Raw genomic sequence first — 65,000 nt, 5'->3', positions numbered from 1 at the left:
ATTGGGGTTGTACTATTATTACTATTAATATTAGTAGTAGTATAAACTTTGATAAAGAAGCCAAATCTTGACCCCAGTGAATTGTCAAGTCATCAACCTATTTTAAACTTACCATTTATTTCTAAGATTTAAGAAAAAGCTGTAGCCCAGCAACTCTGTTCCTATCTACATAAGAGCATATATGAAAAATTCCAGTCTGGTTTTAGGCCCCACCACAGCACAGAGAGACGGCTCTAGTTAAGATGATCTTCTTGCCTCTGATCAAGGCCACGTATCTCTGCTGGTACTGCTCCATCTAATTGCAGCTTTTGACTCTATAGATCTCTATTCTCTTAGACAGACTACAAAACCTGTTTGGAATCAGAGGAATAGCGTTATCCTGGTTCACATCCTACCTCACTGACCGGTTTCAGTTCATACAATTGAGTAATGCATCATCTAATTATATAAAAGTGAAATATGGAGTTCCGCAAGGTTCTGTGTTAGGTCCTCTGTTATTCTCATTATACATGTTACCATTAGGCTTAGTTATAAATAGACATGGAATTAGTTTCCACTGCTATGCTGATGATACACAGCTGAACATATCAGCCAAACCAGATGATCAATCCAGATTAAATAAAATAGAAGATTGTGTAAAAGATATAAGAAACTGGATGCTGCAGAATTTCATTCTTTTAAACGCAGATAAAACAGAAGTTTTCCTTCTTGGTCCAAAGGCTGCTCGGAATAAATGCTCAGATTTAATGTTAAATCTTGCTGACTTCTCTGTAGAACCTGGTTCAGTAGCTAAAACTCTTGGTGTGACGACTGATTCAGATCTAACGTTTAATCAACACACAGGTAACATTACAAGGACAGCGTTTCTTCACCTCTGAAACATTTCAAAGTTAAGAAATGCGTGATCCCTACATGACGCTGAAAAATTGGTACATGCCTTTATAATTTCAGGGCTAGACTACTGTAATGCACTGTTGTCAGGAACCTCCAGCAGGAACCTAAATAAACTTTAGTTAGTTCGGAATGCTGCAGCTGGAGTTCTCACTAAAACCAGGAAGTCTGACCACAGCTGCCCAGTTTTATCAGCGTTACACTGGCTTCCTATCAAATTCCGTATTGACTATAAAATTCTCTTATTGATGTATAAAGCCCTGCATGCTCTCTCACCGAAGTCCCTGCAAGATCTTATTTCCCATTATGAACCGCCTCGCTTACTCAGATCCCAGGATGCTTGTTTTCTACTGGTTCCTAAAATTCAGAAGACTTCAATGGGGGAAGAGCTTTTTCTTACAAAGCCCCCAAACTGTGGAATAATCTCCCAGTAAATGTCCGGGACTCTGACACCGTCTCAGCCTTTAAGTCTAGACTGAAAACATATTTGTTTAGTTTAGCTTTTGATAATTAGCCTTCCCCTTTAGATAAAGGCAGGAGATCCAGAGATCCAGAAGTAAACAGATGTTGGTGCTGTTGACCCACCACTCCGTGCGATCACACAGGTTTGTTGATGGTGGAGTGGGGGGATCCCAGTGTCTCAGGGTTCTCTCATATCTATGTTCCCTTCTGGTTCTCTCCCTGTAGTTTACGCTGTTATAGTTAGATCCGCCGGAGTCACCGGCCACACTCTGGGGGAGACCATATTTATTACAGTCAAACTCCTGAGCAGAACTCATTTAGTCTCTTTACTCTTCCTGAGATAATGACTGCCCTCCCACCCCACTGAAGACTGACCATCAGGGCCTCCTCACCATCACCAACCTGCTCTCCTGCTCATTTGGGCTGCAACACCCTCAGTTACATAACTGCACCATCCAGATGCACCAGCACTGAGAGAGGATGGGACCGTTTCAGCTCACTCCCACTTTCATTAAGACTCAGTGTCAGAGACCAGCTCAGTCAGAGACTGCCTCAGTCAGAAACCGCCTCAGTTAGAGACCGCCTCAGTCAGAGACCGCCTCAGTCAGAAACTACCTCAGTCAGAAACCGCCTCAGTTAGAGACCGCCTCAGTCAGAAACCGCTTCAGTCAGAGACCGCATCAGTCAGAGACTGCCTCAGTCAGAGACCGCCTCAGTCAGAGACCGCCTCAGTCAGAGACCGCCTCAGTCAGAGACCGCCTCAGTCAGAAACTGCCTCAGTCAGAAACTACCTCAGTCAGAGACCACCTCAGTCAGAGACCACCTCAGTCAGAGACTGCCTCAGTCAGAAACTACCTCAGTCAGAGACTACCTCAGTCAGAGACTACCTCAGTCAGAGACCGCCTTTACCAGTGCAGTTTCTAAAGCTTTACAACACAAAAGACTTCAAACAGAGATCCTCTTAGCTTTTATTTGGTATGTAGTAGCCTGAGCGTAAATCTAGTTTTCTTTCAATTCACTGAAAGGGTTTCTGTAATGTTGAACAGCAAGAGGAAGCTGGGACATGTATTTTAAGATCAATGTTAATATCTGTAAGCATATGAACGTTCTGTAGGACATGATGAGGGAAGGTAGGTGTGTTTAGCTAGAAAATAAGACCATTACAGTGAATCACGTCCTGCTGGCGTGGCTGTTTTTCAGACAACTGTGAATAATTCACATCAATCCACTACACGCACCCACAACTAACAAGCTTCGTACTGTACTTCTCATCAAGGTCTCCAGCAGCTTATTCAAGCTCCTCATTGTGGAGGGTTTTTTACTACAATAGCAGCAATACCCATACAATAACACAGGTGACTATGTAGTGTTGCCGTCATAAAATATGCTGAACATATTTAAACCAGTCCAACATGAATGTAATGAGATTTTATTACAAATAATTTTGACATTTTAAATTAGATTTTTTTAGTATGTTTTATACAGCACATCCCTAAAAATGTACCCAAAACACAGGCATGTGCATAAATTCTCCTATTTTTTGTTCCAGGACTCCATTTCCCAAACTTCCTATCATCATGACGTCACCCCTTCCACTAAACAAAGGCCTCTGCCCTGTTCACTGTCACCCGATTACTAATGCAACACACCTGTGTTTGTTTGCTTTACACTTTAAAAGGCTCCTGGTTTGTTCTCCTCATCGCGATGTATTGCCACTCTGTGCGTTTCTCTTCTGATTTCATGACTAGTGTACTGAACCCATTAAGATTAAGACACTTTAAAAAACACAAATACAGAAATTTCACCATGTTCATGTTACAGCACCAACTGTCCACATGACAACAACACAAATATAGACATTTTCTTTACTATCGAGAGCCACCAGTGAACCCACATGAGTCTTCTGAGTTTAATGTAGAATGTTGAAGTGGAAAATCTGAAATAATTAATTTTCTGTGAGAACTATTTTGCCTCAGAACACCCAGCATATTATGCATCCCTCCAGCATGACTGGATTTTAAATCTTCTCAAAGGGAAGTTAACATTTCAGTAGTAACTTTCTGTGAGGGAGCTTTTAGAGGTGGACGTCTGGTTCCTATCACCACCACTGTGAACACTTTTGACTCAGCAAGTCTTTCCATGTGTGAACAATTATTTATTAGCTCTTTATTAGAAACACCAACCTTGTGCTTCTGCTAAATGGCCACTTTACTAGAAATGCCAAGCTTACCCTTTCACTCACTTGCCACTTTGGCCACCAAGCCTGTATTTCCACTAACTGGCCACTTTGTTGGAAGCACCCACCTTATGCTTAAGGAACAAATAAAAACTCATTTTTATTCATTACAATTTACAGGCCGCCCAGTCCGTATTCTCAGTTCTTACAGGAATTCTCTGAGTTTCTATCAAACTTAATAACGTTTTCAAGTAAAATAATAATTGTCTGAGATTTTAATATCCACACTGACAACCCTCACGACACACTAAGTAAGGCATTCATATCTATCATAGACTCCATGGGTTTCGCCCAAATTAAAGGACAGCACACACCACCTGAACCACACTCTATACTGACCTTTGGTGTGGACATAGATAACTTAGCCATTCTCCCCCAGAGCCCAGCCGTCTCAGACCATGACTTAATCTCATACAAAATCCAGTTTAGTGGTAATGTGCGCTCATCACCATGTTATCAGGTTAAGAGGACTATAACTTCCTCCACAGCTGGCAGCTTTATCAGAAACCTTCCTCAACTATCAGCTTCTGCCAGCTGCCCATGTAACCCTGCTGAGTTAGATATTGTGTCCAAATTCCTGGAGGATACTTTTCGATCTACTTTAGATAGTGAAGCTCCATTAAAAAGTAAAATAGTACGGCAGAAAGAACTCACACCTTGGTATAACGATCACACTCGAGCTTTAAAACAGACGGCCAGACAACTAGAGCAAAAATGGCGTCTGACTAAAGTAGAAGTGTTCCAGTCCGCCTGGAAGGAGAACCTATAGACTATAGAAGAGCTCTGACTGCAGCTCAGCCTGTCTCTCCTCTCTCATAGAAAACAATAAGAACAGTCCCAGACCTGTCACGGTTAGCTCCTCCCACTACTCCATGTGCTCCTTTGTTTTGGTCTTCTATTTGTTTGGGTATCTGTAGTCCTGCCCCTCATTTTGTAACTCCGCCCCTGATTGTTTGCACCTGACCCTCGTTATCCCTGTGTATTTAAGCCCTGTGTTTGCCGGTCTTTGTTTGCCGGTCTTTGTTTGATGTCTCGGTCTCTGTTTGCTGTGTTCATTCTGGTTTATGTCATGTCTGCCCTGCGATCTATCAGTGTTGGCTCTATGACCCTGGACTGTCTTGACCATGACCCTGGATTTGCCCCTAATAAATCTCGCTTATCTCAGCGTATGCATCTGCCTCCTCGCTCCAAGACCACTATTTAGCACAATCTCTAAACTAACAGAGAGAACAAAAGTCACTGAACCCCAGATGCCATCAGCCTATAGCAGCAATGATTTTATGAATTTCTTTAGTAATAAAATTGAAAAAATTAGACACAAAATTCAGAAACACAGTTAAACTCAACAAACCTGCTGTCTTATAATTCCAGTTTAGACCCTGAGAATATTATAGTCACTGCAGAGGCTGGAATCGTTTACCTTAATTCAAGAAAATGAACTAGTTAAAACAATGCAAAATTAAAAAAAACTGCCAAATCTACTTGTATGTCAGATCCGAGGCCTACAGGTCTACTCAATGAAATCTTACCAGAAATAACCAAGCCTATTCTGTCAATAATAAACTCCTCTCTTAGCCTTGGATACATCCCAAAAACTCTGTAACGAGCAGTAATTAGACGCTGATTAAGAAAGCTAACCTCGATCCCTGTGAACTATCAAACTATAGACCCATCTCAAACCTCCCCTTTATATCTAAGATCATGGAAAAAGCAGCAGCAAAACAATTAAGCTCTCATTTGATTAGGAATCATCTACATGAAGAATTTCAGTCTGGTTTTAGGCCACATCACAGTACAGAAACAGCACTAGTAAAAACTGTAAATGATCTCCTGTCATTCTCCAACAAAGGAAATGTGTCTTTGTTAGTCCTCCTTGATGTTAGTGCAGCATTTGACACTATAGACCACGCAATCTTACTAGATAGACCAGAAAACCTTATAGGGGTAACAGGAACAGCTCTTTCCTGGTTCAGGTCTTACCTCACTGATCGCTATCAGTTTGTTAATGTAAAGGGTGAATCATCTGTTCTTGCAAAAGTAAAGTAAGGTGTTCCACAAGGCTCTGTTTTAGGACCTATATTGTTCACAATATACACTGCTTAAAAAAATAAAGGAAACACTCCAATAACACATCCTAGATCTGAATGAATGAAATTTTCTCATTGAATACTTTGTTCTGTACAAAGTTGAATGTGCTGACAACAAAATTACAAAAATGATCAATGGAATCAAACTTATTAACCAGTGGAGGCCTGGATTTGGAGTCACACACAGAATTAAAGTGGAAAAACACACGACAGGCTGATCCAACTTTGATGTGATGTCCTTAAAACAAGTCAAAATGAGGCTCAGTGTTGTGTGTGGCCTCCACGTGCCTGTATGACCTCCCTACAACGCCTGGGCAGCTCCTGATGAGGTGGCAGATGGTCTCCTGAGGGATCTCCTCCCAGACCTGGATTAAAGCATCCGCCAACTCCTGGACAGTCTGTGGTGCAACGTGGCGTTGATGGATGGAGCGAGACATGATGTCCCAGATGTGCTCAATCGGATTCAGGTCTGGGGAACGGGCGGGCCAGTCCATAGCTTCAATGCCTTCATCTTGCAGGAACTGCTGACACTGTGCGGCCCTCCAAAGAAATGCCACCCGACACCATTACTGACCCACTGCCAAACCGGTCATGCTGAAGGATGTTGCAGGCAGCAGATCGCTCTCCACGGCGTCTCCAGACTCTGTCACGTCTGTCACATGTGCTCAGTGTGAACCTGCTTTCATCTGTGAAGATCACAGGGCGCCAGTGGCCAATTTGCCAATCCTGGTGTTCTCTGGCAAATGCCAAGCGTCCTGCACGGTGTTGGGCTGTGAGCACAACCCCCATCTGTGGACGTCAGGCCCTCATACCATCCTCATGGAGTCGGTTTCTAACCGTTTGTGCAGACACATGAACATTTGAGGCCTGCTGGAGGTCATTCTGCAGGGCTCTGGCAGTGCTCCTCCTGTTCCTCCTTGCACAAAGGCAGAGGTAGCGGTCCTGCTGCTGGGTTGTTGCCCTCCTACGGCCTCCTCCACGTCTCCTGGTGTACTGGCCTGTCTCCTGGTAGCGCCTCCAGCCTCTGGACACTACGCTGACAGACACAGCAAACCTTCTTGCCACATCTCACATTGATGTGCCATCCTGGATGAGCTGCACTACCTGAGCCACTTGTGTGGGTTGTAGAGTCTGTCTCCTGCTACCACGAGTGTGAAAGACCACCAACATTCAAAAGTGACCAAAACATCAGCCAGAAATCAGAAAGGTGCTGAGAAGTGGTCTGTGGTCCCACCTGCAGAACCACTCCTTTATTGAGTGTGTCTTGCTAATCGCCAGTAATCTCCACCTGTTGTCTGTTCCATTTGCACAACAGCTGTGAAACTGATTGTCAGTGTTGCTTCCTAAGTGGACAGTTTGATTTCACAGAAGTTTGATTTACTTGGAGTTATATTGAGTTGTTTTAGTGTTCCCTTTATTTTTGTGAGCAGTGTATATGTTACCATTAGGCACCATTATCAGTAAACACAGCATAAATTTCCACTGCTATGCCGATGACACTCAGTTATATATATCAAGCAAACCGGATGATAAAATCAAACTTAGCCAGATTGAGGACTGTGTAAAAGACATAAAAGATTGGATGTCTAGTAACTTTCTGCTACTTAACTCGGATAAAACAGAGGTCCTGCTTCTTGGTCCAAAAGCAGCTAGAAACACAAGTAGTAAACACAAAAATAGTTGCGCCGATATAGTTACAATAAAAAAATAACAATAATAAAAGTAATTTAATAAACAGGTTAACTCCATAGCCCAGTTCTATGAGCACAAACTCACCAGCTCAGTATAAAGAGTATAAAATTCAGTAACTCAGAAATATGACTGTACAATTAACAGCTCAGTATTTATGAATATAAAGACAACGACCCAGTAAAACTTGTAAAATTAACCGTTCAGTATTTATAAGTAAATTAGGTGCATCAATTTCAACGTATACCCAAAGTAATTTTAACCTTTGTTTTCAAGTAAATGTGGCCCCACACACACACACACACACACACACACACACACACACACACACACATTTTCTAAGCCACTTCTCCCTCAGGGCCGCCGGGGGTTGCTGGAGCCTATCCCAGTGGTCATTGGGCAGAAGGCAGGATAACTAGAAATACAATTGTAGATATTTTTAAGCAGGCTACACCCAGTTTTTAATGAGTTTATCTGAGATTAAAGTTGTGCTGATAAAGGGCTCAGAAGCTTTCACTCACCCACTGTGTCACGACTGCAATCTGCTGTGCAATATTTTAACCCTTTACTGCAGGTTGTTGCCATATGGCAACAAATACTTTTCACTTTTTCTACAACTTCAATGGAAAAAAGGGAATTTCTTTTTGAAATGAAATTCAGGAATGAAACTAATTCAAATGTGGAATAGTTTTATATAAATTCATAAAAGATGATTCTTGCCATATGGCAACACCAGTCCAGTCTTTCATGCATGCAGTGAAGTAAATGAATACACACTGGATGCTGCAGTTTCCACATTATTACTACATTCCAAGTTCATGTTTTTTAATCAGAGCAATTATTTTTGTTTTTCTGTATGAACGTTTGTGCATTTATGACTGTTATGCTCATGTTTCTCCCACTGTGTGCAAACTGCAGATCCAACTTTATATGGTGTTGCCAAATGGCAACAAAATTCAGAGTATTGCACAAAATTATTCTCTCTCTTAATCTCTTTCCTACACCTTACTAAGTCATGGCCACGCATTAGGATCTCATTCTCATGCTTTAATAAGGCGTGGTCACGCATTATTTTTATTTATACAGGATGTCACCAGTGGGGCTCTATACTAAAAGGGCTGGAGTTCTGGGTAGCTTCTGCCTGTAGCTAGAAAGCCAGATCCTCCTCATAGCTGTAGCAGGACTGATGCGGGACTGAGGAGCAGGGAGGAGATGGAGTGGCGGCGGGGATTTGAACACTTAGGAATGTCATAGGAATGGACGGTGAAGATGTGAATTTACAGGGCGTTAGATTGGAAGAAGGACGGGTTTCAGCCATGCTCCTTCTGGATCTGGTGCTCAGACCTGGAAACCAACAGAGACTTTATCCTGTACATGACAGCCAATTATACATGGAAATGAATGGAAAGTAACTGGTGTATTGTTGGGACGGCTGGGTGGGTTCCATTACTTACTTTACTAAAGAATGGATCTAGGCTCATTTCCTAAAAAGTCTAACGTGCCACTGACAGACTGAATGTTGTAAAACTGATCTGGTCTGTAAAGAATATGAAGCTGAGCTACTACAGGGATCGTGTTGTTATTCACTGTGGAGAACCTGAGAAACCCTTAATGTTATTTAGTCCCAGTTTCAGGGAAAAACAAGTCAAAGATATCTGAAAGGAGAAATGATCACACTCGCCTCACAGCAAGCACGGCCTGGGTTTGATCCCCCGGCAGGGCGTCCAGGGTCCTTTCTGCATGGAGCTTGCATGTTCTCCCCATGTCTGTGTGGGTTTCCTCTAGGTACTTCGGTTTACTCCCACAGTTCAAAGACATGCTGGGATGGGCTCCAGGTCCCTCATGTGACCCAGAAGGATAATTGGCACAGGTCAGAACCAGGACAGATGAGCTACACACAGAGACAAACACAACAAACAACAAAAATCCAGGCAAACAAGTCCAAAGTCCGAAAGTACAGAAATAAAGTCCAGTTAACAGTGAGAAATAGTATAGGAACTAATGCTCAGTAGATCTACAAACAGAAGCAACACCTCACAACGAACTAAACTAAAGCTCAGGCTTAACAACATAGTGTTAAAAAGATCACATGGAACAAGAAACAGGTGAGGCATGTCATCGTTCGGGTGAAGCTGAATTGGTGGTTGGTGGTGATGGTGCCACAGTCATGTTTTCTCCCAGGGATTTCTGGGATTTGCAGTCCATGGGAGAAGCAGGATCAGAGGGATGTATGATACTTAATATAAATGGATCCTACATTAATCCTATATTAATAAAGTGGATGCCTGTTTAACAATCTATTCATTTGGGAGTTTATTTTGTAAATAACATGTTGCCAGTCAGTGTTTAATGTCTTTGTATTGTGTTCTCTTATTATTCTCTTCTTATTGGTCCTGCTGTACAGCTGAAATGGGTCAATTTAGTCTGAGTCCAACTGGCTGATTCACAACAACAGAACCTTCAGTCTTTGTGAATCGGCAGAATATCAGGCCAGAAATGATCAACCAGCATTACTGTCTGGAAGACAGTCCTGAGGAAATGCCCAATGGAAAACTGGCAAAAAATTAAAGAAATAAAAATTATATATATATGTGTGTGTGTGTGTATGCATATATGCTATATTTCCAAAAGTCTTCACTCCCCCATCCAGATCACTGAATTCAGGTGTTCCAGTCACTTCCATGGCCACAGGTGTATAAAGCCGAGCCCCTCGGCCTGCAGACTGCTTCTACAGACATTAGTGAAAGAATGGGTCGCTCTCAGGAGCTCAGTGAGTTCCAGCGTGGTGCCGTGATCGGACGCCACCTGTGCAGCAAGTCCAGTCGTGAAATTTCCTCACTACTAAATATTCCACAGTCCACTGTCAGTGGGATTATAACAAAGTGGAAGCGATTGGGAACGACAGCAACTCAGCCACGAAGTGTCTCTCCAAAAGTGTTTAGGTGCCGCCTTGTCTGGGCTGTGTCCCACACTGCATGCGCACATGAAAGAGATCAGGGTGAGTGTTTACATTCCCTGAAAAACTGAACTCAAACTCAGCTCTATCATCAGGTTTCAAGGCCTTAATCTGATCCAAGAAATAATAGTGTGCTGTTTACAGGACCACTTGAACAATCAGACAACTGTCAAAAACTGATAATGTTCAGATTGTAAAGTGCATGTAAATTCGCTCACTGTGGGAATTACCGTGTGTGTGTGTGTGTGTATGTGTGTGTGTACCTAAGGCATAGTCAATGACACACAAGAATGTAGGCAGTGGGTGTGGACTTTGAGAAGCACTTTCTGTTTGTGCTCCGAGTATTTTGCTCCTCTCAGGTGCAGCAGTGGATTACAGGTTAACATCAGGAAGTGTGACACAACCTTACACCATGGAAAGACGCTGTTCTCCCAAGTGCCCACTGCCACCCATCCTGCGTCCTCTGCTGGGGTCCGTCTTTTTCCTGGTGGACGTAGTGCTGGACGTGTTTAACATTGTGTCCCTGTATCAGAAAGGGGAATATGTTTACGTGGTACTGCTAATAACCGTGCTGCTGGCCTCCTCCGTCCTAGCGCAGGTGTACAGCTGGATGTGGTATTCGGACTGTAAGGAGACTCTGGAAAGCAGAGTGGAGAAATCTGCGAGACATCATGGTTTGATTGGACTTCTTCACATCTTTCAGCTGGGAATGTTCCTCAGGTTTGGGACAGACTTTGTTTTCTCTTTGCCTCCCTTACATATTAGATAAATCAGTACAGACAAGGAAAAATATGCACTACTGTTCATTCACTCCTAAAACCGATGGTTCCTCAAGTGTTCCTCAGACAAGACAATGGTTCTGTATAGAACCATGAACACTCAAAGGACCATTTGCATGTTTAAAGGGTTCTTTGTGCGATGAAATGATTCTTCAGTTTGGTGCAGAATGTGTTCGGTATAGCACCAAACAAGGTTGTGCTTGACATGATGGGGTGTCCCACTGTCTGGAGGTTGTGGGCTGGAGGTCAGCATGCCAGCCTTGTGACCAGAAGGTCAGTGGTTGATCCCTTGAGCTGACAGGATTTGACTGCCCTTGAGTGAGGCACCTTAAACCCCCTACCCTCAACCACACCTTGGGCGCTGTAGATAGGCTGCCCACTACTCTGTGTGTATGTAAACACAATTGGTCAGTGCTGGTATTCTTTTTTAATAAATTCATATATATTAATTCACTCATTCATTCATTCTCATGTAGGTTTGCAGGTGTGGTGGAGATCAACATATGCAACCCTAAACAAAACAACAAACAGGGAGGAGCTGGATCCTTAAACCCTGACATGAGCATGTTGCGCCTGATTGAGGCCTTTACTGAAAGCGCCCCTCAGCTGGTTATCCTGATCTGCGTCACTATCCAGGAGCAGGAGATGCAGCTCTTACAAGGTCAGATCAACATCTACACTCTTCATTCTCCTCTGGATGCTGCATCATGAGGTCACAGTAGGTCTTGAACAGGAGGCCGCTCTCCTGCAGCAGTGAATTCTGGTAGCTTTAAACACCAAACACCAAAAACATTGCAGATAGCTAGAGCTGGAACTGCAAGTTGTGAAATGTGAAACGTTTGTTCCTACAGAAAAAAACATTATCACATCATCCTAGAGTTAGGTTGATGTCTAAAGTTTGTGTTGATGTTACAGGGCTTGTGTGCGGAAGTTTATACCCCACTGGTTAGCATCATGCAAATACCATTGCCTCAATCATCACACACTCCCATCCAATCATCCATCTGTTCATTTTCTAAGCCACTTCTCCGTTAGGGTCATGGGGGGGTGCTGGAGCCTATCCCAGCAATCTTTGGGCGGAAGGGTTATACCCTGGACAGGTCGCCAGTCCATCGCAGGGCAGACAAACACAGTCACTCACACCTAGGGGCAATTTAGCATGTCCAATTGGCCTGACTTCATGTCTATGGAATGTGGGAGGAAACCCATGCAGACACGGGGAGAACATGCAAACTCCACACAGAGAGGACCCCGGTTCCACGGCCGGGGAATCGAACCCAGGCCCTACTCGCTGTGAGGCAACAGCGCTACCCACCACGCCACCATGCCGCCCCCCATCCAATCATGATCTTCAAAAAACTTGCTTATGTGCTTTATAACACACTGTTGTCTATAAACATGAAGTAAAGCACAAAAAAACAGGATTCAAGATTGCCGCTAATGCTGTTTTGTCAATACAATGTATTTTGTGTCACAAACCACAAACAAGTCTATTAGATAGTACCTAACCACTGAACATGGGGTTGAGTAAAGTGTGTGATGATTTAGACGTGCAATTTTAATCACTCGTGTGTAAACTTGTAGTATGTGTTAGCTACATTAGCCTTATAGTTTCACCAAACTCTTTAGTCATTTACTGATGTGTTATAGTTCAAAATCTGTAGAAAAAAATGCATTACACTAAAAGACAACAAAAGAAAGAAACAAACAAAAAAAACACTTAAATGAACTTCCGAAGAAACTTAGAAGAACGCCTGCCTCTCTCCACGGGACCGCAGGCTGCTGTAACCAGATATCTGGCAGCTCCCAGACTTTCAGAAATGAATCTAAACTGAGTGAGTCTGATGAACTCAAATTCACCCTCAGTTTGATGGCTGCTCTGGTTTTATAATTCTGTATATAACAAATCTCTACCTATCTCCACCTGTCTCATCTCCAAATATTTCCACCAATTTCCACCCATCTCCACCCTATCTCCACCTATCTCCACCCATCTCCATCCCAGCATATCTCTACCTCTCCACCCATCTCTACCCATTTCCATCTTATCTCTAAATATCTCCACCCATCTCTACTCATCTCCATCCCTTCTCAACCCATCTTCATCCCATCTTCACATATCTCCATGCCTTCTCAACTCATCTAAACCCATCTCTACCCATCTCCATCCCATCTCCATCCTCACATATCTCCAATTATCTCCACTAATCTCTACCCATCTCTACCCATCTCCATCCCTTCTCAAACAATCTCCACCCATCTCCACTCATCTTTACCCATCACCATCCCTTCTCAACCCATCTCCACCAATCTCTACCCATCTTCATCCCTTCTCCATCCCTTCTCAACCCATCTATACCCATCTCCATCCCTTCTCCACCCATCTGCATCCCTTCTCAACTCATCTTCACATATCTCCACCCATCTCCATCCCTTCTGAACCCATCTCCATCCCCACAGATCTCCAATTATCTCCACCCATCTCTACCCACCCCTACCCATCTCCATCCCTTCTCAAACCATCTCCAAATATCTCCACCCATCTTTACCCATCTCCATCCCTTCTCCACCCATCTCCACTTATCTTTACCCATCTCCATCCCTTCTCCACCTATCTCTACTCATCTCCATCCATCTTTGATGATCATCTTAAACTCTTGACTGCATGTCTACATGATTTAATGCATTTGTACTGCTGCCACATGATGGATGATTGCATGATTGAGCAGATGTAGAGGTGTTGTAGCAGCCCTGTTAACAGAGCACACAGCCAGTGTTCATAACTGATATCATTCCAGAATCTCTTTGTATCTCTATAGTTTTTGATACGTTTGTCTGAGGAAGTACATCAAGAGCTGTTTTAGTACTGACCACTTCATAATTTGGCACAATAGATTCAATTTATTTAAAAACACCATCAAAATATCTTCTATGTAAACCCCACTTGCTACTCTGTAAGGCTGCTTTGGGACTTATATTATACATTAAATTATGTCTACTGTCCAACAATTTCCTCATTTTTTTCTTCTCAGGTCTAAAAATTGCTGGTTCATTTGGTGCCATTGCCTTATGTTTACTGTCCTACCATCGCAACATGTGTAAGTTTGTTCCTGAAGATCAGAAGATGGGATGGTCCTCCTCTGCAGTCTTCTTCCTGTGGAACCTGCTCCTGATTACCCCTCGGGTTCTTGCTGTTGCCCTCTTCGCCTCCATCCTGCCCTGCTACATCGCTGCTCACTTCCTGTCCTGGTGGGTGCTGCTGTTTCTCTGGGCCTGGAGGCAGAAGACGGACTTCATGGAGACTGAAGGAGGTGAATGGCTCTACCGGGCCACCATAGGACTCATCTGGTACTTCAGCTGGTTTAACGTATCAAAAGGAAAGACCAAAGTCAAGAGCAACATCTACCATGTGTGCATGGGGGCCGACATGGGGCTGCTTTTGGGCTTGTGGTTTTGGAAAAGATCTGTGGAATCGGCTCGTCTGAGTCCTCTGCCAGTTAATCCCTACATACTGATTGGTGGGTTGCCTGTGCTTTACATCACTGGACTCCTCTTAAAGCTGCTTTACTACTGGAAGTTTCACCTCAGCCTCCCAAGATTGATATCCAGTGTCAGAGATGTGCCACAGACTGAGTCAAAGGTTCAGGAGGAAGAATTTGGGACCATCATGCCTGAACCTGACACAGAACCTCAACGGCCTTTTACTGGCATCCACAAACGGAGGAGAAACATGGCTGTTAATTTCTATCACTAATTTCGACTATTTAACATGTATGGGTGGTTTCTCAGACGCAAGACTAAGCTTAAACAAAATAGTTTTTTTTTTTCCAATTTGTGAAACACAACTGACATTGTAATTTAGTTCTAGTCCAAGACTATGTTTAAGCAAAGACTGTTTAAACTACAGGGTGAGTCAAAAGTCACTGGACAGGTTTTATTTATTTTTTATTTTATTATCAACTTATCTCTGGGGTCATCTCAATCAAATTGTGTATGCTGAGAAAATCCACAACAAACACCACCTTCAGCACCACATTGTGGAGGCTTGTGACAGCATAAAAAATAAAATTAAATAAAACTGTGTCCTGTGACTTTTGACTCACCCTGTCTATGTAGACTATATATTTATATTGCCCAAATTACAAACACTTTCCATGTTCTATGGGATGCTTTTATTGTGTTTTTCTGAAACTATGGTGTAAAAGATGATTATGCTTCTTACTACTTTAAAATAAAAGTAGTAAAGGTTTAATGCAGTGACACACAGTACCGGTCCTGGAGGGCTGGTATCCAGCACAGTTGGTGATTTACCTGCTCAGACACTTCTGATTACACTTGTCTGATAATTGCCAGGTTTAGTGAATGTATTTAGTGGTTTATATCAAATGTAGGTAATAGGTAGTACATGGTTTCAATGGGAAATCATTAATCAAAAAGATCTGGCAGTTCTTGTGGAGTCCCTCAAGGTTCAGTCTTATGGCCTTTGCTTTTCTCTTTATACATGCTACCGCTAGGTGTTGTCATTGTGAAGCATAGTATAAATTTTCATAGCTGTGCTGACGACACCCAGCTACACATTTCAATTTCTGATGATCAAGACTCTGTAGACAGACTGACCAGCTGTGTATCAGATATTTCTCAGTGGATGTTGCAAACTTTTCTACAATTAAATCATGGAAAAATGAAAATACTGAACGTTGGTACAAAAACTCAGTGCTCACTTTTAATAAGCATCTAAAACTTAAAAAAAAAAAAAGCATCTCTTTAACTTAGCATTTAATAAAAACTCTGCGTCTCATGATATTTATCTTTTAATTTGATCTGCCATTATACATTATATATATATATATATATATATATATATATATATATATATATATATATATATAAAACTACAAATGAAAATGCAGACTCATTTTGCTCTGCTTTAAGCTTTAGCTCTGCTATGACTAGTAGGAAACTTCTCTGCAAAAGTAGAACATTTCTTATAAAATGTCTCTCAATGTTCAACTTTTTATGAGCCTGAAGTCGCATCTCAGTCACAAACCAGCTGAAGTGATTATAAATTCATTTTCTCCAAATTATTGACATTCATGTTTAACGAAACATCTGTCGCTTTGCCGTTTCGTAGCTACTAGCTGGGCGAGGCCGTCGTCTGTGTTGCTATGGTGACCAGCCGTCTGCGCTGATCTTCAGGGTTAAAGGGTGAATCAGCAGTTCTACATTAACTCCAGCGTTTAAGACCATTTACTGTTAAACTGTGTTGAAGGATCAGCAGAGCTTTATTTTACTGTAGAGGAGGATTATTTTATTATTACCTACTGATCTGATTCAGCTGTGGAGCCGCGACAGGACAGCAAAATCCACATGTTGCCTGTCACGATTGGCTCCTCCCAGTCCTCCATGTGCTTTTACTTTGGGTCTTGTCCATGTGCTTTGTTGTTTTGATTCTTCCCTGTCCTGCCCCCTTGTGTCCAGATCCTGCCCTTGATTGTTCTCACCTGCGTCTTGTTACCTCTCTTGTTAACCACCTGTGTCTTGTCAATCTGTTCTAGTGTTTAAGCCCTGTGTTTTCCCTAGTTGTTTGCTGGTCTTTGTATTATATAGTGTTGTATCTTCTGGCCTTCATGGTATTTCATGTTCTCTGTTGTTGTGTTTATCCTGTGCTCCTTTTGTCATGTCTGTACATCGTTCTCTCTGTGTTGGCTCTTTGACACTGGAGTGTTTAGACCCTGACTCTGGATTTGCCCCTGATAAATCTCACCTCTCTCAGCATATGTGTCCGCCTCATCATCGCTCCCCTCTCGTTGCATTGCCGAACCCTGACCTACACTAAAGTACAAGTACTTCAGAAGTACAGTATTCAATGATGCTGTTTCTGTGTCCTGATTTGAAAAAAGTCTCATTTTCATTTATGTAACTATTTATTTGTGTAAATACTACTTTTTAAACTGTGCTTTTCTCAAGACTGATAGGTTTGAAGTAGCTCCACTCCGAGCCTCTCCCGAATCGCCGATCTTCTCACCCTATCTCTAAGGGAGAGCCCGGCGACCCTGTGGAGAAAGCTCATTTCAGCCGATTGTATCCGTGATCTCCTTCTTTTGGTCACTACCCAAAGCTCGTGACCATAGGTGAGATTCGGAACGTAGATTGACCAGTAAATTGACAGCTTTGCCTTCTGGCTCAGCTCTCTCTTCACCATGACGGACCGGTTTAGGGTCCGCATTACTGCAGACGGCGCATCAATCCGCCTGTCAGCCTCTCGCTCCATCCTTCCTTCACTTGTGAACAAAATCCCAAGATATTTAAACTCCTCCACTTGGGGCAAGAATTCACTCCCAACCTAGACAGAGCATTCCACCCTTTTCCGACTGACATGGTCTCAGATTTAGAGGTGCTGATTTTTATCCCATCTGCTTCATGCTCATACAAGTACATAATGTACATAATGTCCTCCTAAATTAATAAAAATACATTGTCAGTTTTGTCTTTCTATTTACTTTCAGCAATAATTGTGTTGAGCAATTTCAACACATTTTTATGCTATTTCAGTGATGTAGCTCTAACACAGAGAAGTATGTTATTAAACCCTCTTTGCCACCATAATACATTTACTGGGTCTAACCTGGCTGCCTTACTGTGAAAGTCCTGGCTGCATCCCTGAATAGAGCATCTATTGGGGGAAAAAAAATCATAGAACAGAAGATTCCCAGCATGGCTCATGGACCCAAAACAACCCACGAGAACTATTCCTGGGGAGAAAGATCTGGCAGAAAGTCTATTTAAAACACACAAGAGGACACTTGTATCATCTAAGATCAAAGGGGCAGGGACTCAAAGCCCTCACTATCTGGGCAGATGTCTGGCGTCCAGTGTGAGGACATTCCCCACTTACTTCATTAGAAACATTGGCACTTTATGAGCTCCACTTATATTATCGGTCCACTATAGGTGTACAATTACAGGATCTAGTCCATCTGTATACACCATTTGGACTATGGAGCTGGTCATTTCTTAGATAGTTTTGGGTGCTGGACTGCCCTCAAACCAGTGTCATTGCTGTGTTGAGACACACAAATAAAATCTAGGCAACAGTTGCAACAGTTGTCTTGGCTTGGCTAGAAACTGACCATTGATGAAAGGCCAGAGAATGGCTAATCAACAGTGTCTAACTGTACACCAGCGAGGTGGAAGTGAGCAGTTTTATGAAATCACTAAGCTCATATGTGGTGTATTAGTTTTGTTATTATTTGCTTTGGTCTTGTCACAAGACTCCCATCGATCCTTCTCCCAGACCACCAGCACACTGCTGGGCAAGACCGTGTGCATGCTTCATGAAAGGAATGGTCTAATAAGCAAGTCTGAGTGACACTGCGCAGTCACGGCCACTGGGGTAATTCCTTCCCCAGTTGCTTGGGGGCAGTGTTAAGCTCAAGTTTGAAGTTTAGAGGAAGAAGAAGACAAGAAGCAGACTTGTTTGGGGCTTGTTTAGTATACTTCTGCTCTTCAAACATGTTAAGGATTGTGTGTTCTTTGGCTGAACGTAAGTATTTTTTTATTTTGTATGCTTTTTATACATTTGTAGTTTCATCTTCTTATGGAGAAAAGCTTTTATGTTGATGTTCAGTGATGCAATTATACTTGTTTCTGGTGCCTTTTTCAGAAGGATTTGGTCCGGATGCATTTCTAGATTTGTTCCAAATCCAGATGGTCTATTTGGTGGCTTATATTGGCCTCTGTGGTTCTTTAAGCCAAATACTAGCTTGAAGTGGGCTTGAGGAATGCTGCTATAGCCATCTTCACCTTCTATCCGTCCTGTTAGGAACTGTTTCAGAGGGGATCTAAACTGTTTCTCATGTGGGATTGTAAAAGATTTAAAGCATGGAATGGAAACTGGTGACGTCGATTGCAGAGGGACTGGTTTTGCTTTCGTTTTCTTTGTTTATTTATTATCCAAACGTGGTGAATTTGTAATGCAGTAGGAACTGGTGGTGGGAATATACTTAGTGGACATGTCTCCAATCAATTCTATACACCTTCAAGATAAAACAGTGTCTGTTTCAGACTAAATACTGGTAAACACGTGTAATTATTTTCTATTAGAAAAGGCAACTCCGCGCTTATTAATTTCTGTTATCATCATTCTCTGGTCAGACCAAACCCAGTGAGTGTTGCAAGAACAAGAGTCAGTTTTAAAGTTGAAAAATGTGCTTTCAGTTTGTGTTCAAAGTGAGCACATATTCCCAGCAGCCTGTCGCAGCAGTGGATTACAGACACCAGAGACAGTGATGCGCAGCCTAAGACCATGACAGAAGGCTGTCCTTGCTCACTGCCGCCCGTCCTGCTTTCTCTGGGTGGTTTGCTCCTTTTCTTGTTGGATGCTGTGCTGGATGTATGGGCTGTTGCGTCACTGTTCCAGACGAGGCAGTATGTTTACATGGGGCTGTTAATAGCCCTGCTGTTCTGCTCCTCAAGCCAAGTACAGGTGTTCAGCTGGATCTGGTATACAGATATCCAGGAACCGGAAACCAACACACAGACCTTGGACATCCAGGAAGTGGGAACCAACGCACAGACATCAGATATCCAGGACACGGGAACCTACGTACAGACATTGGATATCCAGGAACCGGAAACCAATGTAGAGACCTCAGACATTCTGGAACAGAAAACCAAAGTAGAGACTTCGAAACTGGACAATTGGCAGAGATGTATAGCAAAAAAACGTTTAATAGGAATGCTGCACATCCTTCATCTGGGAATGTTTTTCAGGTATGTGACAAATGTTGCCATTTATTTGCTATTTGTATAGTTAAGATGGGTCAGTGTTGGGAAAACAACTGTGCTAAATTAGTCCTACTGCTGATTAAGAGGGATTTTAATTCAGTAGCCAAGAAGTATAAAATGCCATTTATGTTAAAGTCTAAAAAATAAGGATAAATGGTCTTTTGCTGGGAAGCTGAGTGGGTGCAAGGATTCATTTGACCTAAACCTAAGCGCTACATAAACATGAATTGAGTTGAATGTAATTATTAACTTTAGAATTATATAATTATTTATATAATTTATATATATATAATTATTATATTTTGTAGGATTACAAATGCAGCAAAATGAATAAAACAGCCTGGCTAGCTGTGAAACCATGAACACTCAAAGAACCCTTTGCATCATGACCGGGTTCTCTGCATCATGACAGGGCTCAGTTCTGTCGTCATAAGCGTGACCTCTTAATGGAGGAACCCGTTTTGGTGCTATGTAGCACTCTTTTCAAATAGGTTCTATATAGAACCATCTGCATTACAGTAGTTTCCATCATGCACAGAACCCTTTAATCTGAGTGCTCATGGTTCTATATAGAGCCGTTTTCTAAAGAACCCTTGAAAAACCATGTGTTTTAGGAGTGTAGATGGTTACGTCAAGCTTTCAAAGACCAGTATTTCCATGTTCAGAGCCAAGCCAGGCAAGAATCTGAACATAAAGGACACTATTGCAGATACACAATATGGAGAAAAGTACTTGGACACCTACAGGAGCTTTTATGAATCCCATTCTAAATCCATAGGCATCAATAGGGTGTTGGTCCCACTTTACAGCTATAACAGCTTCCACTCTTCTGGGAATCTTTCTAAGATTTTGGAAAGTGTCTGTGGGAATTTTGGCCCATTCATCCAGAAAAGCATTTGTGAAGTCAGACATTGATGTTGGACGAGAGGGCCTGGCTCACAGTCTCCGTTCTAGTTCATCGCAAAGGTGTTTGATGGGGTTAAGGTCAGGGCTCTGTGACCAGCTATGGCTTTATGGACCTTGCTTTGTGCGCTGGGGCTCAGTCATGCTGGAACAGCAAAGGTTTTTCCTCAAACTGTTCCCACAAAGTTGGAAGTGTACAATTGTCCAAAATATTCTGTTCTGATGATGCATTAACAGTTCCCCACTCACTAGAACTAAGGGTTCTAGGCCAACACCTGAAAAACAGCCCCAAATCATCATCCCTCCTCCACCAAACTTTACAGCTGGCTCAGTGCAGTCAGGCGGGTAATGTTCTCCTGGCATTCGCCAAACCCAGATGCATCCATCAGACTGACAGATAGAGAAGCGTGATTCATCAGTCCACAGAATGTTTCCACTGCTCCAGATTTCAGCGGTGGTGTGTTTCCACCACTCCATCTGACGCTTAGCATTGTGCTTGGTGATGAAGCTTGCAGCACACCGTTTTGTGCTGATTTTAATGCCACAAGAGCTGTGGAACTCTGCAGTTATTGAGTCAGTAGAGTGTAGGTGACTTTTATTCACTAAGCTCTGCAGCACTCGGCAAACCGCTCTGTAACATTATGTGGTGGTCTGACACTTCATGGCTGAGTTGTATTGGTTCCTAAACACTTCTACAAACTGACCTGTTGCAATGGTGGCATCCTATTACAGCACCACACACAGATTCAGTGAGGTCTTTAGAACAACCCGTTCTTTCTCTAAGGTCTGTAAAGGCAGGCTGCACGGCTATGTGCTTGATTTTATACTCTTGTTGCAATAGGACTGAATGAAACACCAGAATTTAATGATAGAGGTGTGTTTCTTTTTGTCCGTATAGTGTATGTTAACTAATTATTCCCTTCATTCATTTGTGTATTCCTTCATTCTTTCATTCTCATGTAGGTTTGCAGTCTCAATCAGCAAATCGATGAAATCCAAGAAGTCTGAGAAATCCAGGGAAATGGCTGAGTATTTAGATAAGCTCATGCTGCACGACGTGGGCATGCTGAATCTGTTTGAGACGTTTACTGAAAGCATCCCACAGCTCGTTCTCATGATCACCCTCATCATGCAGGAGCAGGAGCTGCTGCTTTTTACAGGTTAGATCAACCTTTAAAACCACTCTTTCTCTTTGTAGAGGTGACGTCTCCATGTTCCGCCCACCAAATGCACTCTTTTGTAGATACTGTTCAGTTTAAGTGAAGTTAGTGAAAACGTATCAACCCTGCAGTCAGATGTGACCCCCACACGACCCTCACAGAGCAGGTGCTGTTTGGGTGGTGGGTCATTCTCAGCACTGCAGTAACACTGACGTGGTGGTGGTGTGTTAGTGTGTGTTGTGCTGGTGTGAGTGGATCAGACACAGCAGTGCTGCTGGAGTTTTTAAACACTGTGTCCACTCACTGTCCACTCTATTAGACACTCCTACCTTGTCGGTCCACCTTGTAGATGTAAAGTCAGAGACGACAGCTCATCTGCTGCTGCACAGTTTGTGTTGGTCATCCTCTAGTCCTTCATCAGTGGTTACAGGACGCTGCCCACAGGACGCTGCCCACAGGACGCTGCCCACAGGACGCTGTTGGCTGGATGTTTTGGTTGTTTGATTGGTATTCTCAGTCCAGAAGCAACACTGAGGTGTTAAACTCCAACAGCACTACTGTGTCTGATCCACTCAGACCAGCACAGCACACACCAACACACCACCACCATGTCAGTGTTGCTGCAGTGCTGACAACCCAAACAATACCTGCCCTGTGGGGGTCCATGGGGGTCCTGCCCACTGAAGAACAGGGTAAAAAGGGGTAACAAAGTATCAGAGAAACAGATGGACTACAGTCTGTAACTGTAGAACTACAGAGTGCAGCTATACGGTCAGTGGAGCTGATAAAGTGGACAGTGAGTGAAGGGTGTTTCTAATAAAGTGGCCAGTTTGTGTAAACATCAATGGTTCAATGAAAAAAGCTGTTTTTCTTCTTATTATCATTATTATTACCTTTTTTTCAGGTTTTAAAGTTGCTGGTTCACTTGCCTCCATCACCTTCTGTCTGCTGTCCTACCACACCAGCATGCGCAAGCTTATCTCTAGAAAACAGAAGATGGGATGGTCCTCCTCTGCAGTCTTCTTCCTGTGGAACCTGCTCCTGATTACCCCTCGGGTTCTTGCTGTTGCCCTCTTCGCCTCCATCCTGCCCTGCTACATCGCTGCTCACTTCCTGTCCTGGTGGGTGCTGCTGTTTCTCTGGGCCTGGAGGCAGAAGACGGACTTCATGGAGACTGAAGGAGGTGAATGGCTCTACCGGGCCACCGTAGGACTCATCTGGTACTTCAGCTGGTTTAACGTATCAAAGGGAAAGACAAGAACCACAAGCATCATCTACCATGTGTGCATGGGGGCCGACATGGGGCTGCTTTTGGGCTTGTGGTTTTGGAAAAGATCTGTGGAATCGGCTCGTCTGAGTCCTCTGCCAGTTAATGCCTACATACTGATTGGTGGGTTGCCTGTGCTTTACATCACTGGACTCCTCTTAAAGCTGCTTTACTACTGGAAATTTCACCCTCGATTTAAAGAGGAGACCTCACACACTGAGCCACCGACTGAGCTACAAGCTAAGCCACAGAAGAAAAGACAACATAAAAGAGCTGCAGTACTGAATGATTCTGATTTTGTCTCATCTGAAGAATCTGAACCCGCAGCACTGGATGAGCAGAACTCAGAGTCTGAACAGACAACGAAACCCCAGGGAGCCATCACTGGAGTCCACAAGAGGATGAGAAACATGGCTTTTCATTTCTAAAACTAGTTTAAAGGTGATACATAACATGTTGGCTAGTTTCCCCCCTGTAAATTAAGCTTTAAACCCCTGTGTTTTCTATCTAAGTAGGTTATTCTTCCTCGCGTGGGATCATAGTATACCCGTATAAATGAGTTCCCAGTGTGTACCGAATGGCCGATGGAAACTGGGTGGTCCTAAACTTGGGTACTGCTTGCATAAGCATCACCCGTTTGCATTAGGCTGACGTGGCGCCTCGTCACAGCCGTCTGGTGTTGGAGTCACAGAATCTCATCTAGCAAAAGCCAACAACCAAGCGGAGGCTAACCCAGCCGGCATAGCTAATTTATTAAACTAGCTCATCAGTCCTTCCACCTGCCTGTCATCCCTTCACTCATCCGTCAGGTCATCAAACCAGCCATGCTAGCATTCCACAGTACACTGTTAATAACAACAACAATAGGTATTAATAATATGTATTAATATGTATTAAGTTATTCTCTTGAACTGACACAATGCTTTGAACTTTATTTTGCATCAAAATTTAAGTGAAGTGATACTTTTTAAATCCCATAAACGAGGAAATTCCACCTCCGCATTTAACCCATCCATAAAGTAAAACACCACACACACACTAGGGGGCAGTGAGCACACTTGCCCGGAGCGGTGGGCAGCCCTATCCACGGCACCAGGGGAGCAGTTGGGGGTCAGGTGTCTTGCTCAAGGACACCTCAGTCATGGGCTGCCAGCACTAGGGATCGAACCGGTCACAGGGCCAGTTCCCTAACCTCCAGCCCTAACCTGGTTAGCAATATAAAATATTACACTTTTAAAACTTTTTTCTATTCATTATCAGTTAGATCCCTTTTTACCTGCAGTAAAAAGGTTGCCTAATAATTATGTGCACATTAATTTAATGCTGCACTGTGTATGATTTTTGTTGTTGAAATTGAACGAAGTATCATCACTGCGTGAGGAAAATAAAAACAGGCTAAAATATGGCGAGTGTGCTGTAAAGTCCTGTAAAGGCAGGGGTATCGGGTCAGGAGTTTTTCCACACGTTGCATGTCTTGTACAGCTGAAGTCTTGGGTACAAAATCAACATTATACTGATGAAGATATGATGACAATAATAGATGATTCCCTCACATCCTCAGGAGACGTGTCCTTCACGGAGTTCTCTTTGAGTCTCTTTCAGTCACCAAATTCATCCACTCAGGGAAGGGGTCAAATAATAATAATAAAAAAAAGCACTACAAAATGTTCTTCCATGCTTATGAAATCACACATTTCCACCAGAGAGGTCTCCAAATCCCCAAATCTTACATAGTGCAGCTTTGATGTATTTCTCACTTTAAGCTTCATCCTCACTCATGAAGCACTCATAGCCCCTCAAAAATGTTTCTACACAATGATTATTCATGTCAATTTGGTTTGGGAAACCGGGAACAAATATGATCACAAAACCAAATGACCTAATAATAATGTGCAAACATTACAGTGGCTATGAACCTTTTTTAGGTGTGGCCATATAAGAGCTGGATATTGTGTTCAGTGAGTAGACAGAGCGAGCTCCACGGCACCACCTGTATATGGAGCAGTCAGTTCTGCTTCTGTGCTGTGAGCAGGCTGGGTTTGACAGTGATGTCAATCAAACTTGCTCATAAGAATATTAGGCCTTGCCCAAGTTCTCCAATTGATCTGATGAGCATTTTTAAGCAGTGTTTTATTTTCATTTTATTCCATTCACACTTTACTGGACGCTTAATTTAACACTAAGTTTAAGCAGCATCCAATTCATCACTGTCCAACCAAAAACAAGAATGTCCAAAATGGTAACTTTACAGGAGAGGGCAAAAGAAATTACTTTCAATGTTCAAAGATAATGGAAAATATTCATATTCTAAGCAATTATTTCTATTGGTCCAATCATTAAATGTTCACACCATGTAAAGGACAGCTGCTGAGCTCAAACGACTTGTTTTTCATTGGACAGTAACAAAATAGTTATAATATTTTAGTTTATGGAGTTTGGATAGTAAAATACACAGCCAGTCTAAAGATTACATATAGACTATATAAAGGACTACATTTTAACTGCATTCTGGGTGCTTCGGGGATCTTTGCCATTTTTATAGGATAGGTTTTAAAGCTATATGGTGATGGACTTTGTTATCAGTATGCCAGTGTGTTAAAAATATCTTGATGTCTTTGTAGTTATTCATGTGTGAGGGATTGTGTGTGCAGGTGAAATGTTTGTTTTGTTCAAGGAAAAATGTAGAATGTGTTGAACTTTGTGTATCCAAAAACAAATAAATAAAAACCCAAAACATCTGGTCCAACACTGAGCACTTGTACGCTGACCTACCAGACTGAAACGATCCATCAGCATTAGTGTCGGGAGTTGTTGTCACCAGCCCTCTTCCTACTTTAGTTCCACTAAAGCAGAGGTCACTAATAGGCGGACTGCAGTCCGATTCCGGACCCAGGCGCTGTCCTATGCGGACCTGAACCTATAACCGATAAACAATGGAGAACTATTTAATTTCGACATGGTGGTCCCATTTGATCAGCGTAGCTTTTCTAGCCTTTACAGTTCTGCTTTAGCGGCCCGGGAGACTCACAGCCAATCATGTGTTGCAAGTAATGATGTGACGCTGCTCCGACGATCAGATCTGTGCGTTACAACGAGCACTGAGACTCGCACAAACGGGAGGGACGAGGCGAGACACAGCAGTCAGAGAAGAAAGTGAGTCAGAGGGAAGTTATTCCACATGACGTGATCTAAAAAGAGAAAACTGACAGTAAATGTTGAAATTTGACTGAATTGTATTTTTTGATTTGATATCCAGTTGCTGACTGCATAAGATGATATTCCTACTCGGCTACTTCAGTAAACAGTATATGGCTCTAAATCATGATCCAAGTTAGATATTATGATGTTCTGGACCTTCTCTTGAGGAAATTTTCTCTAACTGGACCTTACTGGGTTTTAATTAAATGCCACTGCACTAAAGCCTCAGCCAGGCTAGACTTTAAATTCAGAATTTCAGGAGCTGGACTTTAACGAGGTCTGGCAGATTGTAGTTGGAACTAGACTCTCCAGGAAGGTAGATGTCCAGGGTTGATTACCACTTGGCCAGTAAGCATTTCGTTTTACCCCCAAGAAGGAAGAGCAATTAAAATGTGATCTTTTGAAAAAAAGGTCTGAAAAGATGAAATGACCTGTTTCTGATCTGGGAAACTCCAGCTCATGTTTCCTTTCAGCAACGACACCAACACCACATTCAGCTTTAAAAGGTTTTATTTACGTTGCCACAAACATTTTTATAGTACACAGGAAAACTTCTCTGGGCCAAACAGTATTCCGGTCCCATACAAAAGAGAAAAAAAAAAGAAGTGAAAATTGCATCTCACTTGAGTACAATATTTATTAAACGTCCTACTTAGATTTCCTACTTAACACGGTCAAGTTGAGCCAGTTATGTCAGCATGAGGCTACACGTTCTTTGACTTTGTATTTGACAGAATCCATTCACACTTAGACAACAGCCACTCTAGTTGGAGAAATCATAGTACATACAGTCCACACTGGACGGCTGGGCGTGACTGATTTGTCATAGCTGTGTAATTCTTTAGAGCACACGGTTCTGGACTAGAGGGACTATGTCTGAGACTTCATGGCGCTTACAAGATTTGTTCCAAAACAGTCTTGAGCTTAAACTGGGAGCAGCGCTCCAAAAAGTGACGTGCTTTCCTCAAAAGCACGGACAAAAGAAAAAGAAACAAAGCCGAAACACATCGGAGATACTGTTTGCCGCAAGGGCAGAAACAAAACATCTGGACCTCCCAGGCTAAATGCGCCAAGGTCTCCTGATGAATATAAAACACAAACACTATGATTTCCCTTTTAGACTGGATGTGCCAGCAGTTTTAGCCTTTGTGCTAGAGGCTTAAAAGGTCCAACCCAAGACCTTAAGAACTGCACAACCTTGCTATGAGAGATGGATCCGTTTTACAGCTTCCTTGATTGTCCATGCGTTTAAGTCTCAAAGTGACCAAGTGAGAAAACAAAAAAATCATTTTCTCATCACTTTATACTCGCAAGGGGCTCAGCTACATCAGAACAGCATGCAGAAGCAGCGTTTATATGACAGCACAGGGAGAAATGAGAACGCTGGACGCACTGACACTTATGGAGAGATTCAGAACAGATTGATCATAGCTTCAGCACCAAATGACAGAAAAGATACATAAACATTAAAAAAAGGCTTAATAAAAACCAAAACAGGAGCACTTCCACTCGCACACACACAAAAAACAAAACATATTTGCATGTCTTGCCATATTTCAGCAAATCCCTTTATGATGATATATTTATGTAGAGTTTATAGTTAAAAGGCACAATATAAATAAGTAATAAGGGAAAAAAAAAAAAAAAACACAAACGAACACCCAGACGCACAAAAAAGGAGAGGAACACATTCGTAATTGTCAAAGCTGCTTGCGTAAAAATGCTTTTTCTTTAGGCTCAGTATTGTTCAGTCAAAAGCTCACAGCGCCATCCCTCTCACTGCCACTTAAAGGGGGATTCACTCATTTTTCTAAATCTCTGCATTAGTAAAATACATGAATTGTAAACAAAGTAACTCAGGGTGGTTTGAAGTGAAATGATGCTTTGTAGAGAATTTTACTGACTAAGATTTCTTTACAGTGGTGGTGACAGAGGTCACGATGTCTACAGCACAAATGTAACCACTTTAAATAATATCCAAAATGACCAGTGACCCTACCTGCCAGGTTTTATACAACGAGCAGGCGTAACGTTCTGACCACCTCCTCGCTTCTCCACTCACTGTCCACTTTATCAGCTCCACTGACCGTATAGCTGCACTCTGTAGTTCTACAGTTACAGACTGTAGTCCATCTGTTTCTCTGATACTCTGTTACCCTGTTCTTCAGTGGTCAGGACCCCCATGGACCCTCACAGAGCAGGTACTGTTTGGGTGGTGGGTCATTCTCAGCACTGCAGTAACACTGATGTGGTGGTGGTGTGTTAGTGTGTGCTGCTCTGTGAGGGTCCATGGGGGTCCTGACCACTGAAGAACAGGGTAACAGAGTATCAGAGAAACAGATGGACTACAGTCTGTAACTGTAGAACTACAGAGAGCAGCTATACGGTCAGTGGAGCTGATAAGGTGGACAGTGAGCGTAGAAGCGAGGAGGTGGTCAGAACGTTAGGCCTGATAAATGTGTGTTAATGATGATAAAAGTAGTGGAAAATCCCCCAAAAATTGTTGGCCTTACAACACCCTTCAAGTACCCCTCTGCCATGAATAGACTTTATATATTAAAAAAAAAAAAAAAAACCTTCTGTCATAAGGTCTCAGACATCAGACAACATATTCAGAACCATTTCATGTAATGAAGTTTCTGTGAAGGAGCTTTTCGAGGCAGTAAACACTGCCAGTTTCTCTAGAACAGCAGATCAAGCCACTCTGAATGACCTTGTTGACATGTTAATCAGGATTCGTGGAAAAACTGCTGGAGTTCCCCTTTAACATACTTTCAGTTGAAAGACTGAACATTAATTACTGACCACAAAACATTGCACAGACAATTTTCTCCCTCACACGTGTCCTTAATGAGCTAGTTATGAGCTGGAGCTGAAGTACTGAACTGGTGAACTACACTTTCACTCGTCACTTTTTGGCTGTTCAACATGAGGGGAAAAAAAAAGCTCTGCAAAATTCCTCTAAAGTCATACAGTGTCACTCAAGTCTGTGGATGAGAAGTCAATAGTTCTACTTTCTTTATGTGGTTGAGAGGTTTTGTACAGTACTCACCAGATGTATCGCATGGTCATTGTGACTGTCCTCAGCTGTATGACGTCGTAGTGTCGACACACACTGTATCAGATGCTGCGCGCGTTAAACTCAGCTTCTGGCTCACCAGCGTAAACGCTTAGCACGAGGGTAGTCTCAGCTCCCTCAGAAGGACACTTCGGACTATGCTCAACAAAACAAATATTCCAATCGCCATTCAGGACACGCTGCTGACTGGAAAAATAACACCATTAATATTATAACCAATAACAATGCCTGGTCCTGCTGTCCAATGCAAATGAAACAGCCAAAGAACCAGATCATCTGCTTGTTTCTGATACTAAGGGGATTATGTGTAAAGGCTTGTGGCAAATGAACATTTAAAAGACACCGGAAATGAACTGAGGTCTATGGTAAACCCTGTAAGTACCATTTGAGCACAGGTGTAAAAAAGAAAAAATTCATTTGCTGAAGTAAATGCATGAAAGTCTGAACAACAGAAAGCTACTCTAGTCAGGCTTCTCGACAGATCCAATTCTCTATACTGTTACACTTTGGAATGAGTGCAAAATGACAAAGCAAATATATGCATGATCAAGAACACAAAGGAGAGGATAAAATCTGAAAAGAACAAATCACCCAAAAGCTTTCATGCCAGTGCAGACCTTTGGTCTTTCCTTTGGTGAATCCAGTTGTGATGGAGATGGTTATGTTAGCAGCCCATTTGCAGTGGGCTGGCAGTAAGTGGGCCATGGTCATGTTCACATGGATCACGTCTTTCAAGATGTGTAGCAGTGCCAGGCTCAGCCCCAGGGTAACGTAGCTGCCGCAAAGTTAGTAGAGAGCCGAGGCTGAGGGGGTAAAAAAGAGCCTTCCGTCAGCACAGCCGTCTCCAGTTTATAAGCACTGACTTCACAAACTCTGCCTAAGTCAGATTCCAGCAGGTGTCCGTAAGTTGAAGGGTGGATGTTCATTATTTTGAGTCGAGGTGTGACCGAAGACCTCCTTGCAACGCGTGAGGTTATCTGTAAGCGTCCAGCCGCTCCAGCTCTATAAGAAGTCCAGCTCCAGAGCTTGGTGCAGCGACACCAGGTCCCCGTGAGCAGAGATACGCCAGAAGGGCATGTTGTGCTGCAGAAACACAGTGTTCTCTTTGTCATTTGCATAGTTTACATTTGGGTGGACGTGGTTATTTAAATACGTGGACATTGAAACTCAGCATTCATTTACTGAAACAGGTATGCAGCATTTAGAGACCCCTAGACGGTCCACATTTCACCCTATCCCAGGTCCCAGCACTCCTGAACCAAGTTTTTACGGCCACTGAAAAGCTGGAACAGGAGTGTTCAGGGCTGGATTTGAGCATAAATGTGGATCAGCTTGATGACCCTGAGGACTAGTTCGAGAACAACTAGAGTCAGGAGTACGTAGTTTGGAAACAGACCTGTCTTGACTTGTAATTTTTTGTAGGTCTTTTACTGAGTGACTGCAAAGATTTGCAAAGAATGTTGTGGCACCAGCATTTAAGCCAAAAGACCACATCTTTACAAAGCTTCTGGCAAATCTGACAGACCACTAAACCAATAGAATAAGTATGAATCACCTCTTATGCTAGCTGAACGCAATAAACTGAAGGTTAAACTGTGGGGTTTTTTCATATTGTTATAAATGAAACAGGAGATACTCCTATACATTTCATTTTGGAGAGGCAGACATTAAAACAGCCAAAATGTTTGAAATGTCCTTCTGTAGTTTACAATTTGCCCAAGGGTGGAGAAAATAAACATGACAACCGCCTGCAGTTAAAACACCAAAGACAAGGTCAGAGTCCTTCAAAGTCAGAATGGTCATGTGTATGACCGATGGTATGTGCCTGCTGTACCTGCTTAGCTGCAAACTCCTCCTCTCGGCCATCTCCTATAACCACATAGGTCACCTTCTTCCCAAAGCGAGACACAATGCGCTCAAAACAGCTCTCTTTTCCTGTAATTTGAAAGAGTTGTTGAGCACCCAGTATCCATAACAAATTAAAATAAGATCCTTAAATAACAAGCTTATCTAGTGCTTAACCTCGAGGCGTATTCTCATAACTACTACCCTCCGTCTTTGTAGGTCAGTTATAAGAGTGAGAAAATGAATTCCGGACCCGTAAATCACACAGCGTCTCTGATTAGGAGTGCTGAGTGCCAATCTGGAAGTCAAAGTAAACAAGAAAGGAATCGGATCCTAAATCAGCACACTTACTCTACAAAGCTTTGTGAATGTGGACCATCCGGTCAGACAGTTCAAATACCCAATAAATAATAAAAAATACATAAATAAAAAAAATCAAATAGTAAATTAGCATTTTTGAGATGTCTGAGCTCTGAAAATTCTCTGTATTCCCTCATTGGTGAAGAGTATAATCTGTGTCTTACGTCTTGATCAGTTTAGTTCAAAGAAGCATAAATGTAAGACCAGTTCACTTAAGGCTACTGCATATTGGCAGCAGAGGGTCTCTGGTGCTGGACAGCACAACCTGCAGAGCACAGCTCTGTATACAAACCAAATCCATTGCTGTTCTGGCTGCTGCCTCAGTGACTGCTATTCTCATATCTGCTAGGCTGTCTGCTAATCTGCTAATGTGTCATAGTATGTTACTTCCTCCTTTGCAGGGCTCCACATGCTCTCCATACTCTCAGTACCGTGTACTGCCTGTGTTCTGTTTGGGTATTTATTGCACTGTATTGTCTGTATGGTGGACATTGTATTGTTTTGCACTTGTGTTCCTGTGTTGGTCCTGGAATGTTGTTTGATTCACTGTGTACTTTGAGCTGAAATGACAATAAAACGTTCTGAACTTGAACTGTAAGAAGCAGCTCAAGTTCATTTTACACTTGCAATCGCCTTTGGGCAAATTTCAAGTCACATAACCAAGTCAAATCACATACTTTGTATTTGTGATCTTGTTTACAGATTTGAATGTCATACTTGACTTTGGACGTTACCTATTTTAGTGGCGCTGTAGATGCTGTCGACAGGGAAAACGTCCCCCAGGCCGTAGAGAAGAACTTTAGCCAGAGCTGGGACGAGCTGAGTGGTGGTGACCAAAACATTCATACATCTACCCCTGCACACAAGACCAAAGACCATCAGCACTCAACTCAGCTTGAAAGCACGTCACCACATCACTGCATGTTTCACTACTGTGCCATGTCACCTCCCTCTGCACCTTACTTCTCAAAGCCACTGATCGAAGTTGATCTCTTTTTGTGCTTCTCCTTTTTTTTCCAAGGGTGAGATCAACATGACATTAAGGCCAAATCCCAATTCTTCTTTTTAGCCCTACCACTGGTTTTTGGAACTGAGTTACAAGGGGTAGTGGCTGAACTTGTGCCCTCAAAAAACAAAAACCACATTGCTTCATGAACAGGCCACTAGCGGTTCTCTGTAGGAGAACGGGCCCGTCTTCAGGGATGTCTTTAGTTACATTTAGGGCATCACATGCCCCCAAAGAGGGGACAATTATTTATTATTGCCCACCGCCAATCATTTGGTGATTCAAAGCTTAAGTCAGACATTCAGCAGCTTCTTGTTAGAATTTTAAGGTTCCACCTTAAATGGAGCAGCAGTTACATTCTGCCGTTTCAGTTGTCAATAAATTGCTGGAGTATTTAAGGTGGAAAGAGAAAATTAGCTAGCTAGCTACCGAGATAGCATGCCATTAGTTTTTTTTATGCTTGTTATGAAGAAAATGACCATAATACATTGAAATGATATTAAACTAAATTAATACAATACTTAATGTATTTTTAGCAGTGAAAATTCTCACATTTGTGCGTTTCTTTGGTCTCGTGTTCAGCCATCTTGCAGGTTTTTCTTTTTTTCCCCTCATATCACTCCGTTTGGAGGGCCATGTAGCCGTAACACTTCACCCTACCCCTCTATCTCAACCAGAATTGGGACATCCTACCCCTAGAATGAATGTGCAAAACAGAGGGCTAAGGGCTGAATGGTAGGGGCAAGAGGTGAAATGGGACTGGGCCTAAGCTACTATGACAAAACGCTATGTGCGCTGGAGACAGCGGTCAATGGGAAACAATCTGAGGAAGCATTACAGCTGGATGTTCAAGACACCCTATGATTTAATTAAATCACTTAAGAGGATGTTGCATAGCAGAGTTAAGGAAAACCATATCACAGAACCAAAAGAGGTGAACAATGACAGGTGCCTGGTTAAACCCATGTGTTATGAAGCACTTCGCTCGGAGGGATGGTAGTAAGAACACTTCTTCAGGGAGGACCTTTAAGTTCCATACTGCCGGTCTTACTGGCCAGAGCTGCGGGTCTCACCTCGACTGAATGAGCAGGAGAGATTTAATGGCAGTGCTGAGCCAGCCATCAGTCACGGTCTCAATCTCAGAGCGCACCCTGAGCAGCAGCTCCCTCTTCAGGGGACTCAGCAGAGCTGCACAGAGAGACACAGAGAGACACAGAGAGCAGAATCAAACGCAGTATGAGTGTTTAAACCTTTCCATTCTTCTGTTACAAATGCATATAGAAATTCACCCTCATATGACATGAGCTACACTTCACCAAAGCTTTATTACATAATATCAACATATAGTTGCACTTCCTATATTTGCCATAACGTCAGGATATGTCAGGCACAATTTCAGCAGATAGCTAGTAATGCAGGCCATGATGCTAACTTTGGTAGGTAGCCGTGTGAAAACAGGTCATGTTTAGGTCAGATATTCATCTATGAACAACACAAACATGCACAACAAAAAAATAAACAATGTGAGTATAATAAGAGGTTGAACTCGATTTGTTGACCTTCTGTTAAGTTTCTGCAGCCTCACAACATCAGCTACGGAATAAAACAGCTGAGCACAGACAGGTAGGAGGGGGCAGTATGGCAAACTATAACATCACGATATGTTCACACATTGATTACTCGGATCAGACAAAAAGACCCAGTACAGGCACAGTCAGGCCTTGTTTGGGGTAGGGGGTTATATGCATTTACTTGTTTTCATGGTAACAATCACTGGCCATGAACACATTGTGCAATATACATTAAAATTACCATTAAAAATATTGAGATGCATTAAATCCAGTTACACAGGACTAACTTGCTCTCACTGTAAAGAAACATGAAGATCAGTGTTTTATAAGTACTTATTTTAACCACAATGAAAATAGTTTATCACAGTAACAATGAATGGTGTTTAAACCGTTGTTGTGGGTAGGGGAATATCTGACGATGTGAAAACACTGAGGATGCAAAGAAAGTTTATTTCAAGTCTAGAGCTGAAATGCAGCAGGTCTCACCTCCTACATTCCCTTTGTATCCATTGTAGATCTCTTTGAGGCGGCGGTACCTAAAGGCCAACTTCCGCATCCACTCCACGCCTCCCTGCACTCCTGTAGTGGAGCCCTGCCCTCCTGCTCCAGCAGCTCCATTGAAGCAATCACTTGCAAAGTTATAGTTGCTAAGGAGGAGAGTTTTATAAAAGGTTTTATTTATTTAATCTCAAGAAATCTAAAAACATTCAAAAGAATTTTTGCCATCTTAAAGTAAAAATGAATGCATAAAATATACAGCCAAAGAATAAAATAAGCCAAAAAGAGATATTTGTGAATGTGTGCGTATGGACAGGGCCTGAGAAGACGTTTAATCCAGTGTTTATAATATATTAGTGATTATGACCAAATTACTAGTTTAGCTTTACCTTAGATCTTGCCCGTTGTCATCAGAGGCTACGTCTTCAACGTGGACCTGATCGCACTCCTGAGCTCAGAGACATAGAGCACAGGTAAAAATCCCCACAGATCCATGAGAAAAAAATGGTTCAGTCCAAAGAGAAAGAGAGAAATGGGAGTTACCTCCAGATCATTGAAAAACAGATGAGTGTCTGCTAGCTCAAAAATCAGCTCCTCCATCTGCAGTCCCAGGTTCAGGACTGTGGCTGGGTCCTCGAGAGAGGAAAACAAAACAAACAAATCAGCAAAAACTTTATCACAACACAGAATTTACCACAACACAGCTCCGGTTCATATTACCAGACCAAGCAGCAAAACTGGCTTTTTAAACATGTACAATTTGCCACATTAGGTAAAAACAGCTTTGGACGGTTTGTAGATAGGGACAGGAAGACACTTGCTGAATAACACAAGTTGTAAGTTGATGAAAAATACTGATCTATGATCTGAGAGAAAAAAAAAAAAAACAGATTCAAATTAAACCTCAGAGTTTTTTTTCTCAGTTTTCTTTAGAACTGCGCATTCCAAAGACGTTACCCGTGTGTCTACTCTTTCCTACCCATTTTCAGTACCTTGCCAAACTTCTGTGCAAACGACCCTGTGAGGAGAGAGTGGAAAATGATGATGGTTTCATCCAGATCCCACAAGAAGATTCTCTGTTGAAGACAGGAGAACAAAAGATTAAGTGAAGTTACCGTTTATTCGTCCCTCACCAGGGAAATTCACCTCTGCATTTAACGCATCTGTGCAGCGAAACACCACATACACACTAGCGGGCAGTGAGCACACTTGCCCAGAGCGGTGGGCAGCCCTATCCATAGCACGCCATTTCCTGTCAGCTCAGGGGATTGAACCTTCAGCCCACAACTGCCCCAAAGATCCAGATGAAGGTTCAAATTTAATAACAGGTTTACACTATCATTTTTAAATCATTCCTGTCCATACAGTTTGTACCTCCAGGTCGTTTTCAGGAGACTGAGAACTGTCTGTTTTCTTGGCTTTGCCTTTAGCTTTGCTGGGAGCATTCCTACGGGCGCTTTCATCCTGGTCTCGGGCTGCAGCAGACAGGGGAGCTCCGGCAGGCTGAGACGCACTTGCTGTGAGGGTCACGTCTGGAGATGCGGCTAAGAGAGAGAACTTGGGTCAGGTTTAAAGAGAATCATTTTTCATAGCTAATTTTAGGCCTAGATTTAACCTACTTTAGTTTATTCCAACCATTAACCTTCCTTGCTGCAGTTATTACGCTGAATATTTTTAATCCGGCATACTGAATCAGGGTCCACAAGGCCAAAGTGTGCATGAAAATGGATGCAATTTAAGTAAAACATCAATACCAATAAAACAAATACACTCTAAAATAATATTTAAAAACTTCCACTGTCACTAAAATTCTGTTTAACTTCTGGGCTACATCCTCTGTCATTGCGTACTCTGACTTTGCATATACAAGTAAAGACTTGGACAGAAAAGCCTGTATCAGCATGTCACAGTTTCAAGAGTTTTAAACCTGCTACAGCATCTTCTGCACTCCGCCTGTCTGAACAACTGATCATTCTACATGGCATCTGATGTGCAAACGATGCTCGTCTTCATTTCTTTTCTGTACTTTTGTGCAATTCTTGTCGCTGTCTAATTTGAGGTTGCCAGTTCCCACTCTCCTTTGCCACCTGGGGGTGCTAATGTTCTTTAACTGCAGCACATGTTGCTGCCTATTCATTTTGAATTAACACTCACGCTGTATCACAGGACACCTCAACGTGCTTGAACAGCACTAACTGCTCACTTCTGCACATGTGCCCTTACACATACACACACGTAATTGGTGAACAACGTGATTAGAGACGAACAAATTCTCCCTCACAATAAAGGCAAGCTCAATTGTGGATTCCTGGCTGTGGTTGGCTATGGCAACTCCAGAAATAAAAGGTCCCACAGATACGACGAGCACATTTTAAACCTTCCTTTTCTTAAATTAAGAAATAGTACGTGAAGAGTAACTTTATTTTTTTTTGTCATAAAGTGTTTGATCTTCTTTCAAAGCTAAATATTCTATTAATTGTTGAAATAATTAAATATTGAAACAAATCAGTCTATTAATTAATTAAATAATAAACTCTAACAGCTCTAGATTGAACCTTCCAGACCAAATAAGTCACTAGGAAGCTCTAAGGATTTGTGCTTTACTGCGATATATTGTTGTCGAGTTTTCCCTTTTACTGGATTTAGACGATGTTTCAGAGCTGAGGGGTACCTGGGGTGCTGGGCAGGCCTGCAGAGGCACTGTTCTCAGTCTTGACAGCAGTGTAATTTGGGTCCACCTCACCTGCTCCATCCTCTTCACTGCTGGGTGGAGCAGCTGACAGGTAACTGGGAGGTGGGGAATAGTACTGGGGGAACTGGTTCTGTCCCAGAGAATTATAGCTGGAAAAGTCCTGAAATCACAGAGGACAAAGAAGGAGTCATTTAAAAGTGTTCATACTGCCATTCTGTCGTATTGAAGTCAATAATATTCACATTTAAACATTCATGCTACCAAATAAGACAAAATACATCAAAATAAACAAGATAAAAAATGTTCAAGTTTTTCAGCTGGCAAACTATAATAGCAATAGCTATTATATATTATTATATATAAGCTATTATATTATTATAATAGCAATTTCTTTTATTTGCTTTTATGGTACGCACTCATGCAACTAAAACTCTACACTAGGTAAATAAATAACTGTTTCCATATAATTTTGCATGCATTACAATATTTGATGTGCGCTGTACTGGAAGGTAGCTGTCAATATCCAATCTAATCATGAGTGTGGAGAAAATGTGATCACAAAATAGGGATGCCTCGCAGATGAGAACTGTTTCATAGAATTTCTTAATTGCAATATTAAGTAATTTAAGAAATTCTTCCATAACATGGAAATTTCAGCCTGATAACCAACTTGATCCAGCTGTTTTAAAAAAAGCTTTCAAAGAAACATGTAAAAATGCTTTAATTTTTAATGTTTCCTTTCAAAATGTGCTAAAGCCTCACCTGATGAGTAACAGTGGCTGGAGCTGTTGTAACAGCGGTGGCTGAGGGCATGTTAGTGTACACGCTGGCTGTAGTGAAGCAGGAACCTAAAGGAACAAAACATCCCAGAGGACCCACAGAGACACGAGATACTGTTGCAGTAAACTGAGGAGTACTAAGAACTAAAATATTAAACCAAATTAAATATAAATTGCTCATGAAAATGAATGACACCGTTTTAATGAATGAATTATGAGAATGTCTTCAAATGCACAGCACTGTACTTGATGGGGACGTACATCATGACCGATAAACCTGAAGCTAGTGATTCAACTCCAACCACTGAAATGTTATAAAAAAGTGACAACTAATGCCATTTAATCTGCTCTTTTCCATTAATCATGTGATTGAATGATTTTACTGTTACCAATGCAGATATGCATGCAGGGTTAATCCCTTGGTGGCTCTCTCTTTTTTGGGGGCCCAGAACAGGGCTTGTCAGGTTTATGAGGTTAATCAAATGAAATAGTATTTAGTAAAGAATACACATTTTTTAATAAAAAGCTGTTTTCTAACTTAAAATCTTACCTAAAAAAATAGCTCAGCATATTAATGATTGTCTATATTGCACTACTGTGTAAATGGCGCCTTCAGTTGTGTTCACTGTGTTTTTAAATATAAGAATAACTGAAACAAGTAGTAGTGATATTATAAATGCTTACTAAAGAACAGCAACCAAATCAAGGTCAGAGATGTACACCCATATAGTATCTAAGCATGATCCACTGTAATCTTCAAAAACACAGCTGTATGCCAGATTGTAATCTTCTATAAAGAAGTCAGTGGCAAGCAGAGCGCTCGGCGAGAAGGCAGAAAAACAGAGGGAGTGCAGCAGCAGGCTTGCCTTGGCTGGGGTAGGAGTAGTGTGCCTGGCCCTGCTGAGTTGCGGTATAGGCTGAGCTGAAGTTGAGAAACCCCATCTGGCCAGCAGAGGGCACCTCGTGCAGCAGCCCCGGCTCGTTCTTAATGCCTGGCCACATGGCACCTATGATCAGGCGCGGACAGAGGCGTGGGCGGAGAGATGGAGCGACAGAAGACCAAAGAAAAATGATAAAATAAAATTGAATAAATAAATGGGAGGAAAAATGCAGAGAAAAATTAGAGAGCAGAAAAGAGGTGAGTTGAAAAGTGAATGAAGGAAAATTGCAACGTGAGTGTATTAAATGGTTTAAATGCAGAGTGAGCATTCGTGTTACAGTGGCATGGCAGTGGAATCAGCTGGCGACTGAATTAATGAATGAAAACATGGGTGCTGGAAAGAAGAGCGACAGACCGAATGGGGGCAGCCCGTACGTCTGGCCTGTTTGACTGAAGGTGTTGTACACTGCTGACTGGCCCAGAGAAGGGAAAGCCACCTGGCTTCCATACGCAGTAACTGCAGGGCTGAAAGACAAGACAGAGAGATCTGTACTTTAATCTAATTAACATAGAGCAGGTAACACGAAAAAAAAAAACAAAAAAAACAATAATAATAATAATAATAAGATCCTCATAAGTGAAGACGTTTTACAATACAAGTCATATATCACAGTTTTAGCTTTATCTAGGAACGCACGATGATGTTTGTATTGTACGCTTTTCCAGAGTACAACAAATACCAAATGTAGGTTTGAAATATTGATCAACTCTAATAATCCAAAAAAATAAATTATTTCAGCAATTAACTGCCAATACCGATATGTTATCAATATCCTTCTGCATCGCTACAAAATGCACCAACAAAACATCAGTGTTGCATTTAAAAAAGGTGAGGAAAATCTGTGGCTATAGTGATTTATTCCAATGTTCGCAAATATAAAAAAGTAACCTTTTTAAGAAGGAACAGGTCAAAAAATGATCAAACAACTGGTAACAATAAAAAAGGGCCATAATTGGCTAACATCCAATCCGCTACTATGCAGTTCATCCAGTTACTGTACACAGGCTGTTTACAGGCTCACTGCAATGCTGGTCTAAATATCCATTTTTCATGATCCATGCAGTCGTTTAGTGTTCTGGAAGCGCTAGCGGAGCATCACATACTTAAAAAACTTACTTGCTTCCTTGGTAGATCTGTGAGGTATATTCAGAGGCTGTGGCCGTGAGCTCTTTGCCTGATTCAACTGGGGAAAAAAACAACATTACATACTTCCTGATCATATTTAAACTTGTATAATAACAGCAATTCCACCACCAACAACAACGGTATTAATAATAATAATACCTTTCTCATTATAGGAGCTATCTGTGTCACAGTTCTTGCTTGTTGATATTTCTTTACTTGACTGTTCTTGACTTCCAGAAACTGACAAACATCAAAGAAAATTTAAAACACACGTATGTGACTAACATCAGCTTAGAATCAGCTTGCTGAGTTTCTAGAGCTCTGAGGAGAAAGCAGAGAACTTTACTCACTTGTATCCAGGTGAGTGGCAGATGTTGGAGGGTAGGTGCTGACATCTGACCCCAAAACAGCTGGATCACTCCTGTCAGGGGAGTGACTGTTATCAAAAGAAATCTCACCCCTGCAAAACAACAACTATGATACATGAGACATGTGCTAAACATGTGCCTGTGTTCTCCATACATACAAAACACTGAGGCCCAGCGACAGAGTTAAAGTACTCGGACACGCCTTCAAGCCCACTTACATTTAAATGTAAATGGCAACCAAAATAGGGGGTTCTCTAGGGGTTACTGAGTAAAGGCAAGAGCTACATATAGAACCAGGATGTTTCAAAGAAACATCTTAATGCTTACACTTATCCTCTTTTTGTAGTTCTTTCTGTGGTTAAACGCTGCAGAGACCAGTAACTGTTCACCAAAAAGGGCAGTTTCATCTGAAAGAACCTTTTCTTACATCTATAAAGAATCTTTTTTGCAATAGGTTTATAGCGTGAAACTGTCAAAGCAAATATTATACAGCAAGCCAAAGAAAAAAACTGCAGTTGAACAGATAAAAACAACTGTATTACTTCCATTCGAGTTAAACAGACAAAAAACTACTCGAGTAAAGCGCAAAAGGCATCTGAGAAAATATGTACAGCGATTTATTTGGCAGTTTTTATTTATTTATTTATTTAACAAAACACCAACATTAGAATAAACAAAAAATGGACTATATATTGTGATTTGATGTCAGTCATCATACTAACCTGTATTGCTCTAATGCAGAGGTTTATGTTTTAATGTATTCTAACATTAATGTTTTACTGGCGAAACACACTTACTGCCCAGATCACGTTTGAAAGCTTTCTTACACAGTATGTGTCTGAGATAAGCAGCCAAAAATGACACTGCTTTGTATTAAAATTGACTGAGGCTGTAAGAGACCATTTACAACACAGTGTAAACAGAGATTAAATGAACTGCCATCTCAGTTTTCTGCTCTGGTTAGAACCGGTCCTTTTGTTCTGTCACTACGCCCCAAAACCAAAAACAAATGACGGTCCAAATAAAGAGGGGAAAAAAAACAACGCACCTTGGATCCTTGTCCTGATTGACTTTCAGGTCATGCCGGGCTTTCTTTGCCTAATAAACACAATGGATAAAATATCTTGCAACCAAAATCTCTCTTGTAATAGTCTGATGTATTTACAAAACACGAATTACAAACGCCTATAGAACAGAATAACTTGGTATAACTATCAGTGTAGACCGCTGTTCAACAACAACACCACTTGTTCTATGAAAATTATTACTTTAGTCAGTTCTAACTTACAGTGCAGACTGAAATGCAACTGGAGCTGGGCGAAAAAATGTTTATTAAAATAAACAAAACTGTTCAATTTGTTCAATATCGATACAAATCGCGATAAATGTCAAATCATTTTGAAGGCTGATTTTTGCTCCCGAGTGGGTAATTGTGGTTTTAAACTATCCTTTATGGTCATCATGACAAACGCTTGCCAAACAGTGGAACGTTTTACCAACGTGTCGTTTGTACTGGATTTCTCCATTCTACCGTGGTTTAAGGGGTGAACCACAATATCATCTGCCGCTCGCTGTGTAACAGTACCTGCAGCGCGATTCTCATACACGTCTTTTAGCTACGTTTAAACTGAAACCGGTGCTTCTGTGTCTCGTTTGATCTGCAGTATCATCAGTTCGCTGTGTTGTGCGAGTGACGGACGCTGCTTCAAGTTAGACAGCTACTAAAAACACCTGGCCTGGAAAGACAGCGTCCCCCACTCTCCAAAGCCTCACAGCTGCCTCAGTTTACTTCTGTTTAAATCAGGGCTGTGACTGATATGAACCCAATTCATTCTCTCGCTTTCGCTGCTCAGGAACGCACTAAACCTAAAATACGAGAGAGCGCCGTAACGCGGCGGGGGAGCTGTGAGGAGCAGGCGTGATTTAACGCTGCTGAAGCTTGTTAGGATGCACAGAAAGAGGCGAGTTCACTGCAGGTCAGCTCAGTTACACCACTTATCTCTTCACTCGCACTCGGTCACAGGAGAGCAGCTCTCAAACAGGGAATGGATAACTCCACGGTTCAGATGTTGCTAAAGCATATTTTTGCAACCCATTTTTTACTCATTGCCCCCTCCCTCTCTGTTCATGTCGAAAAACTCGGAAGTGCGCCCTCTCCTGGCGACAGCAGACTAGTGTTGCTTTCCTTGCAGTAGAAAACGCCACTAGGGCTTTTGCTAGAACATGGAAGTGTGAGAACGGTGTACTAGATCAAAAATTTATCGAACCTATCTTAATGCTCAATCGAGAAAAAGTTATATATCGATAATTATCATTATCATTTTATCGCCCAGCCCTAAATGGAACCAAGCCACCATAAGGTGGAAACTATATGTCCAAATGTATCCAGACACCTTTTCTAATTGTTGACATAGGACAGACTATATAATCTCTGTAGAAAAGCAATACAACTGGACGCTCTGGAGCAGGTGCACACGAGCCTAAGATGACCATTCCTGATGTCAAATACAAAGTGTGGGCTACATGGGTATAAAGCCCACACCACTGTTCCACTGCTTTACGGCACAGTGATGGAGCTCCATCCAACACCTTTGGGGTGTTCTGGAGTGGCATTTGAAATCCACTCATCCAATGTTTATAACTTAATTCTCAACGCTACACATTTGCAGTCATTTCAGAATCATCCACAGTTGGCAGCTCAATAAATTCGTCATGAACTCACCGGAAGTTCCGGCACATCCTGTGGCTCCTCCATGAAGGCAGTGAAGTCCTCACTCTCTTGCTTTGAAGTGTCTGCTCACTCACTCTCTACTGCTGCTTCTGCTTTTGTGCAGGCCCTAGAACAAAAACACAAAGATACACTCAGACAGCGCGGATGCATCTTTCTTTATATGCCCTTCCTTTTTTCTCATCCTGGATGACTCGACTTGCGACTGCCCTTATCATATGTGTGATCACGAAGCGGAGTACAAAGGAGCACTCAGCAGCGAAGGAAGAAAGTGCATATGTGCTGGCTGCTAATCCTCTGCACTCTATAGACAGGTGAAGTCCGTCATAGTAGGTGACGCACGTGCAGGTCACCCTTCAAAGCACACTCACCTGATACCTCTACCGTTTCTGCACTCGCTCAGGGATTACAAACCCGAGTCTGCTTACACGAGCTCTAACCTACTTTTAGGGAAAAACTAGCCACCGTGTATTCTTTGTGGACTATGTCAGGGGCATTAAGTGTTTATCCACAAGCTGTCATATCAAAAGGTGGACAGGGATAAGATCTAGCCCTGATTTCATTCATCCCAGAAGAGGGCAACAAGACATTTTATATAAGTGGTGTGCAAGTAAGGGAGGTAAAATAGGTCAGGAGGTCATCTCATCACGTTTACAGATGATGGGGGGAAAAGCTTATGTAACTTCAGGTTTGTAGCCCTGGGGAGGAAACAGACATTTACTCACAAAACATAAACATGATTACAGTTTGAGAACACATTAACACACATGTAGGCCAAATCAGAGACAGACAGGCATACAAACCTTATTTTCCTAATAAAATTGCACCTTTGGTAACAAAATATGATGTTTAAATCTTCCTACCATCTTTATTTTTAATTTGATTCTTTGTCTTGTTAGCCCTCAGCCCCTCAACATTTTACAGGCAATCTCACCATCATATTATGGGCTTATGTTTTATGTGCTCTGCTACTAACTGTACAGTGCAAGGAATACTGCTGAGAAGTATTTATCTTGGCTGTGAGGGTTCACTCACCGTAACATTACAATACAACTAAACACAAATAAAATCAAGAAAGACTAAAAGGAATTTCCACCTCATGTACCACATGTGATGTGAATGACAATAAAGCCCTATCTTATCTCATCTTATCTAAAAAGTTCTTAGTCTGAAGAACAAAGTTTAGTTCCATATTCCTCCTTGATGCCCTCAGCCAACACATCACCAGCACATCTGACATAATGACATGCTGACTGAGCCAAACCACGCACTGGATGATAACTACACTTCCTCAGCCCAGTATTAACGGTTAATGGAACATACTGTCATACCCAGAACCACCATAATTACACTAATATTATTTGTATTGATTCTAATGTTATTTTTCTGAGCAAATACACTCACTCGTTACTTAACCTCTTATTCACTAAGGGTATATTTTGGTTTTTCCATTTGAATTTATATGACCAAATAATAAGGCAAATTATTCAGTAACTGCATGAAAAAGCCTAAGCCTAAGCCTAACCCAGCATGCGTTTTATGATAACATTATTATATCCTTATAATTCACTGCTGAAAGCCAAAAATCTCAACCGCTCTCTGTGTTATTCTCTAAAAGTGATGTTTCCAGAGCAGATCACTGAAGAGACGCCGTCTGTTTATAGTTTAGAGCCCAGATTTGGGGAAAAACGGGTCGACTTTCAGTAGAAAAACAAACTGAGTTCAGCTTCTTTTATTATAAGGGTTTAAAATGACGTCACCGTCTATTAGACTGGAGAGAAGAGCTACAGCCTCACACGACGCCCAGCTTCTGAATGGAGCTCATGGATATGAACGTTATGAAGTGGAAAAGGTTACATTTCTTTTTAACAGTACATTTCCCATGTACCTAAATCTAAATCTTTGGCACAGTACTTTGTCTTAATTTGCAATTCTACTGGAAAATCAGCCCAAGAATTTATGCTACTTGGGTTGTAAGGCTTTGTCAGGCAGGAGTTGCCTGAGTGAGAAATCATGGCATGTGTTAAAATGAGCTAACAGTTGAGCATGAATAACACATTTCAGTCTCCAGGGAGCAGCTGCAAATGAGGATGATGCAGTTCCACAACTACAGATTTGTTAGCCTTTCTATACCATGTTAATCAATGGTCAGGATCATCATAGGGACCACCACTGAGCAGGTGGGGGGGCTATTCTCAGCACTGCATTGACATTAACATGGTAGCGCTACACTGGTACGAGTAGATCAGAGACAGCGGTGCTGCTGGAGTTTTAAACATAGTGTCCCATCTATTAAACACTCTTACCCTGTTAGTCAACCTTGTAGAAGTAAGAGACGATAGCTCAGCTGTTGCTCCTGTAGTCGACCACATCAGTGTCACTGCAGTGCTGAGGACGCCCACCATCCAAATAATATCTGCTCTATGGTGGTTCTAATCATCGATAATCAGGACAACAGGAGAGCTTCAATATTACAGAGAGAAACAGACAGACTACAATCTATGGCTGCAGAACTACAACATGTCCCTACACCAACCTGCTTCATTAAAACCACCTCCTTGTTTCTACGCTCACTGTCCACCTTATCAGCTCCACTGACCGTATAGCTGCACTCTGTAGTTCTACAGTTACAGACTGTAGTCCATCTGTTTCTCTGATACTCTGTTACCCTGTTCTTCAGTGGTCAGGACCCCCATGGACCCTCACAGAGCAGGTACTGTTTGGGTGGTGGGTCATTCTCAGCACTGCAGTGACACTGACGTGGTGGTGGTGTGTTAGTGTGTGTTGTGCTGGTGCGAGTGGATCAGACACAGCACTGCTGGAGTTTTTAAACACCTCAGTGTCGCTGCTGGACGGAGAACCCAAATAATACCTAATGTGTGGTGGTCCTGACCTTTGAAGAACAGAATGAAAAGGGGGCTAACAGAGCATCAGGGACGCAGATGGACTCCAGTCTGTAACCGCAGCTCTACAGTCAGAGGAGCCGATCAAACAGGCAGTGAACGCAGAAGCGAAGGACACGGGCAGCGTTAGCCCACCCGCACAGTCGGACGCACTGAAATCCCCAGCTGGACACACGAAGCAAACGTCAGCTTCTTATTCGTCAGATTCTTGTTAGAATGTCGCCGTTCCACCTTAAATGGTGCAGCACTCACATTAAAACTACCTAACTGCTGCACCATTTAAGGCGGAACGGGAGAATTCGAGCAAGAAACCTGGCGAATAGGAAGCCGACGCCAAGCTCGCAGTGTAAAGTCTGCTCTGCCAAGGCGAGCGGCCGAGGAACACCCAGATGTGTGGAAAACGCCGCTTTGTTCAGTCGCTGCGCTCAGAAAGTCCAACAACGCAACTTTTCTTAGCCGTTAGCATCCCGAGCTATCTCCCATTCACGCAGCGTTAGCTTTAGTCGGTTAGCCTAGCCGCGTTAGCGCAGCGGGTGTTACGGGGGCAAAGTAAACGAATTAAACTGACTTTTAAAAACAAGATATTGGAGCCGAAGTGCCATTAAACCGCACGCCGAGCTGTTAAAGCGGGGAAACGCTTACCATGACACTGAGCTGTTCGTGTTGTGCTAATGCTAACCGGCTAACGCCCTCGCGCGAGCTCTTCTGTGTTGTCAGGGACAACTGCGCAGCAGGAAGCTCGGACTGCGCATGTGCAAACACAAAAAATTTATTTTATATATAATAAAATGAACAGAATGGAAAAACATCACTAAAATAAGAATTGAGTCTACGCGATGCAGTATAAAGCGTGGTATAGTATAAAGCATTTTGTGTAACGCTGTGGCAATAGCATAATGTACAGCGAATGAGCTTAAAGGGGAACTTCACCGTTTTTCTAAATTTCTACATCATTAAATGATTAAGATTGTAAACAAAGTCCGAGCGGTTTGAGGTGACATGATTCATTGTAGGGGTTCAGATTTCATTACAGTGGTGGTGATAGGAACCAGGGGTGGCAATGTCTACAACACAAAACTAGCCGTTTTATTTACTAATCAAAGCCACCAGTGAACCTTATGGCTTATATGTTTTATATGTTGCACTGATGATGGTGAAATAGTGCAGAATCTGAAAAAAACAAGAAGTTTTATTGGGGATTATTTTGCCTGCATGTAGACCCACCTCCACAAATGGATGAAAATAGGAGGATTAAAATACATTTTAAGCCAAAACTGTATCACAAAACCAGTATAAGGCAAAGTCTCAGTCATCAGTCTTCTGTGAGGGAGCTTTCAGAGGAATTACACTCTTCAGACATCTGGTTCCTCATCACTCCTGTCTCATATCCCTGGGATCTCATTCATGAATGTAGAGCGTAGAGCAAGTAAAAGCCCACTGTTTTCTTTTTATCAGTATCTTATTAATGAAAACATTCACAAAGTAACTAAACACCCCTCTAAGAAAACTGTGAAAAGTACTAAGTAAGTCTTAAAGAAATAATCCTTAAAAATCAAATATACAAAATCGGCCCACTCACCCCAAACATAGTTGATGACCACATGTTTGGTCTAATTATTATTGGTGTAAATAGGGCTTAGTTAGTTTTGCACTGGACTTTTATCAGCTACACTTTAGCCACATCAGCCTCATAGCTCAACTACAAAAGTAAAGAAGCAAACGTCAGACACCAACTATGTCTCGGGTGACAGACTGCACTCGGGATAGGAAGAACACTGTGTGTGTTACATTACTCAGTCAACTCTTCTTTTAACAGCCCCCAAGTTGTTCTTGTTGTACATGCCTGCCTCCAGTGTAGTAACCCCCCCCCCGCCCCGCGCCGCACTGCACAGAAGGGGGAGAGGTGTCTTTTTTATAAACCTTTCCTGTAAATGACCCCAGCCTGCAGGTCTTAGTCATTGATTTTTATGGTTCTGACCTGCAAGCTGTTATGAGGAGAGTAAATGTTTGGTTTTCATGGTTGTAGAGACAGTTAGTTTTATAATAACCATTACTCACTATATAGGTGGGACTGTCGTCCATCTGTTTCTCTGATACTTTTTTAGCCCCCTTTTACCCTGTTCTTTGGGTGGTGGGTCATTCTCAGCGCTGCAGTAACACTGACGTGGTGATGGTGTGTTAGTGTGTGTTGCGCTGGTCTGAGTGGATCAGACACAGCAGTGCTGCTGGAGTTTTTAAACACCTCAGTGTCGCAGCGTCCTGTGGACAGCGTCCTGTGACCCCTGATGAAGGACTTGAGGATGACCAACACAAACTGTGCAGCAGCAGATGAGCTGTCGTCTCTGACTTTACATCTACAAGGTGGACCGACAAGGTAGGAGTGTCTCATAGAGTGGACAGTGAGTGGACACAGAGTTTAAAAACTCCAGCAGCACTGCTGTGTCTGATCCACTCGTACCAGCACAACACACACTAACACACCACCACCATGTCAGTGTTGCTGCAGTGCTGAGAATGACCCACCACCCAAACAGTACCTGCTCTGTGAGGGTCCATGGGGGTCCTGACCACTGAAGAACAGAGTAACAGAGTATCAGAGAAACAGATGGACTACAGTCTGTAACTGTAGAACTACAGAGTGCAGCTATACGGTCAGTGGAGCTGATGAAGTGGACAGTGTGTAGAAACGAGGAGGTGGTCAGAACATTACGCCTGACCGGTGTAAACTCCTGCAATGTGGTAAAAGACCTAGAAATGGGTGGACCGTCTACTTTCTGTGTGCAAACAGCCCCAATATCAGTTTGCCCAACATATTAGGAATACGCTTGTAATCACCCAGATTAAAAGTTAATTAATTTATTTAACATTTAATAAAGATCACAGTTAAATATTTCATTATTCTAGGGATTTAAAACATGGATCAGTAGTATAGTACATCATGGCATGTAAATAAATATACATGAAAAAGTATAAAATAAAGTCATCACTTCCAAATATGGAAGAAAATAAACTTGAAGTGTATCGTTTCTAAAGAAGGTGACGAGCGGTTTTGGTCCATTATTGAACAACATACAAGTGAAATTCACACGCCTCTGTTTATGAAGGTGCCTCTAGGAAAGGCCTTGTCTATGTAATGTAACATGATGCTACCTTCCCTAATGCAACATCATCTTATCTGAACAGCAGTCACTGTCTGCATATCAAGTTTATTGTTCAGTGTAAAGTGGCGTTTCACTGCACAGCGGTCTCTGTCCGAACAAGTGGGGTAAAGGGAAAAAACACACAGGAAGTACACAATGTGCATAAATTAGCTGGACAGGCACGCACTGCCAGGGAAAGCACGTTCACAGTCCTTTCTGTGCTAGAAGAGCCGGATATGACCCATACAGTTTCAGCACAGTCAGAATGGTCAGCGTCTGCCACAGACAGCAAACATCTCAGACGACAACCGCGATAAAATCATAACAACATGTGAATATTAATTATTACTGGTACAAAATATACAGACCGTCCTCTGGTTTTAATGATAAAGTGATTTTATATTTCTATCAACAAGCAAAAGTGACCTATCACACATCATAACATGGTATAAAAGTGCTGGCTTTGGAGAAAGACAGGAGAATAAAGTACGTGTAAGACACAAAAGCTCCATTCAGTTGTTTATAAAGACCTACTCGTTCTACCGTGATGACGATCTACTCGATCACAGCTAAGAGATTCTGATAATGGAAGAAATATGATATATTGGAGGAAGCAAGATGCAATAAAAATGCCAAGCTAAGTTATTTAATCTTCGTGTCAGGCAAAAATTTGAGGTTGCAGGTATTAATGTGTGCTTGGGCCCAAAACATGCCGCGCGCCACAACACAGCCAATTAGAAATGTGACGCTCGTCTTTATTACAGAAGAAACTTAAACTAACATAAACGTGTAAGACGTCAGACTTGTAAGTCGTACTTTTCTTGATCCTTTTTCCCCCCAGTGTGCAACAATGCAAAAAAGTACCATTTGACTTCTGGTCTTGAACATTCACCATAAAAGTCCTCAAAAGTTTGATCTTACGCAAAAAAATAAACCCACTAAAGTCAGAAAGGCATCTCGCCCAGTAGCTGGTACCATCATTACAGGGCCAGGAGGCCAAAAGCCTTCGTCATTATAATTGCTGTATGTTTTTCTGAAAGTTCAGGCACTTCTTCGCTTTCCGTCCGTTGTGCTCAGTCCAGCTTTACGGTAGTCAGAGAATATAGTCCCGACGCAAACTTGGCACACGTAGCATCTGCTCTAGAAGCAGTCTGAGATATGATCCTGCTGATATCCATAGAACCCAGCACGGACGATCAGATGTCCACAGTGAGTCAATCCTCATTCATACAGTACACGTGAGCAGAATAGCAGGAAACGCTAAAATGCCAACAACGTCCTCCTCCTCTGTGGTCCCTCATGTGCGCTAATAAAGCCTGGCTCAGTCTCTCCTGTAGTCCGGAATGGGGGGGTGGAATTGTACATTTGGAGGAACGTGCTGGATGTTGGAAGCGGCTACTGGAAGGTAAGGTCAGCTGGAGGTCCGTAGGAAAATCCCGGGAAAGCTCCGGCCGCCTCTCGGATGCTGCTGGTCACGTGCAGGTTGTCGGTGTTGAACAGGGAGGTGGACACAGGCAGGTGTGTGAACTCGGGGTCAAAGTGCCGGAGGTCAGTGGGACCAGTCTGTGAATTCAATAAAAGACTTATATTTAGTGTGTATATATATATATATATATATATATATATATATATGTATATATATATATATATATATATATATATATATATATATATATATATATATATATATATATATGTATATATATATATATATATACTTACATCACACATATGCTGTAAAAAGGTGAACAGGGTAGGAGGCTGACGCATGTTTGAGGTTTGAATTCATAGTAAATATTGTTTTAGTTCGTCTAAACTAAAGTTTTGCTTTCCATTGTAAGTATTTGAGCTGTGAAACTAATGATGAACTGATCGTTTTACAGTGAACCCATCTTATATACATAGATTAAGGGTGTAAAACATGTTTATCTGAAGGTGGCAACTGATTTTGGAATGTTTGACTCAATTATAATCAATTGTGATAATATTCATAGACATTCTTCAGCTATTTTTAAACAGAAAGCTACAAGAAATTTGTTTTTATTACTCTTTTCTGTTAAAAAATAATCCTGAATCATATCAAAATAATCCCATTGAGTCAGATCATGATGCACATGAATCTTTAATCATATCCTAAAGAGTTTTACATCGAATCAAACTGCTGTCAGGTCTGAGAATTGCACTTCATACATGCATGCAAGTGTGCAAGCTGGTGAAAGAGTTCCTCTTACCACTGAAGGGACGAACGGAGGCGTGATTTTTCTGGCCATCAGGTCATCCCAGTTGATGGGAGAGAAGAAGCTGTGGTACTTGAGCTCCAGCTAAAGAGACCAATAGGACAGTCAGGTCCCTCGCACTGTAATTACACGTATGATATGATGTCAGCATCATGTTTAAGACTAGACACTTACAAAGTCGTCCTTCACCCCAAGCCTCTTGGTCCGGTCCTTCTGCAGCAAACCCTCGAGCAGCTCGCGTCCAGCGTTGGACACGTTTGGTTTCAGCACCAGAGACTTATGAAGGATGTTGTTGTACATCTCAGCTGTGTTGCGACTGTAGAAAGGAGGCTAGAGAGAGTGAGAAAGACAGAGAGAGAGAGAAAGAGAGAGAGAGAGAGAGAAAGAGAGAGAGAGAGAGGGAGGGAGAGAGAGAGAGAGAGAGAGCGAGAGGGAGGGAGAGAGAGAGACAGAGAGAGAGAGAGAGAGAGAGAGACAGAGAGACAGAGAGAGAGAGAGAGAGAGAGAGAGAGAGAGAGAGAAAGAGAGAGAGAGACAGAGAGAGAAAGAGAGAGAGAGAGAGAGAGAGAGAGAGAGACAGAGAGAGAGAGAGAGAGAGAGAGAAAGAGAGAGAGAGAGAGAGACAGAGAGAGAAAGAGAGAGAGAGAATGAGAGAGAGAGAGACAGAGAGAGAAAGAGAGAGAGAGAGAGAGAGAGAGAGAGAAAGAGAGAGAGAGAGAGAGACAGAGAGAGAGAGAGAGAGAGAGAAAGAGAGAGAGAGAGAGACAGAGAGAGAAAGAGAGAGAAAGAGAGAGAGAGAGAGAGAGAAAGAGAGAGAGAGAGAGAGACAGAGAGAGAGAGAGAGAAAGAGAGAGAGAGAGACAGAGAGAGAAAGAGAGAGAGAGAGAGAGAGAGAAAGAGAGAGAGAGAGAGAGACAGAGAGAGAGAGAGAGAGAGAGAGAGAGAGAGAGAGAGAGAGAAAGAGAGAGAGAGAGAGAGAGAGAGAGAGAGAGAAAGAGAGAGAGAGAGAGAGACAGAGAGAGAGAGAGAGAGAGAGAGAGAGAGAGAGAGAGAGAGAGAGAGAGAGAGAGAGAGAGAAAGAGAGAGAGATCCAATTCAGACTTTAAGTCTCAGTAACATGGTAATAAGCCGTCTTAAGTGCGGTTACAGCTTTTCCTTAACTTAGTTCTATACTCACCAGTCCATATAGCATCTCATAAAGGACTGACCCAAGGCACCACCAGTCCACTGTGCGGTCATATGCCTGTTTCTGTAGGACCTCAGGTGCCAAATACTGTGGAGAAATATTTGTATAATTAGGTGATTTGTTTCATGTGCAGCTTTATTAGGACTATTTAGTAAATCATTCAAATTTTCAAATATATGATTTTAGTAATAAAATAACGAGAATGTCTGATGTGACTGGAGGAACTATTTACAGTGTAGTACTGAGATGGAAGCAATAAATACAGAACACCAGTTCATTTTTAAAAAGAACCTTAAATTTTATTTTGCCTAAAAATAGTGCACTTTCTTGAATATTAGTACATATCTATTTAAATATATTCCATAAATAATGTATTATTTTTATACAATTTATTCTAATACTCTAATAGTTATAACAACTAAAGAATGAATGAACTGGAGCACAGGAGGTACTAGTTTACCTCTGGAGTTCCACAGAACGTAGTTGTTGTTCCGTTGGGTTCCAGTCCCTCTTTGCACAGGCCAAAGTCAGTCAGTACAATATGGCCCTGAGAGTCCAGTAGGATGTTCTCCGGCTTCAGGTCTCTGTAAAAAATCATGTGTTCAGATGCCAAAGCTGCTACACAGACAGCTAATTTGACCGCAAAGAAAACTGGGCCAGGTCGTCTGTCTGCTTCCAAATGTGTCCACTAGGGGGCAGTGTAGGACCGTACCTGTAAACGATGTGGAGAGAGTGTAGATAGCCGAGAGCGCTGGCGATCTCAGCAGCGTAGAACCTGGCCCTGGGCTCCAGGAACACCCTCTCACGCTGGAGATGGTAGAACAGCTACAGAAGACAAGAGCAAAAAGCTCTGAATGAAGACCCTGACTTGCCTACTGTGAACTGGGTCGCTATCAGAAGCAGCTGGCTGTTGATGTTTGTAGCTTTAATGTGTGTTAGTTTGACTGTCAGTCATTTATACTGTTTCTCTGAAATGTTCTTACAAGTTCTGAGTTAATCTACTACTGCTTGTCACCTCACCTCGCCTCCGTTGATGTAGTCCAGCACAAAGTAGAGCTTGTCGGTGGTCTGGAAGGAGTAATGCAGGCCCACCAGGAATGGGTGTTTGATGTTCTTCATTAGAACGCTACGCTCAGCCATGATATGCTTTTGCTAGACAGAGAAAAGATGAACGGCTGTTAATGTCGCCCACCTGGACTGAGAATAGTTCATAGCTTATCTGTTTCGACTTGATTAGACTGATTAATTCTTTATAGCTTATAGCTCAGGTCTCACCTCCTTCTTCTTCAGAATGATTTTCTTCTGCAGCACCTTTACAGCATAGTACTGTTCAGTCTCCTTGTGTCTGGCCAGCAGAACCTGAAGAGAAAACAGTCTTAGTGATGAATCTGAATTCACTGAAACAGTGTGGAATTATTATTATTATTATTATTATTATTATACAGGGATAGACTCTGCTCACCTTTCCAAAACTCCCCTTGCCGATGATCTTCAGGTAGTCAAAGTCAGACGGTTTTATCCTGTTGGACAAAGATGCGTAAGGCCGGTAAGCTGGCTGAATGCAATGAACTGATAACAACTGAATCAATGTGAATTTGTAGACTGGCTACTTACTGAGTCTCCTCGGCCAGCGAGCTCCTGGGGGAGGTCAGGCAAAACTGGTTCAAGAGGACGGAGAAGATTGCGTTATTTTAGGCATTCAGGCATGCAAGTTACACATGAAACCGGTGTTAACGTACCATCGCTGTCCGAACAAAACCAAAACCTCGTATCTCCGGAAATTTACAGGGGAAGGAAAAAATATCCTTAACGTTCAATGGAAGTTGATGGAAGAAGATTTTGAGTCTGTAAGATGTCTTGTGGCCCACTCAATGTGAAATTCTGACACAATGTAAAGGACACTCTTTTGTTCAAATGATGGAGAAAAAATGGAGATACATGTTTGTTTTTACTGGGACAGCGACGACATACAGAGACATTTAAATCCTGCTCACCTGGTCTCTCCCTATTTCCTCATTCTGGTTCTCGTCAATCTTCAGGAAGGAGTCTACCTGAGAACTAAAGAGGAGAAGATTGTGAGATGCGCAGGAGCTGATGCTATGACTTCGCCCACCAGTAGATGGCAGCATTGACAATGTTTGTGATTACGACACGCATTGTGAAGTTGGGGCGGGAGGCCAAACATGTACAGTGTTAAGTGATGATAAAGTTCCTCTTTATTGGAATGGGCTTGTTTACACTCAGCCGGCCTACATCAGCCAGGCTCATTGAGACTGCGTAAGAAGGTCACAGCCTGCCGTGAAGTGTTTGGTTAACTCTGTCCAAGCAGCTCTGACCATAACTATGCGGGGTCTCCGTACTCTCGAGGGTCTGGAACATTCTCCCAGAGAAAAGCATCTGGCTTCTGGAGGGCCGACAGATGAGGTGGTCAGGGAATTTTCCACTGGGGCGACCTACATGGCCGACACCGAGACCAAATGAGCTGGTCCCTATTCACGCTTAATGCAATTAGTCGGCTATCCTCGTCTAGGGGACATGGAAGATTTACTCAAAGATGCTTACTGAGCCTAAGAGGCGGCGGCGGTAGCTGGGAAGCAGGTGCTATTCTAGTGCTGGCTTTGTGTCGTAAGACAAGAGATTACACTATTAACGGAAGGCACAGCCGCACTCTGCTACAGTTGCATGCTTCTAAAAGGATTACTGCGCCACTGAACACTGACCTGGGTTCAGTTGTACAGATACGCTCATTAGGTCATTCTAAGAAGCCGAGATGAATGAACGGGAATTTTCCAGCGTGCCAACCGAAACCCTACAGCGGCTCAGCCGTGGCCGTGTGTTATCTGTAGCTCTACATTTAGGCGGTATTGACATTGTCTTTGCATGCATTTGCATTCACATCCTATCTGAGCAGGAAATCAGCTACTTACTGTTGGCAGATGTGAGGGCTGGAGACCAGCTTCTGAATGAAGTCGTTTAAGCCCATCTTCCTCTCTTTGATAAAAGCTGCAGTAGAAAGAGAGGGATTTACGTCAGTCGGGGAGCCACAGGAGGAGGTCAGTGCAGAACTGCACCCCCCCACTCCCCCACAACACAAGCAAATGTTGAAATGTACGCTGGGATCTCATCGGCATGTAATACTCGTACAATCCGTTTATAATAATCCCAATTACACTGGTTATACAGAAATTACAGACTGTGAGAGCCCTTCTGTTATGTATTTACACCATGCTTTCTGTCTGGATTACGCAACACAGAGGAAATTCCACCGGGTCTCAGTGTGAAAACACTGATATCATAAGAAGGTAAATAAAAGCATAGCCCACACACACACACACACACACACACACACAACCTAGCATGTGCATATACATTTAGAGAGACTAGGATATTCATAGAGATTAATATATGATGCGAGGTTCTTTAAAACAGACATACAAACAAAAACAAGCTGCTAAACCCAGAGTGCCGTAAACTTGACCCTCAGCGGCTCCATAGCTGGTCCAGTCCAAATCAATGGGACTTAATGCCTCAGCCTGAATGACTGAACAAGAGCAAGCCTGTTTCTTTAATCCGCTGCATTAATACTATTATATAAACACTCAGCCCATATATTTTAATCCTAAATCTTTATTACTACTATTCTGTACATTTGAGTTATTTTGTCCACCACTTGCACGAATATAATTAAGTAAATAAACACTTTTCTTCTTTTTTTTCAGTCTCAATTAAAATCACTGGTACTACTGTTGGCATAATTTCTTCACCCTCTCTTATTTTATTCATTATTATTATTATTATTATTATTATTATGATTATTATTATGTGTAATCTGACTAATTTCCCTGATCCAGGCTCTAGTAGTGAATCCTAGTCAGTCCAGTTCTGTACGTACCGGTGAGGACGGACACGATGCCCCTCATCCTGCAGTAGGTCAAGTCGCAGCGAGCCTCGGTCACAGCCATACTGATAAAATGCGCGAGTTAGATCCGGAGGGCACCTGATCCGGGTGTACAGGCTGGCCGTGTTCGCCTGCCGCCTCCTGCCTCTGTCTACTGGCCGCTGCGGCGCTCCGCGGCTGTTTTATACGGAACACGTGGTTTTGTGGGTCTGTCCGTTTTTTTGCTCTGGAGGCGAGGCCGCGACGTCACCGGAGTATCCGAGGCAACGGCGCCCCCGCGACGTCACGGACTCCCCGCAGTTCCTCGCTCTGCCTGTAGGGGCCGCAGCGCAGCGCCGTGCAGCAGCCGCTTGTTACATCAGCGCATTTTAATCTCCAAGCTTATTATTGATCATTTGATTATTGATACTGTGATTTTCTCTTTGGCTACTTTAATCATGACATGTATACATATATATAAAATGGTATGTATCGCTGCCGTCAGATCAAAATCTCCAACACGGTCACTTTACAGGAGAATTGATGATTTACTTACTGTTATGCACACCTTGTTAGCAAAGTAATACATAAAAAAAATTAATAAATGCATTTACAATGAGAAACTCTCTCTCTCTCTCTCTCTCTCTCTCTCTCTCTCTCTCTCTCTGTCCCCCCCCTCTCTCTCTCTCTCTCTCTCTCTCTCTGTCTCTCTCTCTCTCTCTCCTCTCTCTCTCTCTTTCTCTCTCTCTGTCTCTCCTCTCTCTCTCTCTCTCTCTCTCTCTCTCTCTCTCTCTCTCTGTCTCTCCTCTCTCTCTCTTTCTCTCACTCTCTCTCCTCTCTCTCTCTCTGTCTCTCCTCTCTCTCTCTCTCTCGCTCTCTCTCTGTCTCTCCTCTCTCTCTCTCTCTCTCTCTCTCTCTCTCTCTCTCTCTCCTCTCTCTCTCTCTCTCTCTCTCTCTCTCTCTCTCTGTCTCTCTCTCTCTCTCTCTCTCTGTCTCTCTCCTCTCTCTCTCTCTCTCTCTCTCTCTCTCTCCTCTCTCTCTCTCTTTCTCTCACTCTCTCTCCTCTCTCTCTGTCTCTCTCTTTCTCTCTCTCTCTCTCTGTCTCTCTCTGTCTCTCTCTCTCTGTCTCTCTCTGTCTCTCTCTCTCTCTCTCTCTCTCTGTCTCTCCTCTCTCTCTCTTTCTCTCTCTCTCTCTCTATATATATATATGTGTGTGTGTGTGTGTGTGTGTGTGTGTGTGTGTGTGTGTGTGTGTGTGTAAATAAATCAGTGTTTTAAAACTTTTAAAAATGTAATTTGTATAATTTTTATGTATTATTATTTTATTTATACCTTTATTATGACTGCTATTTATTATTATACATTAATTATTACTGTATGTACAGTATGAGTTAATTGTAGTGTTATGCCTACCATGTTACATTTGGAAGATAATACTAATAATAATCACAATAATAACAAATACATGAATAATTCCATTTGCAGCTGCAGTGAGAAGCTCTGCTCAGCTATGAATGCACTGACTGTCACAGTGCAGCTAATCCAGCAAGGCAGAGTCTCATATACAGGTGGTGGCCTGTTTTATGGTGAAGAGAGACTGTGAGTGAAGCTGATCTGGCCTACAGTTAAACGACCCAGAGATATGAAACCTAGTGCTGCATTCATTTAGTAGCTACACTTGACTTGACGGCCCAGGACTGTAGCAGTCAAAATCCCTTTGGGGTTATTCTCTGTCACTCACTGAAACTGGGTTAGCAAGCTTCTTGCTATTTGGAGTCGCCTTGTAATTGAGTAACACTGATGGCTATTTTAAAAACTTCTTCTTCTTTCGGCTGCTCCCTTCAGGGGTCGCCACAGCGGATCATCTGCCTCCATCTTGCCCTATCCACTGCCTCCTCTACTTTTACACCAACCATCTCCATGTCCACCTTCACTACATCCATAAACCTTCTCTGAGCTCTACCTCTTCTCCTTCCACCCGGCAGCTCCATCTCCAACATTCTTTGCCCAATATATCCACTATTCCTCCTCAACACATGTCCAAACCATCTCAACCTGGCCTCTCTGGCTTTATCTCCAAACTGCTCCACCTTCACTGTCCCTCTGATCTGCTCATTTCTAATCTTGTCCATCCTGGTCTCTCCCAACGAAAATCTCAGCATCTTCATCTCCGCCACCTCCAGCTCAGCCTCCTGTCTTTTAGACAGAGCCACAGTCTCCAAACCAAACATCATAGCAGGACGCTCTGCTGTCTTGTAAACCTTCCCTTTCACTCTTGCTGCTGTCCTTCTGTCACACATCAGCCCTGACACCCGTCTCCACCCACTCCATCCTGGCTATTTTAAAAACAAGAAAACAAAAAGAGACGTGCTTGGCCATTCATGCATATTCTCCGATTTGGCCTACTGCAGTTATAGAGAGATGGATAGATCGCTTTATTAAGCGCAGACGGAAAGTCTTCTACTGCAGCAGCACAAAGCACAGTGCAGAGCAAAAGGGCAAAATGAACAGGACCGACAGTCTTACAGTATTTACAGATGCATAAATGGAAAATAAAGAGAAATAAAATAAAATGAAAAATATAATAAATGCTATGTGGTTGACAATGCAGTGGTTCATGTCCCCTCCACCGAATGAACATGTGACCATGTACTGCATGATATGAATGTGACGACTGTAACTATATATACACACGTCGCTGCTGTCGGAACAAAACCAAAAGGGTCACTTTACAGGAGAAGAAAAAACCTGCTGCGCTTTTAATGGAAGTCAATGGAACCAGATTTTCTTCAGAGTCATTTTGGGCCGTTTCTTTTGGCTAATTTGCCATGAAATTTACACACAAAGAACAACAGGTATTTTCAAATTATGTCAAAAACTGAAAAATGTTTTGTTCCAACAGCCGTGATATATATGCATCATATATATACATCATATATATACATCATATATATATATATATATATATAAACCTTTAGGTGTCAAAGCGAATGTTTAACCAGTTTCCCTCAGCAGGGAGTTTATCACAATATACATTAGAATAAATTCACATTCATAATTCAGATAAACAGAAAAACAATAAACAGTAACAAGAATTTCTCAGATCCATATTTTTCCTGGACACCTTCACAGCCGCCACAGAGACTCGTTAATATCATCAATTACATCATGAGCTCAATTTACTGAGCACTGATTGGTCAAACCAGGAGCTGCTTTTTAACTACATATAATACTGGGCTTCCTCGAGGAGGAGAGGCTTGGAGATGGGTAAACAAACACATCCAACATCCAGAACATCACTGTTTATATATAAATATATAGTCATTATTAATTAATATTCTATATATTTTGTTTATTTAAAACTTTCCTCAGCAAATAAACACAAACTACACAAATAAACAGATTTTGAAAATGTGTCTTGGGTGCCTAAGAGTTTCGCACAGTACTGTATATATGTATATAATATATATATATATATATATATAGTGTAGAAATGTGAAGAAATCATTTACAAAAATGTTTTATACTTTTTTAATGGATTTTCTATTTCTCGACTTTATTTATACCAATATTATTACTGGTATTTATTATTATACATTATTTATTACTGTATATACACTATGAGTTAATTGTAGTGTTATGCGTCTATATGTACAATAACGTATATTAACAGTTGTGCAATATGACATTTACAGTTACGTAAACAAAGTGACAGTGCCAATATCTGTGTACAAATAGCGCCACTGCAATATGGAATATGTATAAGTGTATGATCAAAGTGGCAGGGCATAGTAATATGAGTGGAAAGATGTAGTAATGTCCAGTTGGTGCCCAGTGAGTCTGTCCTGTCAGTGGCTGATCACCACAGTGATGAGCTGTGTAAAATGATCACACTGTAAGTCGCTCTGGATAAGAGCGTCAGCCAAATGCCGTAAATGTAAACCTGGACAGCTTTTCTGAAGTAGGTACAAACCAGGGCAGCCAATCAGAGCTTATTTTCATATATCCGTCTGAATAAAACAGCATGCTAAGGGATAAAAACAGAGGCTGGAAAATGGTCGTGTAAAAATAAACTATGACCACGCAAAACAGTGGAAAAAAACGAATACATGAAAAACAGGGACTTTTAATTCTCACCACTTTAATGTTACGTTTCACGCGAGAAAACGTTTGATCATAATAAACACTGATGACTATTTTACAGCTCCAGCATTACATATTAGTATTGGCTCCACGCTGTGACCTTGATGTGTGACGTGATTCGACTTTTTACCATGGCAGCATCTGGGATTATACAGCTGTGGCAGATGAAGTCTTCCCAGTAATAAAGCAGCCCTATTTCACCATCATAAGTCCTGCCTTAAAGCTGATTAAGATCAATTTCCGAACGATTCACTGATTAAACACTTTCAGGCCAAGGTCGTGCGAACACTCCTCAGCAGTGGCTTGCGTAAGCTGATGTGACGAGCCTCTCCTAGTTGCCCTGGCCGCAGCTACAGCTGTGATCCACTGACCCTGTAAGTTATATAATTGTGTCATAACGGTTTGAGCTGTCTGCTGCCCACCAGAGCGTAACCACTCAGTGGTACAGTGGTCAGAGTGGTCTACTGGTGGTCTAAAATCCTCTTTTGTTAGTGCTTTACAAGATTTGAGGTGCTATTTGTTCCAATGTTTTTGTATCTATATATGTATGACTTTATGTATGTGTATGTATGTTTGGTCATGGGCTGGAGGTCACTGGGGGCAGTCTTGGGCTTAGGGAACCGGCCCTGTGACCAGAAGGTCACCAGTTTGATCCCCAGAGCCGACGGTACGTGGCTGAGGTGTCCTTGAGCAAGACACCTAACCCCCCAACTGCTCCCCAGGCACTGCGGATATGGTAACTTTTCAGGAGAAGTAAAAAACACACTTTATTTTAAATGTAAATCAACGGAAAAAAACTTTTTTCCAAGTGATTTTGAGTCGTTTTGTAACATGACAGAACCACTCAGACGCTCGCGGATAAAATAGGCAAGAAAGGCTTTACTGTTAGAATCGTCAACCAAAATCGTCAGGAACCAGGCACAGGTCAAATCCAGCAGGGGCAGCAAGTAAAGACAGAAAAACATAACAGGCAAAAATAATCCAAAAGGGATCAAATCTCAAAACGCTGCTATAATGGTGTTTTAGCACGGGTACACATAGGAAACTGCTGTGCACATACTGTATGAAACACATAGACCATAACAGCTCAGCTGATACGATCAGGTCACATCATATCAGCTGATCTAACGGGCTTCACGCTGAAGGCCTGAGGCCAATCGCACTCTGCCTTCACGAGTCAGGAGGCCAAGGCGACGAGGAAAGTTCCTTTTCGCAATGGCATCTATTCTGGTTTCAGTTTAAACAATCGAGGCTTGACGGTCGAGAGAAAACTCCTCCTGAAAGGCCGCGTAATTTCCACAGCGCTGCCAAACACAAGCAGACAGGCGGTGACGTTTACCACCTCTTTCCTCTTTATCAGGGAATTGGAGCAGAAATCTCGAGTAGAATATACAGCATGTCTTGCACTTTTACTTAAAACACTGGTTCATAAAAATCAAACGTGCACAGTTTGGTCTTCCCTCACCACAAAGGTAGTCCACCAGTCTGAAGTCAGCTTTCTTAATTTCGTCCTGGAACCACGGGGCTAATGTAGCTCCCACTCTAAAGACTTGGAAGTGGGAACTCAGAGCTAGGAGTTGTGTCATTTTCCACCTCTGTGAGATCAAACTACAGAAATCATTTAACATTCAGATGCATTTACTTTGTGTAACCAGCGAATTTAGAATCACTCGGAGAGATTTGCCATTGCGTTGACTGATCTACGGCAGATCTCATTTCAAAGTTGGGAAGCAGTGCCTTATTACTACTGACAGTGTTAGCAGTCACGTTGCTATGACATCTTGCGCTGAAATCGAGGTTGCGAACACCTTCCTGACTTTCTGAGCAGGAATTCCCAATTTGGCTTTTCCTATTTGGAAATTTTGAGCTTAAGTTGAACGCCACATGATTCCCCACCAATTAGCATGGTGCTAACTGCACATCTAAATCACCCCATACTTGCCTCAGACTGTCTGGAGCTCTTGAGTAATCTGAACTTGGCTTGATGATGTGGTTCCTGACACTGTATAACTCACTGTTTTGTGGCAAACCATGGTTATTAGAACTGGGCCTTCGGACCATAAATGCCCAAATTCAGCCAAAAACGTGAAATATCATCTCTGTTGTTATGCTAATTTCTGCGAACACCCCTGGGTTTACGTTTACGGCATTTCACAGACGCTCTTATCCAGGCAGGGACTGAACCCCAGTCTACTGTGTAGAAGGCAGAGGTGTTACCCACTACACCAACCAACCTCTACACTACACACTTTCTAATAGTATGTTACCACTAAGCTGATGGCGATTCACATGAACATTTTATGGTCATTCTAGATTAAAACAGACATTTGAAGCTTTTTTTTCTGTTTGCTGTTTTCCATTTCTAAAATTTGACTGGAACCTGTTTAGACAATGGCTCATATTCACGAGCCTCAAACTTCCCTTGAACATCCAGAAGACCTAGACTGATGGCTTTTTCTCACTAAAGTGGTCCAATTGTAAGTCAAAACATGATTGGTTGAGTCCTTAGTCAGTTCCTAATGATTTATTAGTTTATCTAATACATAATCTAGTGCATATGTCTAATAAGGACATATTTCTTTTTGTTTCACAAATGTCTTTAGGCCGTCTCAATAAGCCTAGAAGGCCCTGAGAGTTCCCGTCTGACTAACTATGAACATGGTTAAAATGCTTTTACATTTCATTAATTTTATCAAATAAAAGTATCTCACTATATTGGCAAACATTTTTTTAAACAAGTAAATATATTAAACAAGTAAAATTGTCTGCCTATATAGTGAGATGCTGACTGACTTACTTGATAAAAGTACTTTAAACAAGCAAAAATGTCTTGTAGTAAGTTAAAAAAAAATCTTATAATAAACTTAGAACAATCTCAACATGATGAATATTTAATATCTTGGCTAGATTTAAAATCCTTTCACCATTGTTGCAGAATGTCACAAGCCTAAAAACAGCAGCAGCCAGTAGAAGCCTAAATGTATCTGTCCTCTTGCTCTAAACGGGTCTTAACCCTGTAATCAGTGAGGGGGTTTTACTCTAAACACGTTTGTTTGGTACTTTTTGGGGGAAGCATATACACAGAGCTGGAAAGTCTCTACCAAGCTATCTGATGCTGGTGCAGAGCTGACTTTAGACAATGAGCTTTGAGAAGGTGTGTTACACAAGAGCGGGATCAGGTCACTTCATATCAGCTGATCTAACGGGCTTCACGCTGAAGGCCTGAGGCCAATCGCACTCGGCCATCTCGAGTCAGGAGGCCAAGGCAGGAAGTGCCTTCTCGTCGTTTGCAAGTGTCAGGTGACGAGGAAAGTTCCCTTTCGCAATGGCATCTATTCTGGTTTCAGTTTAAACAATCGAGGCTTGACGGTCGAGAGAAAACTCCTCCTGAAAGGCCGCGTAATTTCCACAGCGCTGCCAAACACAAGCAGACAGGCGGTGACGTTTACCACCTCTTTCCTCTTTATCAGGGAATTTGAACGGTAGCTGGGTTAGTGTAGAAAGTGTTTCAATGGCTCAGAGACAGCAGGCAATTTGATTCAGTTGAGTTCAGACAGTTTGGCAAAGCTGCCAAAGCATAAATTTCACTGATGTTTTAAAATATGATGTTTTTATCATTTTAGCTTTGTAAGTGCACAGCAGCCACACCCACACTCCGGTGTGTTTTCACTGAAATAATGACTCAAGTAGAAGAACCTTTTCCAAAAAACAACATGATTAATAAAGTTTCAGGTCCAAAAACTCCTCCACTACTGTGTTCCCCTAAAGAGCTGCAGTGCAACTTCTTAGTACATGTACTGTAGTCCAGAACGCGGCAGCTCGGCTCGTCTTCAATCTGCCCAAGTTCAGCCACGTCACCCCACTGCTGCGCTCCCTTCACTGGCTTCCTGTAGCTGCATCAGATTTAAACCCTAATGCTGGCCTACAAAGCCAGAAAGGACCAGCCCCTACAGACTTGATGACAGTGGTGAAATCTGGAACTGGACCACGAGCTCTTCGAGTAAGAACCGTGGAGTAAGAGCTCAGGTCTGTCTTTCTCTCTGACCTACTGGTAACTAGCAAACACACTTTCTCTACAGAGACAAAGCACTTCTTGTAAGTCGCTCT

At 42.2% G+C, this 65,000-nt stretch overlaps 4 protein-coding genes across 8 annotated transcripts; 2 read left to right on the top strand and 2 right to left on the bottom strand.

The window, feature by feature from the left end:
- Positions 1–10,721: 10,721 nt before the first annotated feature.
- On the top strand, positions 10,722–15,073 carry LOC108411158 (XK-related protein 8-like). Its single transcript, XM_017682584.2, has 3 exons — positions 10,722–11,041; positions 11,577–11,761; positions 14,133–15,073. The coding sequence occupies exons 1-3, from the start codon at positions 10,734–10,736 to the stop codon at positions 14,852–14,854; spliced, it is 1,215 nt and encodes a 404-aa protein (XP_017538073.1). The 5' UTR covers positions 10,722–10,733; the 3' UTR covers positions 14,855–15,073.
- Positions 15,074–18,556: 3,483 nt separating this feature from the next.
- On the top strand, positions 18,557–25,963 carry LOC108411157 (XK-related protein 8-like). Of its 2 annotated transcripts, XM_017682581.2 has the most exons (4): positions 18,557–18,643; positions 18,764–19,872; positions 21,754–21,950; positions 22,855–25,963. In XM_017682581.2, exons 2-4 carry the CDS (start codon positions 19,406–19,408, stop codon positions 23,643–23,645), a joined length of 1,455 nt encoding a protein of 484 aa, XP_017538070.1. In that variant the 5' UTR covers positions 18,557–18,643; positions 18,764–19,405; the 3' UTR covers positions 23,646–25,963. The 2 variants fall into 2 exon arrangements, with proteins under 2 accessions (XP_017538070.1, XP_017538071.1); XM_017682582.2 differs by lacking the exon at positions 18,557–18,643 and having other exon boundaries at positions 18,654–19,872.
- A 2,814-nt stretch (positions 25,964–28,777) lies between these two features.
- eya3 (EYA transcriptional coactivator and phosphatase 3) lies at positions 28,778–47,034 on the bottom strand. 4 transcript variants are annotated; one of them, XM_037535528.1, is made up of 20 exons: positions 46,953–47,022; positions 45,714–45,839; positions 43,402–43,516; positions 41,728–41,777; positions 40,662–40,771; positions 40,471–40,551; positions 40,303–40,369; positions 39,541–39,650; positions 39,112–39,252; positions 38,229–38,314; positions 37,446–37,626; positions 36,149–36,318; positions 35,767–35,850; positions 35,318–35,407; positions 35,164–35,222; positions 34,763–34,923; positions 33,779–33,893; positions 32,434–32,555; positions 31,329–31,429; positions 28,778–30,577 (listed from the first exon to the last, which is right to left on the bottom strand). In XM_037535528.1, the coding sequence occupies exons 3-20, from the start codon at positions 43,432–43,434 to the stop codon at positions 30,497–30,499; spliced, it is 1,842 nt and encodes a 613-aa protein (XP_037391425.1). In that variant the 5' UTR covers positions 43,435–43,516; positions 45,714–45,839; positions 46,953–47,022; the 3' UTR covers positions 28,778–30,496. The 4 variants fall into 4 exon arrangements, with proteins under 4 accessions (XP_037391425.1, XP_017538074.1, XP_017538075.1 ...); XM_017682585.2 differs by lacking the exon at positions 45,714–45,839 and having other exon boundaries at positions 46,953–47,034; XM_017682586.2 differs by lacking the exon at positions 45,714–45,839 and having other exon boundaries at positions 40,662–40,732; positions 46,953–47,034.
- Positions 47,035–49,496: 2,462 nt separating this feature from the next.
- si:ch211-195b13.1 (STKc_SGK domain-containing protein) lies at positions 49,497–56,934 on the bottom strand. The gene is made up of 13 exons (XM_017682588.2): positions 56,766–56,934; positions 55,801–55,876; positions 54,868–54,931; positions 54,488–54,531; positions 54,336–54,393; positions 54,149–54,232; positions 53,894–54,025; positions 53,586–53,698; positions 53,334–53,457; positions 52,865–52,960; positions 51,862–52,017; positions 51,682–51,771; positions 49,497–51,013 (listed from the first exon to the last, which is right to left on the bottom strand). Exons 1-13 carry the CDS (start codon positions 56,833–56,835, stop codon positions 50,846–50,848), a joined length of 1,275 nt encoding a protein of 424 aa, XP_017538077.1. The 5' UTR covers positions 56,836–56,934; the 3' UTR covers positions 49,497–50,845.
- Positions 56,935–65,000: the final 8,066 nt, after the last annotated feature.

Source organism: Pygocentrus nattereri, chromosome 27 (genome assembly GCF_015220715.1).
Source record: "Pygocentrus nattereri isolate fPygNat1 chromosome 27, fPygNat1.pri, whole genome shotgun sequence".
Lineage (NCBI taxonomy): Eukaryota > Metazoa > Chordata > Actinopteri > Characiformes > Serrasalmidae > Pygocentrus > Pygocentrus nattereri.
The sequence above is the reverse complement of the archived record's forward strand: the minus strand, read 5'-3'. Positions and strand labels throughout refer to the sequence as shown.

What these genes read in the sequence shown, in the direction of transcription:
- LOC108411158 (XM_017682584.2), top strand. Translation starts at nt 10,734, where the DNA reads ATGGAAAGACGCTGTTCTCCCAAGTGCCCACTGCCACCCATCCTGCGT. An exon ending in CAGCTGGGAATGTTCCTCAG is followed by an intron (nt 11,042 to 11,576) that starts GTTTGGGACAGA and finishes ATTCTCATGTAG; the next exon opens with GTTTGCAGGTGTGGTGGAGA. An exon ending in GGAGATGCAGCTCTTACAAG is followed by an intron (nt 11,762 to 14,132) that starts GTCAGATCAACA and finishes TTTTCTTCTCAG; the next exon opens with GTCTAAAAATTGCTGGTTCA.
- eya3 (XM_017682585.2), bottom strand. Translation starts at nt 43,434, where the DNA reads ATGGAGGAGCCACAGGATGTGCCGGAACTTCCG. An exon ending in ATACAAAGGGAATGTAGGAG is followed by an intron (nt 33,894 to 34,762) that starts GTGAGACCTGCT and finishes CTCTCTGTGCAG; the next exon opens with CTCTGCTGAGTCCCCTGAAG. An exon ending in AGGAGTTTGCAGCTAAGCAG is followed by an intron (nt 30,578 to 31,328) that starts GTACAGCAGGCA and finishes GTGTTTCTGCAG; the next exon opens with CACAACATGCCCTTCTGGCG.
- si:ch211-195b13.1 (XM_017682588.2), bottom strand. Translation starts at nt 56,835, where the DNA reads ATGGCTGTGACCGAGGCTCGCTGCGACTTGACCTACTGCAGGATGAGG. An exon ending in ACTACATCAACGGAGGCGAG is followed by an intron (nt 53,699 to 53,893) that starts GTGAGGTGACAA and finishes TGTCTTCTGTAG; the next exon opens with CTGTTCTACCATCTCCAGCG. An exon ending in CTCCGTTCGTCCCTTCAGTG is followed by an intron (nt 51,014 to 51,681) that starts GTAAGAGGAACT and finishes TTGAATTCACAG; the next exon opens with ACTGGTCCCACTGACCTCCG.
- LOC108411157 (XM_017682581.2), top strand. Translation starts at nt 19,406, where the DNA reads ATGACAGAAGGCTGTCCTTGCTCACTGCCGCCCGTCCTGCTTTCTCTG. An exon ending in CATCTGGGAATGTTTTTCAG is followed by an intron (nt 19,873 to 21,753) that starts GTATGTGACAAA and finishes ATTCTCATGTAG; the next exon opens with GTTTGCAGTCTCAATCAGCA. An exon ending in GGAGCTGCTGCTTTTTACAG is followed by an intron (nt 21,951 to 22,854) that starts GTTAGATCAACC and finishes CCTTTTTTTCAG; the next exon opens with GTTTTAAAGTTGCTGGTTCA.